General features: G+C 41.2%; 1 protein-coding gene and 6 non-coding genes across 7 annotated transcripts; 3 read left to right on the top strand and 4 right to left on the bottom strand.

Annotated features, from left to right (window-relative positions):
- Window positions 1-3022: 3022 nt before the first annotated feature.
- LOC147938069 (small nucleolar RNA R71) lies at window positions 3023-3129 on the bottom strand. The gene has a single exon (XR_015567616.1). It is a non-coding gene; the product is annotated as a small nucleolar RNA R71 (small nucleolar RNA).
- Window positions 3130-10157: 7028 nt separating this feature from the next.
- On the top strand, window positions 10158-10265 carry LOC147938068 (small nucleolar RNA R71). Its single transcript, XR_015567628.1, has one exon. It is a non-coding gene; the product is annotated as a small nucleolar RNA R71 (small nucleolar RNA).
- A 5746-nt stretch (window positions 10266-16011) lies between these two features.
- LOC147938067 (small nucleolar RNA R71) lies at window positions 16012-16118 on the bottom strand. Its single transcript, XR_015567511.1, has one exon. It is a non-coding gene; the product is annotated as a small nucleolar RNA R71 (small nucleolar RNA).
- Window positions 16119-34894: 18776 nt separating this feature from the next.
- Window positions 34895-34999, top strand: LOC147938066 (small nucleolar RNA R71). Its single transcript, XR_015567619.1, has one exon. It is a non-coding gene; the product is annotated as a small nucleolar RNA R71 (small nucleolar RNA).
- Window positions 35000-38014: 3015 nt separating this feature from the next.
- On the top strand, window positions 38015-41266 carry LOC147938065 (uncharacterized). The gene is made up of 2 exons (XM_087464041.1): window positions 38015-39716; window positions 40788-41266. Exons 1-2 carry the CDS (start codon window positions 38015-38017, stop codon window positions 41264-41266), a joined length of 2181 nt encoding a protein of 726 aa, XP_087320167.1.
- Window positions 41267-46585: 5319 nt separating this feature from the next.
- On the bottom strand, window positions 46586-46692 carry LOC147938064 (small nucleolar RNA R71). The gene has a single exon (XR_015567539.1). It is a non-coding gene; the product is annotated as a small nucleolar RNA R71 (small nucleolar RNA).
- A 7572-nt stretch (window positions 46693-54264) lies between these two features.
- On the bottom strand, window positions 54265-54371 carry LOC147938063 (small nucleolar RNA R71). The gene has a single exon (XR_015567580.1). It is a non-coding gene; the product is annotated as a small nucleolar RNA R71 (small nucleolar RNA).
- Window positions 54372-54736: the final 365 nt, after the last annotated feature.

Here is a 54736-nt window from a genome sequence, read left to right as displayed (position 1 = left end):
GTACTTTGGAGGGATGTGTTTAGTTCTATCGTTTTTGATATATCCTTCTTTCGTCTGAGCAACACATGCAGCATTATCTTCTTATAAAACAGTTGGCTCTATATTTATGTTGATCCCGCTACTTGACATAATGTGTTGACTTATTGACCTAAGCCATACACACTCTTTACTTGCCTCATGGAGTACGATGATTTCAGCATGATTTGAGGAAGTAGCTACTAAACTCTGTTTTTGAGAACGCCAAGATATGGCGGTGCCGCTAACAGTAAAAACATATCCAGTTTGTGATCGAGCTTTGTGTGGATCTGATAAATATCCTGCATCTGCAAAACCCACCATTTGACCCTTTGAGTCTTTAGGATAAAATAATCCTAAATCAATAGTCCCTTGAAGGTAACGAAAGACATGTTTTATTCCATTCCAATGTCTTTGTGTAGGGGATGAGCTGAACCTTGCCAAAAGGTTAACTGCAAATGATATATTAGGACGAGTGCAATTTGTAAGATACATTAGTGCTCCAATTGCACTTAGATACGGTACTTCAGGACCAAGTATCTCCTCATTTTTTTTCATGTGGTCGGAAGGGATCCTTTTCAATATTAAGTGATCAAAACGACCATTGGTGTACTGAGAGGATTTGCTTTATCCATATGAAAGCGTTTTAAAACTCTTTTAGTGTATGTGGACTGATGTACAAATATTCCCTTATGAGAATGCTCAATTTGTAAACCAAGACAAAACTTTGTTAGTCCGAGATCTTTCATCTCGAACTCTCCTTTTGAATAGTTTGTTGCTTTCTGTATTTCGTCTTGAGTTCCAATGATAGTTCGATCATCAAATGATAACTTTCTAATTTACATGTTTTTATCATCCTTTTTTGTCTATATTTTGCATTGTTTATACCCACCTTAGCATTTTTAGGTCATTAACTGTAGGAATTCACTTTTAGGCTATTTAGGGTGTTGCATTCTTGCATTTGCATACTTTGGATGAAAACAGGTGCTTAAGAGCCTAAAATGGGGAGAAACAAGGACAAATCTGAGCATGTACCCGAAGGAGTCGAGCTGGGAGAACAATCCGAACCCCAACACGATCGAAGAGGATCCGAGAGCAGGAAGAAGAACCCGAAGATCTACCCGAGGAATAACGCGACCTCATCTTCATGCACCCCATCGAGTAGACCCTCGGGCAGGACTGGGAAGCTAGGTCAAAGGGGTTTCCATATATAAATCCCTCCTCTTCTTCCTCGCAAACGAGCACGCCGCAGACCCTCAAACCAGAGAGCGAGAGCTTCTGAGAGAGAACTGAGCGACTCAAAAAACTTTTCACTTTTTGTTAGGATTTATTTCATAACTTTTTATCATTTTTTTTTAATTTCTACTTTGTACTCTTTATTCTCTACTCTATCTTTTAATACAATGCAACTTTCGTTCATATATGCTTTTATGTTTCTTGCAATAATTTCCGAGTAGTGTAGTAAAGTTTCTAGGGATGGGATAGATGATTTTGTGTTCTTGATCGGTTAGGATGTCTTAGTTTGATTGTTTTTGATTTATAAATTCCCTTCTAGATTGGTGTTCTTAATGCTGTCAACAAACCGAGAGGGTGAGATTAGATCTAGGGTGTTTTACCACCGAGAGGTGTAGATGAAATGCTTGAATCAACCAATGCTAGAGTACTCACTTAGCCTAAGAGATTAGATGAGTAAGGGGTTTACTGACAATAAAGAATTGGTTCTTATTGCCTGCTTGGTCATGTTTCTCCAACGAGAGTTGGGTAGGGGAGTGATTAAGGTTGATTGTTTCTATCACTAGAGTGTTTTAACAAGATTTTAGAGATTCACTGTCTAGGGAATATTTGCTTGAGGCATGTAAGACATCTGTATTGGTTAGGAACAATTAGGAGTCAATTACCCCATCCTTAGAAGCTTTCGTATCTTAATTGCTTGCATTTTCATTCATCACTCGATCCCTTACCCGAATAGGTACACGATCACCTGCTTCGAGTAACCCCTCGAGTTGTTCATACTTCATTTGTTTACTCGATCACCCACCCGATCTTGTACTCGAATGCTTGCATCGAGTGCTTTGGTCGTGTGGTTTCTTTGTTTATATTCTTTTCTTTCATTATTTTAGGATTGTTAGACAAAACCATTTATTGCTTGGCTTGACTTGCATTGTTCTGATTGCATCCTTCCTGCTAGCATAAACAACCATTTGGATTGATAACCCTTTGTACTACAACTGCATAGGGAATTGATACCCTGGGTGAAAATCCGCTTATCAATCTGGCACCGTTGCCATTTGGTTGAATTTTATTTTGCTACGTTTAGGATTTCAGCACTTGCTAGATCAAGTTCTTTTATATATATTGGTGTGGCATCTAACTTGTTTGATTTCGTTTTTGTTTGTTTTGAATCTTAGGTACAACCCGAGCACCCACTCGACCCGTCACTCGATCACCTGGATCAGGTTGACCTTCGTGTACTCACTCGGTCACCTACCTGTGCATGCAAACACGATCCAAGGGTAGCCAAAACTTAAGTCCTTTCATCGACAACATCGACAGACCAAGGTTACTCAGACAACAACAAGTTCGACAACCGCAACCAGCAACAATTGAGGAAATAATGAACGGTCCACCAGCTCCTCAAGCACAGACCAACATAGGAGTAGGGGATGCTCCATCTACTCATACTCAAAGGAATGGCATTGTGCCACCTGCTGTGAAGAACAACAATTTTGAGATCAAGAGTAGTCTCATCCAGATGATACAGAGCAACAAGTTTCATGGATTGCCAATGGAGGACCCATTGGATCATCTGGATGAATTGGATAGGCTTTGTAGCCTCACCAAGATAAATGGGGTTAGTGAGGATGGATTCAAACTCCGACTTTTCCCATTCTCTTTGGGAGACAAAGCGCACATCTGGGAGAAATCACTCCCCAATGAGTCCATCACCACTTAGGAAGCTTGCAAGAAGGCATTTCTGCACAAATTTTTCTCCAACTCCAGAACCACAAGGCTGCAAAATGACATTTCCAGCTTTGGTCAGAAGAACAATGAGACGTTCAGTGATGCTTGGGAACATTTCAAGGGATACACTACCAGATGTCCTTACCATGGCTTCAGCAATGCTTTGTTGCTGAGCACACTTTACAGAGGAGTGATCTCCAAGATACAGATGTTGCTGGACACCGTATTCAATGGTAACTTCCTCAACAAGGATGTTGATGAAGGTTGAGACCTAGTGGAGAACTTGGCTCAATCTGATGGGCATTACAATGAGGAGTATGATCACAATTGCGAACTACTGGAGAGGAAGATACCAAGTACAAGAGGGACATGAAAGTCCTCAATGACAAGCTCGATAAACTACTCAGCCAGCAGCAGCATGTTCATGCAATATCAGAGGAAGAGCAGTTTTTACAACAAGATGAGAAGAATGTTCAGATAGAGGATGTGAACTACACCAACAACCAAGGAGGTTACAACAAAGGGTAAAACAATTACAAGCCGAATCCGAACCTATCATACCGTAACCCGAATGTTGCCAACCCTCAAGATCAGATCTACCCATGAGCAGTTCAGGGGAACCAGGTTCAGCAGAAGCCTTTTGTCCAATACAATCAAGGCTATGCTCCTAAGGCCCGCAGGGGAACCAGGTAACTCGGGAAATTACCACCAACCCATTGCACCACCTGGATTCCAACAACAAGGCCCGCAGAACCAATCACAAGAAGCTGACTTACGCGGCCTAATTCAGCAGATGATTCAAAATCAAGCATCCACTGCTATGGACACCGCAAAACGGTTTGCGGAAATGAGCAACAAGATCAATTCTGGATATAATGATTTGAACGCTAAGTAAGATTCACTAAATACTAAGCTGAGGTACCTAGAGGGCCACCACAACAACCAACCAGCTCCAAAGATCAACCAGCTTCCAGGTAAAGCTGTTCAGAACCCAAAGGACTATGCCACTGCCCAAGCCATCTTCCTTGATGATGATTATGAAGATTACCTCACTGAGGACAGTGATGTTTAAGATGGGGAGGATATGGATCACTATGGGAGAAATGAGGCCAAGTACTACATATCCAAGTATGAACCCGAGCCTTTACCCGAGGAGACTGATCGAGTTGATGATCGAGCACTGGTTCAAGAATCCCAAATCAAAGAATCACCCGAGGCAGAACCCAATGACTCACCCGATGATGGTGATCGGAAGATACATCGAGTAGATGTTAAGATAAGAGATCAACCTCAACTGCCTATAGCAGCAGAAGGGGAACTAGAGGAAAGGTTCAATGCTACTCTTGGCATCCAATTGGAGGCGCTTGCAGAGCGTATGGCCAAGCGTAAAGCTCCACCACCTAAGCTTTTGCCACCACATGAACTTCAAGAGGAAATTACCAAGGAAGCAGCTCGGCTGGAGAATGAGGTTAAGGAAGCGGTCAAGGAGATTGGGTATGAGATTCTAAGGAGTGGAGTATGCTTAGATCCTGAGCTGCGACTCGAGGAAAAATTGGAGGATCCTGGCTCTTTTACTTTGCCATGCTCGATAGGACTTCAGATTTTCAAAAATTGCTTGTGCGATCTGGGAGCTTCAGTCAGTATCATGCCACTGTCAATTGCCAACAAGATGGGTTTCACCAGTTTTAAACCAAGTAGTCTGTATTTGGTTCTAGCTGATAGAACAATCAGACATACGATTGGGATCCTGGAAAATTTGCCTCTCAGGATTGGAAGGGTGGAAGTCCCTACTTATTTCATGATCCTTGATATGGATAAGGAACCAGACGATCCATTGATCCTAGGGAGACCGTTCTTGGTAACAGTAGGTGCAGTGATTGAGGTGAAGCAAGGCAAGATCAGAATCGAGCATGGGGAGCACTTCAAGATGGAGTTTGATGTCAAGAAGGGAATTAAGAGGCCAACAATTGATGGTCAAGTTTTTTCCACCAAAACAAAGCAAAGAAAAGTCAAACATCTTGAAGAAGTCAACACCACATTTGCTGTGGAACCTAGACAAGATTTGGAGAATCAATTGAATCAGCCTGCTACAGTGGAGAGGATTCCAGAACCTCTCCCTCCTAAATCCCATGCTTAAAGAGCATGAAGAGTCAAGCTTAGTGACTTAAAACAAGCTCACTTGGGAGGAAGTCCCAAAGGTATCTTTAATTTTATTTTAATTCTGATTTATTTGTTTCATTTTACTTTCTATTTTTGCATATTTACATAAAAAAAAGAGTGAAAAAGGAAAATTTGGGGAACCTGAGGGTCAACCCGACACCGTACTCGACGGGCCTGATCGTGTCTCTACTCGGGTGGCGAGAGGCGTCCGAATTCCACAAGGCCAAGCCCACTCTCGGTGAAGCCCAAGCTGCTAACCCTACTCTATTTAAAGGATTCGAACCCTTCTCCCTCAGCAGCACAAAACGATAAGTCTCTCACCCTAAAAGCTTTTTCTTTTAGTACAAAGTGTTATCAATCCAAATGGTTGTTACGCTAGTAGATAGGATGCAATCAGAAACAAGCAAGTCAAGCCAAGTAATAATAGGGGTTTTATCTATCAACCTAATGTGAACAAAAATAAGAAAACAGAAAGAACAAAAATAAAGAACAACTCAAAGTACCACACGATGCAGGTGATTGAGTACCAGATCGGGTTGGTGGTCGGGTTGATATAAAAACAGTAAACAATCAAGATGCGAAAGCTCCTAAGGATGGGGTAATTGACTCCTAAGTGTTCCTGACCAATATGGATGTCCTACACGCCTCAAGCAAATATTCCTTAGACAATGAATCTCTAAAATCTTGTTAAAACACTCTTGTGATAGAAACAATCAACCTTGATCACTTCCCTACCCAACTCTCGTTGGAGAAACATGACCAAGTAGGCAATACAAACCGATTCACTATTGTCAATAAACGCCTTACACATCTAATCTCTTAGGCTAAGTGAGTAATCTCTAGCATTGATTTATTCAAGCATTTCATCTACATCTCTCGATGCTAAAACACCCTAGATCTAATCTCACCCTTTCGGTTTGTTGATAGCATTAAGAACACCAATCTAGAAAGGAATTTATAAAACATAAACAACCAAGCTAAGACATCCTACCGATCAAGAACACAAAATTGCCTATCCCATCCCTAGAAACTTTGATTCACTACTCAGATCTCATGGCAAAGAACATAAACCCAGAAATAAATAAAAATTGCATAATCATAAAGATGAGAAAGAGATAAACGTTTTATTAAAAAGAAGCAATAGCAAAATGTAAACAGAATTCAAGATGAAAAAAGAACAAATACATGAAAAGATATGCTAAGAAAAGAGTAGAAGCGGCTCTCGCCTCTTGTTTGTCGAAAATAGGATTAAGCGGAGGTATTTATAAGGAAACAGGTTGACCTAGCCACGTAAACAGGTATCCGACCATGCTACACGAGGTGGAACTCGAGCTCCACTTCAGGTGCATCATCGGATAGGTGATCGGATGGTTCCATTCTTCGATCTGGATGTATATACGCTCACTAAAACAGAAATAAACTCTTGAACCGCACATCCGATTGGCCTCAAATCACCACCATTGGAAAGAGAACTCGATTTCCAATAACATCGATGAAGAACTCAGAAGCTGAATCCCAACGTCAAATCTTCATTCGAGTCGATATTTGAAGGTCTCGTCATGAACTCGACCAGGTGCTATGTGGCAATTATCGGGTGGTATGGTCGGGTGCCTCCTTTTTCCTTCTTGATGCTTCTGTGTAAACCCTATAAATGTAACCAGTTCCTTCCTTGTGAAAGATGCAACTTGTTAACCCTTCTTTTTGCTCTTTTTAGGCTCTAAAGTACCTGTTTTCATCCAAAATACACAAATGCAAGAATGCAACATCCTAAATGGCCAAAATGCAAATTTCTACAGATAATGACCTAAAAATACTAAGGTTAGGGTATATACAATGCAAAATATAGACAAAAAAATGTTCTTAAAACATGTAAATTAGAGAGTTATCAGACCCCCAAACTTAAATCTTGCTAGTCCTCTAGCAAGGAAGTAGGAGGGTGAGTTAAAAAATGGGGACTCATAACCTTTTTGTGCTAAGCGAAGGATTCAAGTTATAGTCCTTAAATATAGTTTAATGGTGCTATAATCAATCAACATACTTACAAATATTTTTCTATGCTCATTACCATGCATCGATCTATTTAAACCTCCAACTAAAAGTAAGGACTTGCACTTCCAAAGAACATCTCTTTCACATTCATTTAAGTGTTTGGCGAATTCTTGCAAATGGAAGGTGAGTCGAGCTCAATCGGTTTCAAGGGTAAGGCTTTTTTGGTAAGGTGGTTTCAAACAAATTCTTTGGGTGGTTTTCTTTCAAAAGAAGGAATGCTAGACATTTGTGAAAACTATCTAAGATTGAGAACAATTTAGGAATACAAAGCTTAACTCTCGATAATCTACCCTTTTCTCATTCATTTTTTTTTTATGTTAAACCCCCTAGAATAAAACTACCCATAACCTTGATTTTAACTTTTTTTTTTTTTTTTTATAATAATCCCTAAGGTCTAAACTTTAAACATCTAGCTCTCTCTCTTTTTTTTTTTCTTTTTTTTCTTTCTTTCTTTGCTATCTTCCTAATATGTCTATTTTTCTTTCTTTCTTTCTAGGAGACTATAGCAAGATTTTTTTCTCTTTTTTTTTTTTACTAAAAGACTTAGAGCTACATGATTCTAACCATAGGGACTTCTTTTCTTCTTCTTTTTTTTTTTTTTTAATTTCTTAACCCAACCCAAAATAAACATGCTAACCACCTATCTTTCAAGACCAATTCTATTAGCTAGTTCAAATGAATCTAACTTAGCTAAATCAAGAGGCAGTTCTTTGTCGTTCTCAATACTCTCAAGGTTTCACATCCTATAGCACATTGAAAATGCCTCACTCAACAATTCACAACAAGGTTTGAAAGAAAGGTTTGGGTTCAAGGGTAGGGAAAAACAAATCGGGTTAAACGAAAAGATTGGTAAAAATGGAGTGCTAACCCGAGCTTAGAGTTATCATGAGCAAGTATTCAAATTCCATAAGCAAGACAAGTTCAAGTTAAGTCCAATAATATAGAGATGATTCAATGTTCAAGCAAGTGGAGGAAGCATTCAAAAGACACAAGGTTCTAAACAAAGATTTTTTCATTTTTTTCCAAAGAGTGATCTAGCAACAGTGAACTGTGATTAAGGGCTATAGCTTCAATCCTAAGGTTTGACTTTAAACAAGGTAGTTTTAATCATTGTCCCCTAAGATGCATATGTAACAATCCTATATAAAGCAAACTAGACTCAATCCTAATATGTAAATGCAACTACATGAACACTCTTTTTATTTTTTTTTTATTTTTTCAATTTTTTTTTGTGTTTTTTCAATGCACATAGATGCAGACTCAAATGAATAAAACTAGCATGCAAAAATTTGAACTAAGAAAATAAGAAAATAAAACACAATGTTATATACATTCTAGCTGTATAAATAAAAGTCTGAAAAAGAATCCAAGAATCACAGAATAGAACAAACTTTAATGCAATGTTATTTACAAAGGTTAGATGAATGTGATACCTCATGGGTTGGTGAAGAAAGACGTCACAACAGCTTCCATGCTTCCCAATGTACGTTCAGGCTTGTTCTCAGCTCCAGTGGTTGCTGGATTTGGCTCATCAGTGAGCTCGTTGATGTGTGCGGACCTGTTGCTCGGACCAGCATCCGAGTCATGCATCAGGTAGGGCATCAAGTACCCCATCAGGTTAGGCATCAGATAGGCTCTAGGTCATTCAATATCCCCTTAACACTTAATGTATTTTATTCCTAGAATTCAAAGACACTAAAGAAAAGAAATCAAAACAACAAAAAACTTAAGCCATATTTAGAAGGATACCTTTGGGACTTCCTCCCAAGTGAGCTTGTTTAAAGTCACTAAGCTTGACTTTTCACCTTTCTCATGCTTTGGAAGATTTATAGAGAGGAGATGAAGTCCTCTCTAATCCCTAAGATTTTATTTTTCTTCTTTTTCCAGGATCAATGCTAAAAGTGTTATTCCTCATCGTTATATGCAGCCCTTGCTTTGCTTTCGTTGAGGAAGAACCACTGACTTTCCCTTGAAGTTTCTTGATTTTCCCACTGATCTTCTTCACTGTAGTTGTCAACTCCCTCACAGAATCCTTGAGAGTGTTAGTATTTTGAAGTGCTGACAACCCACCAGATGCGGGATTTCTTGACTATAGCTATTGGGGAAGCTTGGAGATTGAATCTGGGCGTTCTGGAAGAGCTGGAGTATGATCCGACCATGGCCCCGAACATGAACTCGAACATGGGGTCGTGTTATAGGGTCGTGCTCCCCTTGGAGCTTCCAAATATGCTGCAAAAATCTCTGCTTTTGGCCCATTTACACCCTCAAAGACTACATAATGATTTTCACATAAATCCCCATCTTGAACTGCATTGTCCCCAATGATTGTAATGTTTTCTTCATAGGCAGGTAAATCGCTTAAGGTGATAGCATGGATAGTAGCCAACTCCCTTTAATGGAGTATTGATGTCCCTGGGAGTTGTCCTGAACAAGTAGAAGCAGCCAAGCTTTCAAGGTGATGAAGTCTGGAGGTTAAATCTTCAATATTGAGATTAAGGGCATTGTTAATGTAGTCCAGTTTGTTGTTCATCTCTGTAAACAGCCTAGCTGTTTCCATAGCTTCATTAGCTTGACCTTGTAGAACTTGATGAAGCATATTCCTCAGTTCTTGATCTTGAGCAGGAGCCTGCTTGGGATGTTGTGGAGGATAGATTGGGACCATAAACTGCCCATCTTCACAGACAACATGTACTTGCTCCTGTTGGGTTAGACGGAGTTTATCTAGCTTCTCAACCTTCTCATTTAAGGCTTTTAGTTCTTTCATATGCCCTTCCTCAGAATCAACACCTCCCTTTAAGCTGAAATCATATTCCTCACTCTAATTTGCATCGCATTGAGCAAGATTCTCTACTAATTCCCAACCTTCAGCTACATCTCTATTCATGAAACTTCCATTGGAGGCTGGGTCTAGAAGTATTCTGATACTGGGAATAACACCTCTATACAAAGAACTCAACAAAGATGCATCATTGAATCCATGGTGTGGGGATTGTCTCTAGTAGCATTTGAAGCGCTCCCATGCTTCACTGAAAGACTCGCCATTTTTGTTGGAGAAATCCGAAAATTTCGTTCCTCAAACGTGCAGTCCTTGAACTAGAGAAGAACTTTGCAAGGAAGACCTTCTTACAATCAATCCAAGAGGTGATTTTTCCAGAAGGTAGAGTCTTCTCCCACTGATGGGCTTTATCTCCTAGAGAAAAAGGAAACAATCTCAGCTTCAATGCATCCTCATTAACTCATTTATTTTGGTGAGGTTACATAGCCTGTCAAACTCATCAAGATGTGCAAGGGGGTCTTCAGTAGGCAGTCCATGAAATATGTTGCTCCGAACCATTGAGATCAGACTACTCTTGATTGTGAAGGTTGTGTTGTGCACAGCAGGAGGCACTATCCCATACCTCTGAGTATGAGTAGTGGGAGCATCGCTATCACCAACCTTCCTTCTCCTTTGAAGAGTTTATCCCACTTCTTCTTGTTCTACTCTGATACCGTCCTTTGATGTCTTGGTTCTCGTGGCAAACGGTTGGTGTATACAAGTACCCGATCAAGAACCCGAAAGGTTACACGAGCAGGTGCTCGAGTAGACAGGTTCGGGTAGGGGTTCGGGTGGGGGATGCAGGTGATCGAGTACCAGATCGGGTTGGTGGTCGGGTTGATATAAAACAGTAAACAGTCAAGATGCGAAAGCTCCTAAGGATGGGGTAATTGACTCCTAAGTATTCCTGACCAATATGGATGTCCTACATGCCTCAAGCAAATATTCCTTAGACAATGAATCTCTAAATTCTTGTTAAAACACTCTCGTGATATAAACAATCAACCTTGATCACTTCCCTACCCAACTCTCATTGGAGAAACATGACCAAGTACGCAATACAAACCGATTCATTATTGTCAATAAACTCCTTACACATCTAATCTCTTAGGCTAAGTGGGTAAATCTCTAGCATTGATTTATTCAAGCATTTTATCTACATCTCTCGATGGTAAAATACCCTAGATCTAATCTCACCCTCTCGGGTTGTTGATAGCATTAAGAACACCAATCTAGAAAGGAATTTATAAAACATAAACAACCAAGCTAAGACATCCTACCGATCAAGAACACAAAATTGCCTATCCCATCCCTAGAAACTTTGATTCACTACTCATATCTCATGGGAAAGAACATACACCCAGAAATAAATAAAAATTGCATAATCATAAAGATCAGAAAGAGATAAATGTTTTAACAAAAAAAAGCAATAGCAAAATGTAAACAGAATTCAAGTTGAAAGAAGAACAAAAACATGAAAAAAATGCTAAAAAAAGAGTAGAAGCGGCTCTCGCCTCTTGTCTGTCAAAAATAGGATTAAGAGAGGGTATTTATAAGAAAACAGGTTGAACTAGCCACGTCAGTAGGTATCCGAACATGCTACACGAGGTGGAACTCGAGCCCCACTTCGGATGGTTCCATTCTTCGATCTGGATGTATATACGTTCACTAAAACAGAAATAACTCTTGAACCGCACATCCGATTGGCCTCAAATCACCACCATTGGAAACATAACTCGATTTCCAAGAACTTTGTTGCAGAACTCAGAAGCTGAATCAAAACGTAAATTCTTCATTCGAGTCGATATTTGAAGGTCTCGTCATGAACTCGACAGGTGCTATGTGGCTATTATCGGGTGGTATGGTCGGGTGCCTCCTTTTTCCTTCTTGATGCTTCTGTGTAAACCCTATAAATGTAACCAGTTCATTCCTTGTGAATGCTGCAACTTGTTAACCCTTCTTTTTGCTCTTTTTAGGCTCTAAAGTACCTGTTTTCATCCAAAATGCACAAATGCAAGAATGCAACACCCTAAATGGCCTAAATGCAAATTCCTACAGATAATTACCTAAAAATACAATGAAAATATGAACAAAAAAGGGTGCTTAAAACATGTAAATTAGAGAGTTATCAGGGAACTAACCCTATTAACCTTGAAGTTTAGCTTTTCTTTCTTCTTGAGGATTCGATATTGGAACCAGACACGAAAACCTACCAAAGAAAGGGAAGAAGATCAACCTCCGCCCCTGCTACAACCGGAGGTGATGCCGTTGAACCTCGAGAATACCAAGGAAGAAGAGACGTTCCGTATTCCCAACCACTGGCTGGACGTTTCGCTTCTCCAACCCGATGATCAACCCGATCCGTCACCTGATCCGGTGCTCGAGCAACCAATCATGTAGACAACTGAGTTCGCTCATTGAGTCCGATGGCAATTGCTGATCGCCGATCTCCTCGACGTAGGGACCTATCTACGTCTGAGAGAACTGTTACCGACCCTATGTAGGTCAATTCTGATACCGGTGGAGACAAGCCAGAGGAGATCCAAACGTCGCGTCTAAGGAGCATAGCTGCGGTTGCAAGAGGAAAAAGACCAGCCTCTGAAAAGACTGAGAAGGTAGCTGAGAGAGCAGCTGAGGAAGAGGATCGAGACCCAGAGGAGGAGAACCGTGAGCGAGAGGAGGAGCAGAGAGAAAGAACACGCCAAGCCTCGCGGAGGCTGAAGCAGAAAGAAGTGGAGACTCCGGCAAAGCTTTTTAAGGTTTTCTGCAGGATGAGTTTCATTGGTACCCGCTACCCTCACCGAGAGACGATGAAGCAGTTAGGCATCGCAAGAGAGGTCAAGTTCCTGTTCGACATGTGCCACTTGGGCCATATGATGCGAGTCCACCTTGAGTGTAACACCCCCACACCGCCCTATGCCCCGGACGAGGACACGGACAGCCCGCGGAACACCACATGTGGGAGATCGCACCTGACAGAAGCTGCAGCTTCCCGACCAGTCCTCCTGGACGCAGCTCCGCCCACGGCCAAGGTTCGCTTAGGCTTTGCAACCCTCACGGTCCTGGCGCATTGTGTTGGCCCGGACAAGGCCAATGTATCGGATGCAACTTGCCATATTTCCCCCAAAAAAAAACCGAGTTATATTACTTTAATAAATTATTACATTGAAAATAAGTTTATCAAAGCAATATACATAATAGTCGGATAAATCATAGAATATATCTTGGAAAATATAGCGTTTTGCAAAACCAACACACAAAACAATCCTATCCGGTACCCTAACGTTTGCTCCGGCTCTACACTCAACTACGCTCCCTGCACACACAAGAAACTACAACATGAGTAATCTAAGATTACTCAGTGAGCCTGGGTACCCTTCCCTAACATGTACTCTACTTTCTGATGTTCATATATTTGACCTTGTTTTCCCTTAATATATTCACATCTTTTGTATCTTTTGCTATCCATTTTGACCATTATTGCATAGCTTTAGGACCAATCATGCATTATAGTTTAGTTGCATTGTATTTGCATCTTTTCATGCATAAACAGGTGATTTTGGAGCTTAAGGAGCATGGAAGCAATGCTGAGGAGAAGTGAAGCAATCATGAGGAGAAAGCAAGAGAGTTAAGGCTGAAACAACAAGGTCCGGAGTCCAACTCGACCGCACACTCGAACAGACACTCGACCGTGTGCTGAGGAGGACTCGACCGAGTGGAGAATGCACGAGAAAAGCCAGCTCGACCTGCCACTCGACCGAGCACAGGTCAAGTTGACCGAGCCGTTGACTATTTTGTCTTTTAGTAGTTTTAGGGCTTCCACTCCCTCTCCTATATAAAGCCTTGTACCTCCAGCCACCAAAAGAGTCCAGCTTTTAGATATTCTCTAAACCTAGTTTTTACCCTTTTGGGAATTATTCTTTTTGCAATTTTATTTTTTTTAGATTTTGTACTTGTTTTATAGAGAAAAGACTAGATTCTTGTATTTTGTTGGTTTCATAACTTTCAAGATATAAAGATTTTGAGTTTTGTTTCTTTTTCAATATTGTAGATCTCTGTTTTATCTTTCTAATAATGCAAGTTTCAATATTTTCTGGGTCTTTGACTTTGTTCATCATGTGTTCTTGTGAGTAGTTCTTTAGGATCTTGAGGATGGGTTAGGCAGGATTGATCTTGTGATTTGTGTGATTTGGTCAAGCTTGATTGTTGTAGATCTCTTCTAGGCTAGATGTTCTTAATGTGATCCTATCTATATCTCAGAGGGTAGGGTTTGATTTCAAGCTTCTTTGCATCACACCAATGTTTAAGAAGCATAGATAAGGCTAGATCTAGAGTTTACCATTAGGCTTGCTAAGAGATTAGAGGTCTTGTTTTGTTTGAGATGTATTGCTTAATGCCTGCTTGTGTAGATTCTTTACTGTGTGAGAACAAGTCTAGAATTGCATAGGTTTGATTGTTTCTTGCCATGAGAGTGGAAGAAACTTGTCTTAGATTTATATGTCTAGAGATTAGCTCAAAGTTTGCTTGAGATTTGTTGACCAAGTTAGATAACCACAATGATTAGTTCAGCCCATGAATCCCTCCTTAAGGCCTTCTTTGTTTATTGATTTTTAAGTCTTAATCCTGTTGCTAGCTTGTTGATTGATTCGTATTTGCATTGCTCTGTTTATATTGTGTTGCTCTGTTTCCCGGATTTATCCAGCTCGACCCTGCACTCGATCTACACTCGATCGAGTGCTTGCTCGAGTTCATCCCCAGAACTTTGGCTTATGATTTGTAGTTGTCCTGTATTATCTCTAGTATCATTCTAATTGCATTCCAGTTGCATTTACTTATTGTACTGTTCATCATTGTCTTGCATTAGTTCATTAGCATAGTTTCTATTTCTGTTCTTGTTTCATATTAGCTGCAATCATTCTGTTCTATTTGCATTTAGCTCTTAGTTCTTGTAGTTTTACTTTCTGCATCTTACATTTTCATCTTAGGATTGTTAGTGACAAACAATCTTTACATTTGGCTTAACTTAGATTCATATACATATCTTAATTGTTCACAAACACTCATTTAGGATTGATACCTCTTATACTGCAACAGCATAAGGGGAATTGAAACACCTTACCATCCATCCATTCATATCTCATTGCATACATTCATCATCATTCATCACCACCATAGAAACCTTGTTTCAATTTGGCGCCGTTGCCCATTTGAGTGTGTTTTTGTGACATTTAGGATCCATATTAGTCTAAGATTAAGTTTGTTTATACACTTGTGAAGTTGCTGTACTCGAATCTTCTATTGCTGGGTTGAAGTTGAATTTCAGGTACCACTCGACCAGTCACTCGACCATCACTCGACCGAGCAGTGATCGAGCACTTGATCGAGTTAGAAGCCGTGTACATTTGGACACCACTTCCCAGTCGACTCAACCACCCACACGAGCCTGAGCTCAATTGTGAACCTGTTCGAGTCTGTACTCGCATTTGTTGATGCACACAAGGTCTAAGGGGAAAGATAATCTTCAAAGGCCTATTGACAACATCCATAGGAAGCAAAAGGGTTTGGGAAATCAGAGAAGAAGGGTAGTTCAAGTTCAGCAAGAGGATCCAGTGACCATGGAGCAACAAGCTAACCATGAGCAGAGACCTAGGCACATTGGTGCTGGAGATGCACCCAACACCCACAACCAAAGGGCTGGTATTGTGCCTCCAACATTAGCAAACAACAATTTTGAGATCAAGAGTGGATTGATCTCCATGATTCAAGCCAACAAGTTTCATGGGTTGCCAATGGAGGATCCACTAGATCATCTTGATGAGTTTGACAGAATCTGTGGTCTTACAAAGATCAATGGAGTGAGTGAAGATGGATTCATGTTGAGGCTCTTCCCATTCTCACTTGGAGACAAGGCACACCTTTGGGGGAAGACTCTTCCTACTTGAGCAATAACCACATGGGATGCTTGCAAGAAGGTTTTCTTGGCAAAGTTCTTCTCAAATGCAAGGACTGCTAGATTGAGGAATGAAATTTCTGGGTTTGCTCAAAGGAACAATGAAAGCTTTTGTGAAGCTTGGGAGAGGTTCAAAGGATTTCAGACTCAATGTCCTCATCATGGCTTCAGCAATGAGTCACTCTTGAGTACCTTGTATAGAGGAGTGCTTCCCAAGATCAGGATGCTTCTTGACACGGCTTCTAATGGCAACTTTCTCAACAAGAATGTGGAAGAAGGCTGGGAATTAGTTGAGAATCTTGCTCAGTCAGATGGCAATTATAATGAGGACTATGACAGAACCATAAGGTCATCATCAACTGATCAAGAGGACAAGTACAAGAAGGACTTGAAAATGGTCAATGAGAAGCTTGACAAGATCCTTCTTAGCCAACAAAAGTCTATTCACTTCATTGGTGAAGAAGAGGTTCCAGTTCAAGAGGGGGAGACTGAGTTTGCTGAGTTGTGCTACATGCAAAACCAGGGAGGATTCAAAGGCTACAACCAAGGAGGTTTCAAGAACAACAATCTCTCTTATAGGAGTACCAATGTGGCCAACCCTCAAGACCAAGTCTACCCACCTCAACAGCCTCAACAGCAACAACACTATGTCCCCAAACAACAACATCAAGTGTTCCAGCCTCAGTTGTGTCCCCCACGAGGGTTTCAGACTAACCAAGGCCAAGAACAAGACTTAAGAGCAATGATGCAACAATTGTTGATTGGGCAAACACAAGGAAAGATTGAGGAAGCCAAACAGTTTGTTGAGGTGAATCAAAGGCTCATATCCCAGTATAATGATCTTAACATGAGGTTTGAAGGTCTCAACTCTAGAGTGAAGTATATGGAGAGCAACATTGCTTCTACTTCTGCTCCTAAACCCAACCAACTCCCTGGAAAAGCTGTTCAAAATCCAAGGGAGTTCACTGCAAAAGCCATCCATATCTCTGATGAGGAAGTCACTGAGGACAGTGATATTCAAGATGGGGAGGATTGGTCAGTTATTGAAGCTTTGAGTGAAGTTTGTGCAGAGCAACCTGAACCCGCCATTGCACTCGACCAGTTACTCGAGCCAGCACTCAACCGAGTGCCTGATCGAGTGGTCGATCGAGCTGAAGGAGCAGGAGCTGTTAAACCTGCTAAGTACATCCCTTTTGCTTGCAAACCACCTCTACCATTCCCAGGATGTTTCAAAGCACAAAGGATCAAGGAATTAAGGGAAATAATTGAGAAAAAGAGATGTTGGCTAAGCAACAAAAGGATGAGGAAGCCTTGAGGGAAGAAGTTGTGGTTGAGAAACAAGAAGAAGTGATGGCTATACAAGAAGTCATCATTGGTTACCAAGAAGAGGAGAGAGGACCTGCCTTGGAACAGTATGAACCTTATCCTCTCTATAGAGATTTTTTGCTTGATTTGTCAAAGAAGAAGGCTCAAGCTCAAGATGAGAAGGATCTTGAGAACCTTGGAGGAGTGATCATCCCAATTAAGCTTAAGGATCCATGACCATTCTATCTGCGTTGCAGAATCAGTTTATCTTCACTACAACCAATGCCTTTGTGATTTGGGAGCTTCAACTAGTGTGATGCCATACTCCATAGCTTAAAAGCTGGGGAGAACTGATTTCAAATCCACCAACCTCCATGTTTGCCTAGCTGATGGGTCAAACAGAGAAGTAGTTGGAAGGTTGGAGAATGTCCCACTCAAGATAGGGAAGGCAAGGGTTCATACAGATTTTGTTGTATTGGAGATTGACAAAGAACTTGAAGTTCCTATCATCATTGGGAGGCCATTCTTAGCCACTGTTGGAGCAGTCATTGATGTCAAGGAAGGTCTTGTGACCTTGAATATTGCTGAGGGTATAGTTATGAAGTTCAACATCTATAACCCAACCAACCTTCCTACCATTGATGATCAGCCTTTTACTATCAAGGACAAAGGTGGTCAAGAAGGTCTAACTGATAAGGTAACTCCAAAGGCTGAGCTAGCACTTCAAGAGGATTCTGTGGAGAAGCTTAAGAGGTCAGTTCAAGAGCTGACTAGTATGGTTGAGGATCTCCAAGTTAAGCTGAACAAGAGGTCTTTGAGGAAAGCAAGACCAAGGCTCAAAATCAAGAAGAAATATGGTTTGCGTGTTAAGGGTGAGGTTATCAAGGATGAACTTCACAGTGACCAAGAGGTTCCAGGGAGGATTTCATCACCTCCTTGGTATCTAGACCAAGTTTAAGAAGGAAACCAAAGTCAAGCTTAGTGACTCTAAACAAGCTCACTAGGGAGGAAGTCCCTAAGGTATCTTTTGTAAATATGCTTTAATGTCTTAGGAGTTATGATGTGTTTTCTTTTATGTTTTTGTTGGACAGGCTTTTTAGTGAGAATGTAGTTGGTTAAGGAAAGATTTAGACTAGGAGAGGGAGACTCGCAAGCCCACTCGACCAGCCCACGAGAGGTACTCGACCGAGCTGGAGAAGAAGCAAGGCCCATTTGATCTTCAAGTCGTTAGAACGATCGAGTGGAGGGAAGAACAATGAGAAAAATTTTGAAATTTCAAAATTAGTCAAGGTGCTCGACCGTGTACTGTCGAGTGTGGGGTCAAGTGGCAGCAAAAAGCAGGTCAAAGATTCCCAATTCAAATTTGAATGGTATGGACGCTCCACCCTTGTCTCCTTGTCCCCTTAGCTTCTTTATATAGACCTTGCACGATCCTATACCTCTCACACACTCTCATTTGCTCAAATCAACTAAATTCAAGTTTTAAAATCTCTCTCAAAGTTCATCTTTTGTTCAAGCTTTGTTCTTTCAAGTTTTTGGGTCACTAACCTATTAACTTTGAGCTTTGAGTCTATTCCTTTCAGTTCCTTTTGAAAATGTCTTTTAAGATCACCAGGAAGTCTCAACAAATCGCTGCAAGCTCCATGGAACGTCGTGATGCTGACCTTGAATCAAGAGGAGAAGCTAGAAGGACAACTCGACGCCCCACTCGATCATGCACTCGACCGAGTGGTGGTTCGAGCAGTCGGTCGAGCCAGATGCCGTGTCCAAGGACAGAGTCAGTTGAGAAAGATCCTGAGAGGACTGAAAGTGAGGAGGAAAGGGAGCCAACTCTCAATGAGTTTATGAGGAGACACAAGGCCAAAGGGAAGAGGCCAGCTGTTGAGGTTGAACAAGAGGAGAGTGAAAATGAGAGTGAGGAAGAAAGTGAAGAAGAAGAGTTAGAGGATGATGGTGAAGCAGAGTCTTGTGGGTTGTCAAAGAGGCAACTCTATGATGCTTTCATGAGAATGGAGTTCTTGGGGACTAGATATCCACACAAGGAAACCATGGAGAAGCTAGCAATTGATGGAGATGTGGAGTATCTCTTTGAGAAGAGCAACCTTACCAAGTTCATGGGGCTTTGCATGGATAGCTACAAAGAAGAAAGTTGAGAGTTCCTAGCCACTGTCAAGCTGCATACATATGCAAGGAAAGATCCTGAGGTTGGAGCTGGTCACATTTCCTTCACAATCAAGGGTAAGAGGCATGAGCTTTCAATGAAAAAGATAGCCAATGTGTTTGGTTTTGAGGTTGGGAGCAATAGGAATTTGATGATTCCAAGAGAAGAACTCTTTTCTGTGTGGGAAACCATTGGGGACAACAAATTCTACTCATCCTCAAATTCCAAGAGCTCAAGAATAAGGAGCCCAGTCCTAAAGTACTTCCACAAAGCTCTTGCCAATACCTTCTTTGCAAGGAAGGAAACTGGGAACATCAATGAGGGGGAGCTAAAGATGATTGACTTGGCTCTCAATGGAATCATCTTTCAAGCAAGAAATGGTACCATCATTCTTGGGAGCACTGTGGAGACTGACCTAGCAATGGTGCTCATTGACTACATGGTTCACTTGAGAAGTTGGGTAGGCAAGTTGGAGAACAAAGGCTCAAGAGGAGCACTAACCATTAGAGGCATCATTACTCCAATCTTACAAGCTGCCAAGGTCCCACTTAGAGGAGAAAGGGTCTCACCAATATGGATTGACTCAAGCTACCTCACCTCTACTCTCATTTTAGCCAAGGAGATGCATCAAGGAAATCACATCTCCAATTTTGAGCTTCCAACACTTGGGAAGAAGCAACTCATCTTGCCTAACCAAGAGCTCACCACCATTCAAGAAGGAGCCAACATTGACTTTTGGCCAGCTGAGGAGCATTGGATTTGATGGGATAGTTCAACCTAGAGTTGAAGAAGCTAGGAATTCACAAATGGCTGATTGGGAGGAGCAATTCTACTTTGAAGATTATGAGCCCAACCCAAGAGATAGTAGAGGAGTGAGGGAGAATAGCAAGAGGTTGACACTTTTGCAAAGATGGAGCAAGTGGAATGGGAAGAGGTTTGATAAACTTAAGAAGAAGGTGGGCAATATGGCTAAGTCCATCAAGGGCTTAAAGAAGGAAATTGCTGAGCTAAAGAGTGGAAACTCATCTCCAAGCCATTCAAGCCCTTTGAGAAGAAGTAGCTCAACTAGAGCACTTTCAAGAGTTGCAAACCCTTGGGAACCAGCTAGGGTTTCGATGTATGAGCCAAATCAGAGGAAGATGAGCTCAAGTACCCGCGAACAACAGTTTTCGAGGCACTCAACCGGGTCACTCGAGTGCCCACTCGACCGAGCACACCCGACGTACTCGACCGAGCACCTTCCCAGATCACCCTATGGCTTCCCACCTCCAGCTGCTTATCCAGGTTATCCAAGTTACCCTCCCATCCAGCTCTCTACCAGCAGTTTTGCCAGCAGCAGGCTCAATATTTTGACACACGCGGTCCAGCTCGACCCCCCCCCACTCGGACACGCACTCGACCGAGTGCCGGTCGATCTCCGTCGTCGAGCTGCCCCAAAGTCCATCTCCAAGTCACCAACAAGACCCCAACTACTCCTATGACAGCATGCAGATGGATGTGGACAACTTCTTCCACAATCCCTAAGGTACCACCATCACCTTAACTTGTAAATATCATTGCATTTCATAGTTGTGTTTTGTTTTTAATCTTGAATCCTCTTACAAATTTCTTTCACACAGAGGACTGTGTGATTTAAGTTTTGGGGAGGGTTTGAGAAAGCATGTGATGTTGTGTTTTGTGTTCTTATTTCAAATTTTTAGCATCTTCATATTAGTATTTGCATAAGCATCTAAGGCATAGAAAAACCCTAAAAATTTGAAAAAATTTAGCAAAAATCTTTATAAAAAAAAGAGTGTTCATGTAGTTTGCATTGCATATTAGGATCTTGTTTAGCATGTTTCATGTAGGATTGCATAATATTTGCATTAGGGATCTATGATGAGTATTTCCTTGTTAGCTTGCTTATTCACTAGACTAGGATCAATGCCCAAGTTAATAGTACTTTGATGCTAGTTGAGTAGTTAGAAGCATAAGATTGAACCAAGCCTTGAATTCTTGCATTGCATTTGGTCTAAATTGAAGCATGTTGAGATTTGAAACCATTTCCTACTAATAAGAGCCTAATATTGACTTATAATTATCAATGTGTGCATTGTGTTAAGCTTAGAAAAATATTTGTAAGAATTTTGATTGATCTTAGCACCATTGAACTGCATCTAAGGACTTTGGTTTGAATCCTTTATCTCATGCCTTTAGGTTCTGAATCCCATTTTTAAATCTCTCTCTCTCACTTTTTGTTTGGTTCTTGCTTGAGGACCAGCAAGAGATAAGTTTGGGGGAGTTGATATCTTGTGTTTTTGTTGGGTTTTAAGCCTTGTTCTTGCATAGTTTTGTTGCATAATCTTGTCATTCTAGGTTGTTTTAGGAGCATTTGCATCTAGTTTGTTATCTTTCAGGTTCTTGGAGTATATCTACACATTTGGAGCATTTGGGCTTGCTTTAATGCAAAGAAGCAAAGAAGAGTGGAGATGGAAAGGTGAAGGTGCGAAGACACATGCGGCCATCCCACTCGGTCAAGAGTTCCCCGATCAAAGCCACGCGACTTCCCCACCTGGCCAAAGCTCAACCGATGGAGTTCGAGTGTGCTAAGGTGCGGAGACACACGCGGCCACCACACACGGCCAAACCTAGACCGGTTGAAGACACACGGAAACCACACGCGGCAAAGCCATGGCTGATGGAGTTCAGATGACCAAGGCACGAGGACACACGTGGCCACACCACCCGGGCAAGTCATGGCCGATGGAGCTTAAGTGGCTGAGGGTGCGAACACGCACACGGCCAGGCGACGCGGCCAAACCTAAACCAATCGAAGACACGCGGCCGCACCACTCGGCCAAGCCATGGCCGATGGAGCCAGCACCACACTTGTTTTATTCTTGAACCGGGTTTGACCCAGTTTGTTTTGGGTTGACCTAGGTTCTCTTCTACTTTACTATAAATACTCTAAACCTATTAAGAAGACATATCTCTTGTATTATCTCTTGTTAAGTAGCCACCTAGGGTTCTTAAGCTTTTCCATACTTGGTTTTGTTGAATCTTTGGTGGATTTTCCAGTTTTAATAGAAGTTTTTCTTTCAAATCTCTTAATCTACAAGCTTTTATTATGATTTCACAAAGACAAAACTCTTTCCTTTGTGTGATCATAACTATGAGTGAGTAGATCTTTTAGAACTTTGGGCAAGGTAGATTAGGGAGATAGATGATTGATCTTTGATGTCTAGGGCTTTGTTTATGTATTTCCTATCTTGATTGGTGATAATAATGCTAGATAGCCTTGATCAAGCTTGAATCTAGACTTTAGGATTTCCATGCCCACAAGGTGTTTGATGAAATTCCTGAACCAAACTTTTCAAGAGCTTTGCATTCCTAGCCAATGGAAATTGATGATTAGGGTGCTTGGTGGTATTTAGACTTGATATTAATGCATGCTTACCTTGTGATTGCCTTTGGAAATTGTTGATTATCACTTGATTAGCATAGGATCTCTATCATGGAAATGAATTGATTTGCATAAGTGTTCTAGCCATAGGATTGTTCTTGATTGTTACTTAGACATCTAGGATTGATTTGCTATCTCCTAATTCAATTACCTTGCCCAAGGTTCTCTTGTTAATTCTTGATTTTCAGTATTGTTGCTAGTTGTGTTCTTTTTGCCTTGAGTTGCATTTTCTTGTTTCTTTTCTTTGAATCTTTTTGTTAGTTAAGTTGTGACACAAGAACTTTTTCCTTGTTTAAGAATAGATTAAGCATCTTTGTGTATTCTTGGTGTGTTGGTTAATGCAAATTGTGGATTGATAATAATTGATACAAAAAGTTACTACATCACTCGCAAACGAGCACGCCGCAGACCGTCAAACCAGAGAGCAATAGCTTCTGAGAGAGAACTGAGCAACTCAAAACACTTTTCACTTTTTGTTAGGATTTATTTCATAACTTTTTATCATTTCTTTAGATTTCTACTTTGTACTCTTTATTCTCTACTCTATCTTTTAATACAATGTAACTTTCGTTCATATATGCTTTTATGTTTCTTGCAAATATTTCCGAGTAGTGTAGCAAAGTTTCTAGGGATGGGATATATGATTTTGTGTTCTTGATCGGTTAGGATGTCTTAGTTTGATTGTTTTTTATTTATAAATTCCCTTCTAGATTGGTGTTCTTAATGCTGTCAACAAACCGAGAGGGTGAGATTAGATCTAGGGTGTTTTACCACCAAGAGGTGTAGATGAAAAGCTTGAATCAACCAATTCTAGAGGTTTACTCACTTAGCCTAAGAGATTAGATGAGTAAGGGGTTTACTGACAATAATGAATCGGTTCTTATTGCCTGCTTGGTCATGTTTCTCCAACGAGAGTTGGGTAGGGGAGTGATCAAGGTTGATTGTTTCTATCACGAGAGTTTTTTAACAAGATTTTAGAGATTCATTGTCTAGGGAATATATGCTTGAGGCATGTAAGACATATGTATTGGTTAGGAACACTTAGGAGTCGATTACCCCATCCTTAGAAGCTTTCGTATCTTAATTGCTTGCATTTTCATTCATCACTCGATCCCTTACACGATCACCTGCTTCGAGTAACCCCTCGATTCAAGTACAGGATCGGGTGGTTTCTTTGTTTATATTCTTTTCTTTCATTATTTTAGGATTGTTAGACAAAACCATTTATTGCTTGGCTTGACTTGCATTGTTCTTATTGCATCCTTCCTGCTAGCATAAACAACCATTTGGATTGATAACCCTTTGTACTACAACTGCAGAGGGAATTGATACCCTGGGTGAAAATCCGCTTATCATCAACATAGACCGCGATAATTACAAATCTGGATATTGTTTTCTTAATAAAAACACAAGGGCATATAGGATTATTGACATATCCTTCTTTAGTTAAGTGCTCACTAAGACGATTATACCACATACGCCCAGATTGGTTTTGTGACAACCTGTCCCGTTGATCCCACTAGCCCACCTTTAGCTTGCCCCCATAGGCCTAAGCTGGCCCTGCAGGGCATCGATCCTAACCCCTCACCGTGGAAATGAACTATTCATCCAAATCCATCAAAGGTTATTGGTTCACCAGGCGTTCCTCAATTGGTGACAGCTTGTCCTGTAGGAAGGTTGTTAAAAGGTGGGGACCAGGGTTCGAGGAATGCCTGGTGAACCAATAACCTACTGGTTGATTTGGATGAATAGTTCCTTTCCACGGTGAGGGGTTAGGATCGATGCCCTGCAGGGCTAGCTTCAGGCCTATGGGGGCAAGCTATTGGTGGGCAAATGGGGTCAACGGGACGGGTTGTCACAGCTTTAAACCATATAATGATCTTTGTAATTTTATTGCACATAATTCTTTTGGTTTAGAAGTTAATGTTTTAGGCATATTAAATCCATCAGGGATTTTCATATAGATATCGCTATCTAATGATCCATATAAATATGCCGTTACAACATCCATGAAACGCATCTCTAGATTTTTAAATATGATAGTATCCATAACGGGAGAATATGTTTCCTCGTAGTCAATCCTAGGTCTTTGAGAAAAGCCTTGGGCCACAAGACGAGCTTTGTACCTTGTTATCTCGTTCTCTTCATTATGTTTTTGGACGAAAACCCATTTATAACCAACAGGTTTTACACCCTTAGGTGTGGCCACAATTGGTCCGAATACATTTCTTTTATTAAGAGAATCAAGTTCGACTTGTATTGCATCTTTCCATTTTATCCAGTCATGTCTCTTTTGACATTCATATACTGACCTTGGTTCTGGATCCTCAATTTCTTCGTTTATTTCCTTTGAAACAAGATAAGAAAAAACATCATCTGTTTTCTTTCAATTCCATATCTTTCCACTATAGATATAGTTGATAGAAATCTCATGATTTTCTTCAGATTCATGATGCTCTATATCGGTGGAATAGTCATTACTCGTTTTTTCCATAATATTTTCTGTCATTTTGGGAGCGTCATATTTTTCGACTTCCTTTCTTTTTCTAGGATTTTTATTCTTCGCACCAATTGGTCTACCGCGCTTTAAGCATATTCTAGACTCATGTGTTTCATCAATTTTTCCATGTTCTTGTGCGATTTAGATTCTAGCAGGAGCATTTGCTGCTGGTATATGTGATTTAGTTACCGTTTTCATATCTACAAATGCATCAGGTAGTTGATTGGCTATACTCTGTAAATGCATAATTCGTCGAACTTCTAGTTCTGACTGCTTTGTGGGAGGATATAAGTGTATCAGCGATGGTACACACCATTTGATATCCGTTTCCATCTTTTTATTTTCTCCCCCTAGAACCAGAAATTCTTTTTCATCAAAATGACAATCTGCAAAACGTGCAGTAAATACGTCACCAGTTTGAGGTTCTAGGTATCGTATAATTGATGGAGAGTCACAACCAACATATATTACCAACCTTCTCTGTGGTCCCATTTTAGTACGTTGTGGGGGTGCAATCGGTATATATACCGCACAACCAAATGCTAACTGTAGTGGAGAATAATTATGATATGCACTTGGCCTTATGCGTATAAGTGATTCAGCATGCAAAATAGCATGTCCCCATATTGAGGTTGGTAGTTTTGATCTCATGATCAATGGTCTTGCAATTGATTGCAGACGTTTAATTAAAGATTCTGCCAATCCATTTTGTGTATGCACATGGGCTACATGGTGTTCAACATTGATTCCTGTCACCATACAATAATCATTGAATGCTTGGGACGTGAATTCACCAGCGTTATCTAATCTAACTCATTTAATTGAATAATCAGGAAATTGAGCTCTTAGTTTGATTATCTGAGTTAGAAACCTTGCAAATGCCATATTTCGAGATGATAACAAACAAATACGTGACCATCTACTAGACGCGTCTATCATTACCATGACATAATAGAATGGTCCACATGGTAGGTGTATAGGTCCACAAATGTCACATTGAAATTCGTTCAAGAAACTTTGGTAATTCTTTATTGATTTTGGCTGGTGATGGCCTTATAATCAGTTTTCCTAGAGAACATGCAACACATGTCATTTTATTCCCCTGATAAATCTCTTGGGGTTTCGGTGAATGTCCATGTGAGCTCTCTATAATTTTTTGTATCATTGTGGTGCCTGGGTGACCAAGGCGATCATGCCACAATGTGAAATCATTTTGATTTCTTTTGATCACCAGGTGTGATTCTATTGATTTATGTATGTATGGTGCAAACCTGACAGGAGTCTTGGTAAGTTTTCCAATACATGTATTTTCCCCAATTTTTCATAAGTAATGTACATGAACTTCTTTCCATTCTCAGTTGTAGACTGAGTGTCATATCCCTGAAGGTATATGATGTGACCCGCGGACGCGGATTCAGATCGATGGAGGAGTGTGGCGTCGGTCAAGTTGAGATTGGTGGGACTTTCCTCAGCCAAGCTTCAAGGATTCGAATCCAGGGAGGATTCAAATGACAGAAACGAGGTTTGGTGAGATTCCAACGAGCAATTTGCAAGAACGGACGGGAAGCCTTGTCGGATTGTACGAATGCAGCTGAGCGGATACAGCTGATCGGCAGGACTCGGTGGGAGCGAGGGTGGAAGCGTGTGAGATGGAAAGATGGACGAATCGAGGACTGATGGCAAAGAACTCGAGGTTGCGTAGGTGAATCGATGATAACTCGAGAGCTTATGGAAGAGAACTCGAGGTTGTGAAAGGTGGAACGAAAGAGGATGGGTGAAGGATAGAGGTGGATTGAACGACGACACAAGAGGGTTGGCTCTTCTCTTGATACGGTCACTAACAAACCATGAACCCGGTTCAAGGTTTGCTAGGGTTCTTTCCCGTAGACAATCCCAAATTGACTAATGAAAGGATGGAGACAAGTTCAAGAATCTCTCTTGAGGAAAATTTCGATTTCATTTAAGTCTGATTTTTACATTGAGGGTTTAGGCCTTTATATAGATAGGCTTACAAATGGAGACTCTTAACCCTAGAAAACGTGGCCTTGATCTAAACCACAAACTTGGCCTAAAAGCAAAAGCAAAAGAAAATCAAGGCAATGACCAAATACAACGGTCATAGAAGAATCTAGACTAAATTCAAAAGAAGGAAGGGGGATAGGGTCGCCACGTCCTTGGTTGAGGCGTGGGAATAGAATCTTCACTTCCTTGGCTCCTAAGCATGTCAATAAGTGTTTCCAAGTCATGAGCCAAGTGGGAACGAAGTGGAGATGCACTAGAGCTCGCTGCCTCGTTAAAACCTCTTTGGTAAACCCATTGGGACAAACCCAAAGTAGGAAAAAGAGTACAGCTCCTTCTAATGGCTTGGGGGTGTCTTCACACTAGCGTGGTGTTGAAGACTCGCGAATCAAGCTTCCCAAAGCTGGTCGCGACTCAATGCTCCTTAGTGGTGATGCTAACCTTGGGCTCTTGGTGTGTAGGGTGGAAGCTTGGTCTTGAAATACCCAATATGTGTCTCTGTCTTGCTCTCGGGAGGTTCACTGGAACGTTGGCTGAACGTTGTCTCGTGCACGGTGCAAGGCCTTGGTCTTACTCGGCGCGTCTCTTTCATGCATCTCGGAGCTGTCCGGGGCGTCTCGGTCGTGCGTCTCGAAGCTGTCCGGGGCGTCTCGGTCGTCTCGGTCAGGGGCCGAACCCGTGATCACATCATTCCCTCCCTATTACAGAAGTTTTGACCTCAAAACTTTGCTTGTCACCTGGATCAACATAAGAAAACTCAAATCAGTAGCATCACAAGTTCATGTGCGGTTTAATCTTACCAAGATCAAAGGGAAATAGTAAAGCCTTATGAGAAAAGGAAAGGACTCCCCTGATAAGGCTAGTGGTCTTTGTTGTCCCGATCCCTCTGTAGGCCACGGTAGGTTGTTGTGGCTCTCCAGGATGCCACACAAAAGCTTGGTCCGCGACAAGGCTGGACAAATGCATCGCCATAGGTCTTTGCGTGATAACAGCCTTGGCGCTAAGAGTGGGAAGTAATGGCGCGGTGTGAACGTCTCCCATCTGGAGTTTACTCCTCGAAATGATCATGAACGTGACTGAGTGGATCGCTATCAGAGTCTTCGTAAAGACTCACCCTTGGCTCATCAACGCGAGTAGCTCGTGACATGGACGGGCAATAATAGTCTGGCGATCCACGTTCGAGTCCTTCTTGATCTGACTCCTCGCCATAGTCTTCCTCGGACCAATGTTCATCTCCGGTGGCCTCTTGCTCCGGTTCCAGGTCAAGATCTCCATCACACCATGATCCCACCTCGGATTTGTTCCCATCAAACTCTATGCTAGATCAGTGAAGAATCAAGCGTTGCTTGTTGTTGGTGATCTTGGAAACAGTTTTGGGTCGAAGTGCGATCAATGGTACGGATGGCTGTCAAAAGTTGTCGGCGGTACGGTCGGCTTGGTCGGACGGTTGACGGTGGCCAGGCAGAGGGACGAATGGCCAACGGTGGTTGGAGGTTGCTTTGCTGATGCGGCTGCACAACCTAAGTTGGCTCTCGGTTGTTGACGCGGCTTGGTCCGTACGGTCGTTGGTGACGTGTAACTCCTTCACGCGGCTTCGGTTTTGAAATTAAACCTCGCAAACAAAGACAAACACAAAAATGCGTGAGAACCAGCGTTCAATAGGACCACACAAAAGATTTTTGTGTTGTCACCAATGATTGATGACAGCACACAAGAATCAAACCTATGATAAACAAAAGCAAAAAAGCAAAAGCACAAAGAGACAAAAATTGCTTTATGACCAAAAGAAATACACAAATCCTAAACAAAACTCTAGCAATTTTCAATCTAAGAGGCAAATAAAGATGAACAAAGAATGCAAATAGGATGAACAAACAACTTACTAACACCCTAGAGAAAAGATGAACAAAGCCACACATGCAACAATTTAAACCGAAAGACAAACAGAACAAACTAAACAAATTGATGCATCCTAACTAACAAACAACCTAGAGATTAAGACTTTAAACAAAAGAAAGACAAACGACGTAATCTAACAAAGCCAAAAGTAAAGTGTATCCAACGGTTAGATAGCAAAGATACTAACAACCAAGGTGACAACTCACCCATGGACCACAAGGTGCATAGGGAGCTATCCACGTCCACATTTTGTGGTCTTGACCTAGACCACACAAAAATTCAACATGGCTTTGACCAGTTTTGAATTTCAAAAGCTTGGCTAAGATTTTAAAGAGAAAAGAACAAGTGGTAGTAACCAAACGTCTTTCACTCTTTATAATTACCAAACGACAAGGTAAAAACACAAAAGAGCAACAAAAAGCAAAGCACAACAAATCTAGCACCCTCTAAACAACAAAACAAAAAGCAGCTCAACCTTTAAAAGATCTAGACAAAACAAACCAAGAACACAACAAGAACACAACAAGAACAGCAAGAACAAAAAGCAACAAGAACAAACACGAACTAACAACCTAAAGCAAACGACAATAAACGATCCTACTAACAACACAACTCAACACCAATTTAAACCAAAAAACAAACTACACATGCGAGACAAAATAAGCTAACAAGACTAACTCAAAAGCTCAAGATCCAAACTTTAACCAAAGAGATGAGTTTGTGGGTTAGAAAGACACAACCTTTGAAGTCAGGAGCTTTAAAGCTCTGATACCAACTAATGTGACCCGCGGACGCGGATGCGGATCGATGGAGGAATGTGGCTTCTGTCAAGTTGAGATCGGTGGGACTTTCCTCGGCCAAGCTTCAAGGATTCGAATCCAGGGAGGATTCAAATGACAGAAACGAGGTTTGGTGAGATTCCAACGAGCAATTTGCAAGAACGGACGTGAAGCCTTGTCGGATCGTACGGATGCGGCAAAGCGGATACGGCTGATCGGCAGGACTCGGTGGGAGCGAGGGTGGAAGCGTGTGAGATGGAAAGATGGATGACTCGAGGACTGATGGCAAAGAACTCGAGGTTGCGTAGGTGAATCGATGATAACTCGAGAGCTTATGGAAGAGAAATCAAGGTTGTGAAAGGTGGAACGAAAGAGGATGGGCGATGGATAGAGGTGGATTGAACGACGATACAAGAGGGTTGGCTCTTCTCTTGATACGGTCACTAACAAACCATGAACCCGGTTCAAGGTTTGCTAGGGTACTTTCCCTTAGACAATCCTAGATTGACTAATGAAAGGATGGAGACAAGTTCAAGAATCTCTCTTGAGGAAAATTTATATTTCATTCAAGTCTAAGTTTTACATTGAGGGTTTAGGCCTTTATATAGATAGGCTTACAAATGGAGACTCTTAACCCTAGAAAACGTGGCCTTGATCTAAACCACAAACTTGGCCTAAAAGCAAAATCAAAAGAAAATCAAGGCAATGACCAAATACAACGGTCATAGAAGAATCTAGACTAAATTCAAAAGAAGGAAGGGGGATAGGGTCGCCACGTCCTTGGTTGAGGCGTGGGAATAGAATCTTCACTTCCTTGGCTCCTAAGCATGTCAATAAGTGTTTCCAAGTCATGAGCCAAGTGGTAACGAAGTGGAGATGCACTAGAGCTCGCTGCCTCGTTAAAACCTCTTTGGTAAACCCATTGGGACAAACCCAAAGTAGGAAAAAGAGTACAGCTCCTTCTAATGGCTTGGGGGTGTCTTCACACTAGCGTGGTGTTGAAGACTCGCGAATCAAGCTTCCCAAAGCTGGTCGCGACTCAATGCTCCTTAGTGGTGATGCTAACCTTGGGCTCTTGGTGTGTAGGGTGGAAGCTTGGTCTTGAAATACCCAATATGTGTCTCTGTCTTGCTCTCGGGAGGTTCACTGGAACGTTGGCCGAACGTTGGCCGAACGTTGGCCGAACGTTGTCTCGTGCACGGTGCAAGTCCTCGGTCTTACTCGGCGCGTCTCGGTCATGCGTCTCGGAGCTGTCCGGGGCGTCTCGGTCGTGCGTCTCGGAGCTGTCCGGGGCGTCTCGGTCGTCTCGGTCAGGGGCCGAACCCGTGATCACATCATTATATGTCTTTAAAACTCAACAGATTCCTCTTTGAATTTGGAGAAAATAATGCATTGTTTATCGAAAATTTTGTCCCGTTAGGTAATGCAAAATTTGCTTTACCAATCTCTTCAATTAAGTCGGTGGGACCTTGATGTAGTACTTTTATCAATTAAATTATCAAACCTCAGTTTGCAATAATCAACACACTAGGAATACACATGAATGCTTAATCAAAGCTAATAAGAAAGCGGTTTGTTTTATGTATTAATTAGCTAGAAGGAACTTTAAATAAAGCAAACAAACAAACTCAAAGCAAGCAATCACACAACTAAGAACAGATTTAAAATCAAGATGAAACAAATGAACCTTGGGCAAGGTTAATGACTTGGTAGATAGCTAATCAATTCTAGATGTCTAAGCAAACAATTCAAAACAATCCTTAGGCTAAGAACACTAATGCAAATCAGTTCACTTCCATGATAAAGATCATATGCTAATCAAGCAATCATCAACAATTTCCAAAGGCAATCACAAGATAAGCATGCATTAAAATCAAGTTTTTATACAACTAAACACCCTAATTATCAATTTCCATTGGCTAGGAATGCAAAGTTCATGAATAGTTTGGTTCAGGAATTTCACCAAACACCTTATGGGCATGGAAATCCTAATGTCTAGATTCAAGCTTGATCAAGGTTATCTAGCATTATAATCACCAAACATGAAAGGAATCACCTAAATAAAGCTCTAGACATCAAAGATCAATCATCTGTCTCCCTAATCTACCAAGCCCAAAGTCCCAAAAGATCTACTTACTCATAGTTATGATCACACAAAGGTAGAGGTTTGATCTTTGTGAAATCATAATTAGAGATTGTAGATTAGAGAAGATAAAAGAGGAATTACTATTAAAAACTTATAATTTAACAAAAGATTCAACAAACCCAGAAAAGTCAAGCTTAAAAACCCTAAAAATTGCTAAAACAAAAGATCATCTCTCCTAATGAGGAGTTAGTGTATTTATAGAAAACTAGGAAACTAAACCGGAAAAAACCGGATTGGAATAAAACAAATCAAAGAAAACCGGAACAAACCGGGTTTTGGTTCCAAAAATAACATTTGATCGACCATTGGTCGATTGCTTGGTCGATCGGCCAAGTCTCGGAAGTCTGGTCAAGTCCAGCAAAAGTTAATCGATCCTATGATCGACCAAATGGTCGATTATTGATGTCTGAAGCCCGTTCAAGTCTTGGGATGAGTTGATCGACCACACAATCGACCAAATGGTCGATCCTTTTGTCTTGTGGCTCCAGTCTTCACTCTGGCTGTATATACGTTCACTAAAACAGGTATAACTCTTTCCACGGACATCCGATTGGCCTGATATCACCTCCATTGCAAAGCGTACTCAATTTCCAATAACTTGGATGCAGAACTCTGGAGCTAAATCCCAAGGCAAGGTATTCATACGAGTCGATCTTTAAGGGACTGCAGACGGGTTCCGAATCATCAATCATCTTGTGTGCATCCAAATGTGTGTCTTCCATTATATTGCTAATTCTTGACTTATTTAGCTCCAACCTGTCCCGTGGACCCCACTAGCCCTCCGCTAGCTTACCCCCATAGGCTCGAAGCTGGCCCTGTAGGGCATCGATCCTAACTCCTCACTGGACAAATGGAACTATTCATCCAAATCCACAGTAGGTTATTAGTGCGCTAGGCGCTTCTCGAACCCTGGTCCCCACCCTTTAACAACCTTCCCACAGGACAAGCTGTCACCAATTGATTTGGATGAATAACCTACTGTGGATTTGGATGAATAGTTCCATCTGCCCAGTGAGGTGTTAGGATCGATGCCCGGCAGGGCCAACTTCGGGCCTATGGGGGCAAGATAGCGGTGGGCTAGTGGGGTCAACGAGATGGGTTGTCACATAAAAATCGATTTTTATGTGACAACCTATCTTGTAGACCCCACTAGCCCAACGCTAGCCGCCCCAACAGACCCCAAGCTAGCCCTGCAGGGCATCGATCTTTATTATAAACACTAGCTCCTTTTTCTCATTCTTTCTTTGCTAAACTCCCAATCTTATTTGACTTTTCTTTCTCTTTTTTTTTCTTTTTGATTCTAGGACTATAACAAGACTTTTTATCTATTTTCTTTGAGACTTAGAGCTTTTAACCAATCTTAACCTTAGAGACCTTCTTTTCTTTTATTTTGACCAAGTAAACCTTTCTTCCCCTTTATTCTTTCTTTTTTTTCAAACTTGAACCCAAACCAACATTCTAACCACCTATTTCTTTCAAAACCAGTCCCAATAGCTAGTTCTAATGATTCCAAGCCTAACTAAAACAAGAGCCAGTTCTTTGTCCTTATCAACAAAGAGGCCTCACTCAATAAATCAATATAAGGCTTGAAAGAAAAGGTTGAGGTTCATAGGTATGGCAAGAGATTGGGTTAATTAAAATAGAGTGGCAAATAGAGATTGTTAACCTAAATGAAAGTTCCATGAGCTAGCATTCATAGTCCATATGCAAGATATTTTAAAGATCAAGTTAAAGTCCAAATAATATAGAGATGTAGCAATGATCAAACAAGCTTTACACTAGAAGAAAGTGCTTTCAAGTGACACAATGCTTAAATTTAGATTCTTCATTTTTTACCAAAGATCAATCAAGCACCAATGAACTATAAATGAGGGCTATGGGTTCAATCCTAAGACTGTACTTCTAACAAGGAAACTTCATCATTATCCCAAATGCAAATGCATACTAAATTAGCAAGTTGTAGAGTATCTCCATTCATCACATTCACAACTTTGACATCTTCTTGTTGATCCTTCCAAATTCTTGGTTCTTCTCCATTGCTATCATCTACCGATTGCTCAACAAAAGAACCATATGAAAGCCTAGAAGTTTCTTTTACCATTTTCTCATTCTCATCAACCATATCCAAATCATTTGTGAAGATAGCAGTGCAAAACTCCTTGGGGGTAGCTTTGGATTCACCCGGTAATAGTCCAGTTGTATTCTTTGATGTAGAAGAGGTGTGAGGTACCTTAAGATCAAAAATTTTCCTATGAGAAGCCAAGCTAATGATCTTATGATCAATTTCATTGTACACCCCATCCATCTTACTGTGCAGCTCAACAACACTCTTACTCAAATCCGTATAACCCTTAGTTTGGCCTTCTAAAACTCGTTTCAACGTGGCACTCACTTCATTATCTTGAAGGGAAAGTTGAATAGAATACTTTCCTTGAAGCTTTAAACTTGGGTAAGCTTGGTTATAACCTCTGTGTTGATATCTTCTTTGCTCAGTCTTGTCTCCACCATCTCTTGGGATTCTATCATAGTCCTCCTCATAGTATCTTTGATCACTTTGAGCCAAATTTGCAACAAGCAACTCTCCTTGTTCTATGGTGAGGTTTGAAAAACTTCCTTTGCTAGCCATGTCCAATGTCAATTTGAGCTCCTTTTTAACTCCTCCATATAAAATACTAAGTATAGCTTGCTTGTTGAATCCATGATGTGGGTAATCTCGAATATAACCCTGAAGTCTTCCCCATGCTTCATTGAAGCTTTCATGAATTTCTTGCTTAAAACTCATTATGTCATTTCTCACTTGAGCTGTTCTTTCATTGGAGTAGAACTTGAGAAGGAAGATCTTCTTACAATCATCCCAAGAATTGACCAAATGAGATGGGATAGTTCTCTCCCATTGGCTTGCTTTCTCTCCAAGAGAAAATGGAAATAAGATGAGCTTGATACTATCATCGGGCACACCTCCAATCCTAAATGTTCTACACATCCTCTCAAAGGAGTCCAAATGATCATAGGGATTCTCCATAGCTAGTCCCAAGAATTTAGAGGCTTGAATCAATCAAATCAAACTTGCCTTGATTTCATAAGCATGGGCTTCTATTAGAGGAGGGTGAATTCCATATCTTGAATCATGATGAGGAGCATCAAAGCTTCCTATTGTCGATGTGTTCTCTTGAGGTTGAGTCGGATTTGTTACCAGTACTTGAGGTTTTGTAGCTTTAGTAATGCTTGTTTGATTGTCCCCAGCCAACACCTTGAATTACCTTGTCTTTCCATTCTTCTTATTTTGGTTTGAGTACCTTTGAAAGCATAAGAGAATCAAGGAAGACAAATTAGTAACAACAAGCAAAAGTGAATTTATCATCTCAACTAGATGCATGAAGCTAATCATATTCGTGAAATTAGATGGCCTAGTCTCAAGAAAAGATGAAATCCTAATGGTTAAATACAATTGCAAACCGGCAATAGCGCCAAATTACGCAAAACAAGCACCAATAATCTGCACCTAAGGTTCACAAAGTCTGAAACAATGATGCGGACATCAGAACTAAACCAAACCGGGAGCATGGCAAACCAACCGGTCCACACACCAAACCGGTCCACGAAGAGCATCTTGGAGAATCTTATCCCAAATGGAGTTCTGATCAAGCACAAAGAGAAGGGTTAATTATTCATCATCAAATTAACCCTAAGAAGTCTAATGGTTGAAGAGGGATCAAGCATCATCAAGTCAAATCACCTCATTGTTGGGATATGACTGTTGCACTCTTTTTCCCTTGTCTAGGGTTTTTCCCACTGGGTTTACCTAGAAAGGTTTTTTATGAGGCAACACCAAGTCATCAAGGAATCACTTACCATCCATCTGATTCAAAGATGACAAAAGAAGTCATAGCTGAAGTACTTGTTGGACTACTCGCTGGCCATGCTAAACTACTCGTTGACACACATGCTGAACTACTCGCTGACAGACGTGCTGAACTATTCGATGATAGACTTGAACTACTCAGAGATGAGTTAGACATCATTGCAAACTATGAAGATTTTTGGCCTTTTGACACTTGGACCAGCCCTGGAGGAAGCCCAAACACCCATTTGATTCAGCACAAGTCCCTAGCCCATGGAGAACAACCCAAAAGAAGACCCAAGTCCAAACCACCCTTTGAATCATGTTTGTTCATCTACTTGGAGCCAGATAAGGAAACTTTCATTTACCTTTACTTGGACGTGTCCCAAAGCTATATATGGAAACCAGGAGAACCTCTCCAGCCACCCGAGAATATTTGGAGGATTTTCACCAGCAATAATAACCATTAGATCAGACGGATTCAACCTTATTATTACTTGCCTCTTTCGGACCCGATTGTCATCAATGCACAACGACTACTTCCTAATCTATTCTTGTGCATATTCGAGTTTCCTCAAGTACCAAATAAGCTTCCAAGATGTCACCATTTCCTCTCCAAGTTAACGAGATACAAGGCACATCTTCTTGCCTTATTTGGACTGATTCTACACTTAATGGTCCAATGATCATATTTCATTAATTTTTGCAATTTGTATCTTGTTTTAGAGCACTAGAACGTGTAGTTGAGCCTATATATGTTCATTAGTTTGTTCATTGTAACACACCCTTGATCATTTTTAAAGTAATAGAATCATTTTATTCTTTACAAAGTTTGAGTCTTTGTATTGTTTGTTCTTTAGTTGTTTGGGAGTGATTCACTTAGTGCTTTAGAATCCTGCGGATTAAGTGTGTTGAGTGATTCAACATCCTTTATTCGTTCATTGATCGAGTAAGTCGATTATCCCACCGATTGAGCGAGTTATTCACCCATCTATCTATCGAACCACCCTATATCATTTTATATTTTGTTACCTATTTATTTTTATAAAACCTAAAACCAAATAAAAATTTTGTTTCTTGCTTTTGCTCTTGTTTATTTGCTTCAGTTTCTTTAAAACCAATAAAAAAAAAAGGAAAATATTGAAAATTTGCAATTTTTGAATTTATCTTAAATAAAAAGAATTTCCTTTTCTATTTTATATTTAATCTTTTTTTTTACTTGTTTGATTTCCTTTTGATACATCTTTCTTTTGCTTGTGCGAGATTCTTTTATCACGAAGATCAAAGCAAACATGGAGTCCATTGAGTTTTACTCGGGAGAAGAAATCCATAGAGAAGAGCCCTATCTAGTAACGTCGGATGAGGAAGACAACTATGAAGCTATATCGAGGCAACAAGATGATAGTTCAGTTTCTCATTCAAAGGATGAACCACATCGTGAAGCACCAGACCCAGAACCACCCGACTCATACAGCACCAATAAAGGCTATTCTGAACCATGGATTAAATATAAAGATGATTTTTGTAGACATGGCTCAAAATCTCCACTGACCAAAATTATGTCTTTTTCAGGAAATGATAATCACATTAAGAAAGGAGACAACATGGAGTCTCCAACCATCACATCTTTTCACACCAAGTGCCTACATCCTCATGTCAAGCAAAACCGAGAGACAAGTACTTTCGTACAAAATCACAACTGGTACAGGAAGTGACTCAAAGAGGATCAATTCGACTTAAACCACCTCCAAACGGTAGACATGATCCCCTAGCTGAGAGAGATGCAAGGGCCAGTAAGCTAAGAGAAGGCGAGCTCGAACATGGCACTAGCAAAGACCCATTGCTATCAAATCCCAACCAGACCTACAAGACAAATTTCAAGTTATCTCTAAACAATGGTTATGAATATTTTGGACCTGAGAGTTTTGAGTTTGCAGGACACAAAAGAGATTATCCACAATGGGAACTTAACATGGACATGTACTTTAAGTACTATGCCATTCCCAAAGAAGAGAGGCTCGAATATTGTCTTGAACAATTCATGGGAAGCACAAGACTTTGGTGGAACCAAGAAGAAAAATTTAGACGAAGGTTTAAGGAGCCAACACTCAAAACGTGGGGACAACTAAAGTTGCTTATGAGGGAGAGATATGCACCTCAAATGCTGTCCCAGCCTAGTCAAAACACTTACCCTTCAGAGGAACCAAGCCGAGAGAAAACTACACACCACCGTGTTCGTTCCAATCAAAACGCAGATCAAAATTCCAACAAGGTAAGTTACACGAATACTAAGCTTAACTTTTATCAGCAACTAGACCACGTGATGCACTTGCTTTCATCCCAAAGGTATGAGAAAGGTACAGGTGAAAAAGGAGAATCGAAACCCATACCTTCACTTGAACCGCGAGACAAACTCAAGCAAGGTAAGTCCTCTAATTTTTCGAAGTCAAGTGAATCGACATGCTATAGATGTCATAAGAGAGGTCATTTTGCTGCAACATGTCCTGAAAGACAAATAGAAGATGTCACATTGCTAGAATTAAAACTGAATGCATCTAGTTCAAATGATTGTTTATCAACATCAAATTTAGAAACTTCCAATTCTAGATTAATGCGCTTGTCTTTGCCAAGGGGTAGTGATGCAGGTCAATGGCATGGCATGGATGAGACATCTAAAGAGGTAGTCTACAAGGTAGCAACTTCGAAGAAAGTTGAGAATGACACAAGTTTTGAAGAGCAACTTTTGGAAACATCATCTTCACAAGATTACCGAAATAAGGAGTATGAGCAAGCAACCCTTAAGGCACGTGTGGAGGCAAAACCAAGTTCAACACCATCTTATCTTGCTTCTAAGATCACCCTCATTAAGGCGAAGTTGATATCAAACACTCTACATGGTACTCTAGTAAGTGAAACATACGAACTTGTTCGATATTGGAATAATTTAACAATTGATGGTAGCTTCAAACATCTTGTTTTAAATGATTCAACTTCAAGTATAATGCACTTGATTTTATACTTAAGTGTCAAGCAAGATACATGTACCACAAACGTGTATAGTGATGAGCGAGAGACCACATCCAACATGATCTTAAGTTTGGAGCAAACAAAGAAACTAGAAAGGCGTGATAACATGGAATCAAATCCAGAGCTTAAGTTGAGCAAGCTAGCCACTAGAGAAGATGAAGTTGACACAAACAATATCTTGTTGCAAGAAGAACCACCAGATCAATCATTAAATCAACCAACCTTGTTGATTTTGAATGATACACTTATCGATGAACTATGTCAAGTAAGTAACCCATTATTTCAATTTACTTCTATTAATTTGAATGATGTGATTATAAACTTGTTAGGACCTAAAGAGTGTGAGAAAAACATAGGTTATTTAAATAAACCTATGGAACCAATTTCTTGTATAGTAATTGATAAACTTTGCAATATACTTAGTGCTACACTTTGTAGAAAAGAAATGGTTCAAACCAAAAACATTTTACATTTTTATATTGATCCCATGACTGTAATTGATGTGATCGCAGGACGCGACTTCGGCCAAGAAGACCAAGACACACCGGACGCAACCGAGACGCCTGACCAAGACGCATCGGACGCGACCAAGGCAACCTCTTCAGATGCGGCCAAGGCTCCAACAATCCTTCCTGGAGCCACCACACGTTCCAAGATCTCAGCAAAGGCGGCCAAAGAGCGGCTCAACCTATTTGTCCGAACTTTCGTCCAACGCCAGCCACCCCATGAAGACTCCGAAGGCTCAGTTCGCTTAGTCTTCACTCTTACCCGAGAGTGAAGACGGTCAAGTCGTTAAGCAAGGAAGTGTACTCTTTTTCCTCACTCCGGGTTTGTCCCAATGGGTTTACCGGAGAAGGTTTGAACGAGGCATGGAGCTAAACCCAAAATGCCTAAAGGCTAAGTTGCTTCACGCGCAAGGCCAAGGCGGTTATCTCTCTTTCCCTCTTATTTTTGGTTTAATTTTGAACTCAAGAATATTCTCTTTTTGATCCTTATGTTTGTGAACGTTGGAGAGTGTTTGTGGCTAAGCGTGTTAGTCAAAAGGTGGCGATGTGTTCTCTTTGTAAAGGGGACACGTGAAAAGGACGATGTGCGGATCAAGATGAATCCACGTGTCCTTAAGCTCCTATCTAGACCTAGCTATTTAAACTCTCCCTAAGCCTTTGTTCCTCCTTAGACTTGTATGAAAATAAAACTTTTCCTCACGAGAGATTCTTGAAACTTGTCTCACTCTTCTCTTTCTTCAATCCGGGATTGAACCTTGAGAAAAACCTAACAAGCCTCGAACCGGGTTCGGCCTTGTTAGAGACCGTATCAAGAGGAGAGTCAAACCTCTTGTGTCGTCTCTTGATCCATCCGCATTTCCCCCAACTTCGTTTTTCCATCTTTCCCTTTCATAACCTCGAGTTCTCTTTCATCAGTTCTCGAGTTCCCCATGAAACCGCCTCAAATCATTCCCACCATCGTCTTCCATCGCAGACCGCCAATCGCTTGTTCCGCATCTGCACCCTCCGATTGAACCGTTCGTGGTTTCTCGACGTATCTCCCAAATGGCTCGTTTGAATTCCTTCAAATTCCGTTTCCCTCGTTTGATTCTCTCCTAGATCCGAAGCCCAGAACCTCAGTCGAGGAAAGTTTCACCATTTGAAAGTTGACCGAGAGCTCAAGCCGCGTCCGTACCGCAACCGAATCGTGACCGCGTCCTCGGGTCACATCAGTAATAGTGCACTTTTTCTTCGCCAAAAGTGTCAACAACATTGCAAGTACAAAAGAGGATCAGAAGGGCGATTTACCAGAGATAAAGAGACCCATGAATATTCTACATAAAAACCGGGGTAAACCAGGGCCATTGGTGATCACACCATTCGTTAAGGAGACTAGAAGAGTCCCGAAATCTTGCTTAATTAAAGCGGAACCACCGGATCTCAAAGCTCAAGCGCAGATCCAAGGAGGAGCTAAGCACGCTACACAATCAACCATGATACCGGATCAAAACCGAGATTGTACAGTTTCGAGGACGAAACTTTTTCAAGGACGAAACTTTTTCAAGGGAGAGGGTATGTTGCGGACATCAGAAGTAAACCAAACCGGGAGCATGGTGAACCAACCGGTCCACACACCAAACCGGTCCACGAAGAGCATCTTGGAGAATCTTTTCCCAATTGGAGTTCTGATCAAGCACAAAGAGAAGGGTTAGTTATTCATCATCAAATTAACCCTAAGAAGTCTAATGGTTCAAGAGGGATCAAGCATCATCAAGTCAAATCACCTCATTGTTGGGATATGACTGTTGCACTCTTTTTTCCTTGTCTAGGGTTTTTTCCACTGAGTTTACCTAGAAAGGTTTTTAATGAGGAAACACCAAGTCATCAAGGAATCACTTACCATCCATCTGATTCAAAGATGACACAAGAAGTCACAGCTGAAGTACTTGTTGGACTACACTCTGGACATGCTGAACTACTCGCTGACAAACGTGTTGAACTACTCGCTGATAGACTTGAACTACTCGCAGATGAGTCAGACATCATTGCAAACTATTAAGATTTTCGGCCTTTTGACACTTGGACCAGCCCTGGAGGAAGCCCAAACACCCTTTTGATTCACCACAAGTTCCTAGCCCATGGAGAACAACCCAAGAGAAGATCCAAGTCCAAACAACCCTTTGAATCATGTCTGTTCATCTACTTGGAGCCAGATAAGGAAACTTTCATTTATCTTTACTTGGACGTGTCCCAAAACAATATATGGAAACCAGGAGAACCTCTACAGCCACCAGAGAATATTTGGAGGATTTTCACCAGCAATAATAACCATTGGATCAGGCGGATTCAATCTTATTATTACTTACCTCTTTCGGACCCGATTGTCATCAATGCACAACGACTACTTCCTAATCTATTCTTGAGCATATTCGAGTTTCCTCAAGTACCTAAGAAGCTTCCAAGATGTCACCATTTCCTCTCCAAGTTAACGAGATACAAGGCACATCTTCTTGCCTTATTTGGACTGATTCTACACTTAATGGTCCAATGATCATATTTCATTAATTTTTGCAATTTCTTTCTTGTTTTAGAAAACTAGAACGTGTAGTTGAGCCTATATATGCTCATTAGTTTGTTCATTGTAAAACACACCCTTGATCATTTTTAAAGTAATAGAATTATTTTGTTCTTTACAAAGTTTGAGTATTTGTATTGTTTGTTCTTTAGTTCTTTGTGAGTGATTCACTTAGTGCTTTAGAATCATGCGGATTAAGTGTGTTGAGTGATTCAACATCCTTCATTCGTTCATTGATCGAGTGAGTCGATTATTCCACCGATTGAGCGAGTCAATCACCCGTCTATCCATCGTACCACCCCTTGATTCACGAGAGAGTGCTTCAGAGCCAGCTCGTGAATTCCACCTTCCGCAAGTTAAGATTGGAATCTCTTGATTTTTGTGTGATCTTAAGTTGGAGCGATTCCAATCTTATATCATCTGGTATCAGAGCTTCAAAACCTCCTATCCTCAAGGTTGTATCTCTTCAACCTATATCATTTTATATTTTGTTACTTATTTATTTTTATAAAACCTAAAACCAAATAAAAATTTTGTTTCTTGCTTTTGCTCGTCTTTATTTGCTTCAGTTTCTTTAAAACCAAAAAAAAAAACGGAAAATATTGAAAATTTGCAATTTTTGAATTTATCTTTAAAAAAAAAGAATTTCCTTTTCTATTTTATATTTAATCCTTTTTTTACTTGTTTGATTTCCTTTTGATACATCTTTCTTTTGCTTGTGCGAGATTCTTTTATCACGAAGACCAAAGCAAACATGGAGTCCATTGAGTTTTACTCGGGAGAAGAAATCCATAGAGAAGATCCCTATCTACTAACGTCGGATGAGGAAGACAACTATGAAACTATATCGAGGCAACAAGATGATAGTTCAGGTTCTCATTCAAAGGATGAACCACATCGTGAAGCACCAGACCCAGAACCACCCGACTCATACAACACCAATAAAGGCTATTCTGAACCATGGATTAAATTTAAAGATGATTTTGGTAGACATGGCTCAAATCTCCACTGACCAAAATTATGTCTTTTTCAGGAAATGATAATCACATTAAGAAAGGAGACAACATGGAGTATGATAGAGGAACAACAAAGGTACCATTATCAATGTCCTAAAAGGCGAAAACAGAATTCCAACCATCACATCTTGTCACACCAAGTGCCTACATCCTCATGTCAAGCAAAACCGAGAGACAAGTACTTTCGTACAAAATCACAAGTGGTACAGGAAGTGACTCAAAGAGGATCAATTCGGCTTAAACCACCTCCAAACGGTAGACGTGATCCCCTAGCTGAGAGAGATGCAAGGGCCAGTAAGCTAAGAGGAGGCGAGCTCGAACATGGCACTAGCAAAGACCCATTGCTATCAAATTCCAACCAGACCTACAAGACAAATTTCAAGTTATCTCTAAACAATGGTTATGAATATTTTGGACCTGAGAGTTTTGAGTTTGCAGGACACAAAAGAGATTATCCACAATGGGAACTTAACGTGGACATGTACTTTAAGTACTATGCCATTCCCAAAGAAGAGAGGCTCGAATATTGTCTTGAAAAATTCATGGGAAGCAGAAGACTTTGGTGGAACCAAGAAGAAAAAGTTAGACGAAGGTTTAAGGAGCCAACACTCAAAACTTGGGGACAACTAAAGTTGCTTATGATGGAAAGATATGCACCTCAAATGCTGTCCCAGCCTAGTCAAAACACTTACCCTTCAGAGGAACCAAGCCGAGAGAAAACTACACACCACCGTGTTCGTTCCAATCAAAACGCAGATCAAAATTCCAACAAGGTAAGTTACACGAATACTAAGCTTAACTTTTATCAGCAACTAGACCACGTGATGCACTTGCTTTCATCCCAAAGGTATGAGAAAGGTACAGGTGAAAAAGGAGAATCGAAACACATACCTTCACTTGAACCGTGAGACAAACTCAAGCAAGGTAAGTCCTCTAATTTTTCTAAGTCAAGTGAATCGACATGCTATAGATGTCATAAGAGAGGTCATTTTGCTTCAACATGTCCTGAAAGACAAGTAGAAGATGTCACATTGCTAGAATTAAAACTGAATGCATCTAGTTCAAATGATTGTTTATCAACATCAAATTTAGAAACTTCCAATTATAGATTAATGCGCTTGTCTTTGCCAAGGGGTAGTTATGCAAAGACAAGCGCATTAGTTCCACTAATCTAATACCACCCTTTTTTTTTAAACCGAACCCTCCTACTTCCTTGCTAGAGGACTAGCAAGATTTAAGTTTGGGGGTCTGATAACTCTCTAATTTACATGTTTTTAGCATTCTTTTTTGTCCATATTTTGCATTGTTTATACCCTTACCTTAGCATGTTTAGGTCATTAACTGTAGGAATTCGCATTTAGGCCATTTTGGGTGTTGCATTCTTGCATTTGCATACTTTGGATGAAAACAGGTGCTTTAGAGCCTAAAATGGAGAAAACAAGGACAAACCCGAACATATACCCAAAGGAGCCATCGAGCCGGAAGAACAGTCCGAACCCCAACACGATCGAGGAGGATCCGAGAGCAGGAAGAACAACCTGAAGATCTACCCGAGGAGTAACCCGACCTCATCTTCGTCCACCCCATCGAGTAGACCCTCGGGCAGGACTAGGAAGCTAGGTCAAAGGGGTTTCCATATATAAACCCCCCCCCCCTCTTCATCCTCGCAAACGAGCACGCCGCAGACCCTCAAACCAGAGAGCGAGAGCTTCTAAGAGAGATCTAGAGCGACTCAAACTTCTTTTCACTTTTGTTAGGATTTATTTAATATCTTTTTGTTATTTCTTTAGATTTCTACCTTGTACTCTTTGTTCTCTACTCTATCTTTTAATACAATGGAATTTTTGTTCATCTTTGTTTCTATGTCTTTTGCAATGATTTCCGAGTAGTGTAGTAAAGTTTCTAGGGATGGGATAGATGATTTTGTGTTCTTGATCGGTTAGGATGTCTTAGTTTGATTGTATATGTTTTATAAATTCCCTTCTAGATTGGTGTTCTTAATGCTGTCAACAAACCGAGAGGGTGAGATTAGATCTAGGGTGTTTTACCACTGAGAGGTGTAGATGAAATGCTTGAATCAACCAATGCTAGAGATTAACTCACTTAGCCTAAGAGATTAGATGAGTAAGGGGTTTATTGACAATAATGAATCGGTTTTTATTTCCTGCTTGGTCATGTTTCTCCAATGAGAGTTGGGTAGGGGAGTGATCAAGGTTGATTGTTTCTATCACGAGAGTGTGTTAACAAGATTTTAGAGATTCATTGTCTAGGGAATATTTGCTTTAGGCATGTAAGACATCTGTATTGGTCAGGAACACTTAGGACTCGATTACCCCATCCGTAGAAGCTTTCGTATTTTAATTGTTTGCATTTTTATTCATCACTCGATCCCTTAGCCGAACAGGTACACGATCACCTGCTTCGAGTAACCCCTCGAGTTGTTCATACCTTCCTTGTTTACTCGATTACCCCACCCGATCATGTACTCGAATGCTTGCATCGAGTGCTTAGGTCGTGTGGTTTCTTGTTTATATTCTTTTCTTTTATTATCTTAGGATTGTTAGACAAAACCCACTATTGCTTGGCTTGACTTGATTGTTTCTGATTGCATCCTATCTGCTAGCATAACAACCATTAGGATTGATAACCCTTTGTACTACAACTGCATAGGGAATTGATACCCTGTGTGAAAATCCTGTAATCAATTAGGCGTCGTTGCCTTTTGGTTGAATTTTATTTTGATACGTTTAGGATTTCAGCACCTGCTAGATCAAGTTCTTTTATCTATATTGGTTCGGCATCTGACTTGTTTGCTTTTGTTTTTGTTTGTTTTGAATCTTAGGTACAACCCGAGCACCCACCCGACCCGTCACTCGATCACCTGGATCAGATTGACCTTCTGTACCCACTCGGTCACCTACCTGTGCATGCAAACGCAATCCAAGGGTAGCCAAAACTTGAGTCCTTTCATCGACAACATTGACAGACCAAGATTACTCAGACAACAACAAGTTCAACAACCGCAACCAGCAACAATTGAGGAAACAATGAACGGTCCACCAGCTCCTCAAGCAAGGACCAACATAAGAGCAGGGGATGCTCCATCTACTTATACTCATAGGAATGGCATTGTGCCACCTGCTGTGCAGAACAACAATTTTGAGATCAAGAGTAGTCTCATCCAGATGATACAAAGCAACAAGTTTCATGGATTGCCAATGGAGGACCCATTGGATCATCTGGATGAATTTGATAGGCTCTGTAGCCTCACCAAGATAAATGGAGTTAGTGAGGATGGATTCAAACTCCGTATGTTCCCATTCTCTTTGGGCGACAAAGCACATATCTGGGAGAAATCACTCCCCAAGGAGTCCATCACCACTTGTGAAGCATGCAAGAAGGCGTTTCTGGCCAAATTCTTCTCCAACTCCAGAATCGCAAGGCTGCGAAATGACATTTCCAGCTTTGTTCAGAAGAACAATGAGACGTTCAGTGAAGCTTGGGAACATTTCAAGGGATACACTACCAGATGTCCTCATCATGGCTTTAGCAATGCTTCATTGCTAAGCACACTTTACAGAGGAGTGGTCCCCAAGATACAGATGTTTCTGGACACCGTAAGCAATGGTAACTTCCTCAACAAGGATGTTGATGAAGGTTGAGACCTAGTGGAGAACTTGGCTCAATCTGATGGACATTATAATGAGGAGTATGATCACACTATGCGATCTACCGGAGAGGAAGATGCCAAGTATAAGAGGGACATGAAATCCCTCAATGACAAGTTCGATAAACTACTCAGCCAGCAGCAGCATGTTCATGCAATATCAGAGGAAGAGCAGTTTTTACAACAAGATGGGAAGAATATTCAGCTAGAGGATGTGAACTACATCAACAACCAAGGCGGTTACAACAAAGGGTACAACAACTACCAGCCAAATCCAAATCTGTCATACTGTAACCCGAATGTTGCCAACCCTCAAGACCAGATCTACCCATCAGCAGTTCAAGGGAAAGAGGTCCAGCAGAAGCCTTTTGTCCAATACAATCAAGGATATGCTCCTAAGCAGCAGTACTTTGGAAATTACCACCAACCCATTGCACCACCTGGATTCCAACAACAACAAGGCCAGCAGAACAGATCACAAGAAGCTGGCTTACGCGGCCTAATTAGCAGATGATTCAAAATCAGGCATCAGCGGCTATGGACACCCCAAAACGGTTTGCGGAAATGAGCAACAAGATCGATTCTGGATACAATGACTTGAACGCCAAGTACGATTCGCTGAATACTAAGCTGAGGTACCTAGAGGGCCACCACAACGACCAACCAGCTCCAAAGATCAACCAGCTTCCAGGTAAAACTGTTTAGAACCCAAAGTATTATGCCACTGCCCAAGCCATCTTCCTTGATGATGATTATGAGGATTACCTCACTGAGGATAGTGATGTTCAAGACGGGGAGGATATGGATCACTATGGGATAAATGAGGCCAAGTACTACATATCCGAGTAAGAACCCTAGCCTTTACCCAAGGAGACTGATCGAGTTGATGATCGAGCACTGGTTCAAGAATCACAAACCAAAGAACCACCCAAGGCAGAACCCGATGACTCACCCGATGATGGTAATCGGATGATACACTGAGTAGATGTTGAGATGAGAGATCAACCTCAACTGCCTGTAGCAGCAGAAAGGGAAATAGAGGAAATGTTCAATGCTGCTCTTGACATCCAACTGGAGGCGCTTGCATAGCGTATGGCCAAGCGTAAAGCTCCACCTCTTAAGTTTTTGCCACCACATGAACTTCAAGAGGAAATCACCAAGGAGGTAGCTCAGCTGGAGATTGAGGTTAAGGAAGCTGTCAAGGAGATTGGGTATGAGATTCTCAGGAGTGGAGTGTGCTTAGATCCCCAACTGCGAATCGAGGACTTTGGAGGATCCTGGCTCTTTCACTTTGCCATGCTCGATAGGACTTTGGATTTTCAGAAATTGCTTTTGCGATCTGGGAGCTTCAGTCAGCATCATGCCATTGTCAGTCGCCAACAAGATGGGTTTCACCAGTTTTAAACCGAGTAATCTATATTTGGTTCTAGCTGATAGAACAATCAGGCATCCTATAGGGATCCTAGAAAATTTGCCACTCATGATTGGAAGAGTGGAAGTCCGCACTGATTTTATGATCCTTGATATGGATAAGGATTCAGACGATCCACTGATCCTAAGGAGACCATTTATGGTAACAGTAGGTGCAGTGATTGAGGTGAAGCAAGGAAAGATCATAATTGAGCATGGAAAGCACTTCAAGATGGAGTTTGATGTCAAGAAGGGAATTAATAGGCCAACCATTGATGTCAAGCTTTTTCCACTAAGAAAAAGCAGAGAAAAGTCAAACACTTGAAGAAGTCAACACCACATTTGCTGTGGAACCTGGACAAGACTTGGAGAATCAATTGAATCACCCTGCTACAGTGGAGAGGATTCCAGAACCTCCCCTTCCTAAATCCCATGCTTAAAGAGCATGAAAGTCAAGCTTAGTGACTTAAAACAAGCTCACTTGGGAGGAAGTCCCAAAGGTATCTTTAATTTTATTTTTGCATATTTACATAAAAAAAAGAAGAAAAGTGAAAAAGGAAAATTTGTGGAACCCGAGGCTCAACCCGACACCATACTCGACGCGCCTTATCGTGTCTTTGCTCGGGTGGCGAGTGGAGTCCAAATTCTACAAACCCTAGCCCACTCTCGGAAAGCCCAAGAAGCCAACCCTCCCTATTTAAGAAGTCTAACCCTCACAACTCCATAAGTTCTCTAACCCTCACAACTCCATAAGTGCTCTTTGATTTTTCGGGAACTAACCCTATTAATCTCGAAGTTTAGCTTTTCTTTCTTCTCAAGGTTTCGATAATGGCACCAAAGGTGAACACCTACCAAAGGAAGGGAAGAAGATCAACCTCCACCGCTGCTAAAACCGGAGATGATACCGTCGAACCTCGAGAATCCAAAGGAAGAGGAGTCGTTCCGCATTCCCAACCGCTGGCTGGACGTTTCGCTTCTCTAACCCGATGCTCAATCCGATCTGTCACTCGATCTGGTGCTCGAGCAACCGATTGTGTAAACCCCCGAGTTTGCTCACCAAGCCAGGTGGCGAGTGCTGTTTGCCGATCTCCTCGACGTAGGGACCTGTCTACGTCCAAGAGAATTGTTACCGACCATATGGAGGTTAATTCTGATGATGGTGGAGGAGAGCCAGAGGAGATCCAAACATTGTGGCTAAGGAGCAGAGCTGCGGTTGCAAGAGGGAAGAGACATGCCTCTGAAAAGGCTGAGAAGGTAGCTGAGAGAGCAGCTGAGGAGGAGGACCGAGTGATATCTTGTGTTTTTATGAGTTTTTAAAGCTTAATTCTTCATTGTTTTGTGCATATTCATGAGCATTTAGGTTGTTTAGGCTGCATTGTGCATCAAGTTTGGTATTTCAGGTGTTGGAGTGGAGATATGCAAGGAAAGTATGCTTTGGAGCCAAATAAGTCAAGGATTCGCAAGGAAATTGAAATGAGGACAAGAAGACCGTACGATCGACCAGCCGATCGACCAAATGGTTGATCAACGCATCACCAGATTTTTGGACTTCAGCCGATCGACCAACCGATCGACCATTTGGTCGATCAAAGCACTATCGGATCCCTCGGACTGGGCACAGGACAAAACGATCGACCAAGCAATCGACCAAATGGTCGATCGTGACGCGAACCAAGACTTCGGAGACTTGGCCGATCGACCGAGCAATCGACCATATGGTCGATCGTGACGCAAGCTGGACTTTGGACTTCAAGGATCGAGACTTCGGAGACTTGAGCGATCGACCAAATGGTCGATCACGACGGAGGAACGATCGACCAAATGGTCGATCAAGTGGTCGATCAAGTACTTTTTTGGAACCTAAATCCGGTTTGTTCACGTTTTCTCTGATTTGTTTAATTTCAATCCGGTTTGTTCCGGTTTAGTTTATGTTTTCCTATAAATACTCAAACCCTAGTTGTGAAGACTTATCTCTTATCTTATCTTTTATCCCTTGTATTAGCTTTTGTTAAGTAGCCACCTAGGGTTAAGCTTTTCCACACTTGGTTTTGTTGAATCTTTGGTGGTTTTTCCAGTTTTAACAGTAGTTTCTCTTTCAAATCTCTTAATCTACAAACTTTTATTATGATTTCACAAAGACAAAACTCTTTCCTTTGTGTGATCATGATGATTAGTGAGTAGATCTTTTAGGACTTTGGGCTTGGTAGATTAGGGAGATAGATGGTTGATCTTTGATGTCTAGGGATTTATTTATGCATTTCCTATCTTGATTAGTGATAATAATGCTAGATAGCTTTGATCAAGCTTGAATCTAGACTTTAGGATTTCCATGCCCACAAGGTGTTTGATGAAATTCTTGAACCAAACTTTTCAAGAGCTTTGCATTCCTAGCCAATGGAAATTGATGATTAGGGTGCTTAGTGGTATTTGGACTTGTTCTTAATGCATGCTTGTCTTGTGATTACCTTTGGAAATTGTTGATTATCACTTGATTAGCATAGGATCTCTATCATGGAAATGAATTGATTTGCATAAGTGTTCTAGCCATAGGATTGTTCTTGATTGTTACTTAGACATCTAGGGTTGATTAACTATCTCCCAAGTCAATTACCTTGCCCAAGGTTCTCTTGTTAATTCTTGATTTTCAGTATTGTTACTAGTTGTGTTCTATTGCATTGAGTTTGCATTGTCTTGTTTCCTTTCTTTGAATCATTTTGTTAATTAAGATTGTGACAAAAGAACTTTTCCTTGTTTAAGAATAGATTAAGCATCTTTGTGTATTCTTGGTGTGTTGATTAATGCAAATTGTGGATTGATAAAAATTGATAAAAAATTTACTACATCACCGAGACACAGAGGAGGAGAACCGTGAGCGAGAGGAGGAGCAGAGAGAACGCACATGCCAAGCCTCGCGGAGGCTGAAGCAGAAAGAAGTGGAGACTCCGGCAAAACACTTCAAGGTTTTCTACAAGATGAGTTTTGTTGGTACCCGCTGCCCTCACCGAGAGACGATAAAGCAGTTGGGCATCGCTAGAGATGTCGAGTTCCTGTTCGACATGTGCCACCTGGCCATATGATGCGAGCCCACCTAGAAGCTTATGAGGAGGAGACGGTCCACTTTCTCTCAACACTATGGTTGCACTACTTTGAGGACCACCCGACCCTACTACCCGATGGAGGATCGGGTTCATCACCTTCTCCAAGCGAAACAAGGAGTACCAGCTTATTTTCAAGGAGATGGAAAAGCTGTATGGTTTCAAGGCTGGAAGTGGTGAAGGCATGGAAATGAGCAAGGAGGAGATGAAGTCCCTATGGCTGACAATAGGCGACAAGCTCTCCTACAAGTCTACAAGCTCCAAATCCGCTCAAATAAGCAGCATTGTTTTGAGGTACTTTCACAAGTCCCTTCTCTTTGCTAGAAAGGAGACTGGGAAAGTGAATGACCATGAGCTCCAGCTGCTAGACATTGCCTTGTGTGGAGTGTTAGACAATGCTAGAGATGGTACTCCGCTAGTGGGAGATGTTGCGGATACTAGCATGGTCTTTGTGCTGCTCGATCAGTTCTTTTACCTCAAGTCATGGGCTATTAAAACTGAGAGAAGAGAGATCTCCATAGGGGGACTGGTTACACCAATTTTGGTGGCGTGCGATGTGCCTTTGAAAGGAGTGGTACATGACTCGAGATTGCTGGACATCGACCACCTCGTGCTGGCGAGATATTTGGCCTATGAGAGGCCAAATGACATGATGCTCTTTAAGTTCGTCCATCCAACTGACGGAGCAGCCCAAATTATCTTGCCCAATGTAGTGTGCACCAAGGGCCGGCTGGGGGATAACATAGACTTTGCACCGCCTCTAGAGGAGTTGTACAATTGATAACTCTCCTTTTTATATGTTTTTAGTATTCTTTTTTGTCCATATTTTGCATTTTTAGGTTATTAACTGTAGGAATTCACTTTTAGAGCATTTAGGGTGTTGCATTTCCGCAATTGCATATTTTGGATGAAAACAGGTGCTAAAGAGCCAAAAATGGGGGAAAACAAGGACAACTCGAGCATGTACCCGAAGGAGCCATCGAGCTACAAGAACAAGTCCGAACCCCAACACGATCGAAGAGGATCCAAGAGCGTGAAGAGCAACCCGAAGATCCACCCGAGGAGTAACTCGACTTCACCCTTGTGTACCCCATCGAGTAGACCATCGGGCAGGTCTGGGAAGCTAGGTCAAACGGTTTCCATATATAAACCCCCTCTTTCCCTAGCTCGCAAACGAGCACGCCGCAGACCCTCAAACCAGAGAGCGAGAGCTTTTGTGAGAGAACTGAGCGACTCTACATTTTTCTTCTTGTTTTGCACTTTTATTTTGTAGTTTTCTTAGATTTCTATCCTATACTCTTTCTACTATACTCTATCTTTTAATATAATGTCATTTTCATTCATTTTGATTGTTTTGTTATTCGTTTCTATGTCCGAGTAGTGTAGTAAAGTTTCTAAGGATGGGATAGATGATTTTGTGTTCTTGATCGGTTAGGATGCTTTAGTTGATTGTAAATGATTGATAGATTTCCTTCTAGGTTGGTGTTCTTAATGCTGTCAACAGACCGAAATGTTGAGATTAGATCTAGGGCGTTTACAAATGCTACAGGCCGAAAGGAGTAGATAAAATGCTTGATTGAGCCAATGCTAGAGGTTTACTTAACTCTGAGTAAGAAATTAGATGAGTTTAAGTCTACTAACAATAATTAATCGTTCTTAATGCCTGCTTGTCCATATTGCTAGTGCGACAGTGTGGTAATGTGTTCAAGGTTGATTGTTGCTAGTGCGAAAGTGTGGTGACAAGGTTTTAGAGGTTCATTGTCTAGGAAATAATTGCTTGAGGCATGTAAGGCATCCGTACTGGTCTAGGATACTTAGGATTCGATTACCCCCATCCTTAGGAACTTTCGTATTTTAATTATTTGCATTTTCTTCACTTACTCGACTACCTACCCGATCAGGTACACGATAACCTGCGTCGAGTAATACCTCGAGCTGTTCATATCTCACTTGCATACTCGATCACCCCACTCGATCCTGTACTCGATTGCTTGCATCGAGTACTTAGGTCGTGTGGTTTCTTGTTTATATTCTTTCCTTTTATTTATTTTAGGATTGTTAGAACCAAAACCTTATCTGCTTGGCTTGACTTGTATTGTACTGATCATATCCTTCCTCCTAGCAATAGACAACCATTTGGATTGATAACCCTTTGTACTACAACTGCATAGGGGATTGATACCCTGGGTGAAAACCTGTCTATCAATTTGGCACCGTTGCCATTTGGTTGTTTTAATTTTGCTACGTTTAGGATTTCAGCACTTGCTAGATCAAGTTCGTTTGTTTATATTCGGTTCGGATACTGACTTGTTTGCTTTCGTATTGTTTGTTTTGAATCTCAGGTACAACCCGAGCACCCACCCGACCTGTCACTCGATCACCTGGATCGAGTTGATCCTCGTGTACACACTCGGATACCTACCTGTGCATGCAAACACGATCCAGAGGTAGCCAGAACCTGAGTCCTTTCATCGATAACATCGACAGACCTCGGCTACTCAGACAACAACAAGTTCAACCGGAACCAGCAATCATTGAGGAGACGATGAATAATCAGAACGGTCCACCAGCTCATCAAGCAAGGACCAATATAGGAGCAGGAGATGCTCCATCTACTCACACTCAGAGGAATGGCATTGTGCCACCAGCTGTGCAGAACAACAATTTTGAGATCAAGAGTAGTCTCATCCAGATGATACAGAGCAATAAGTTTCATGGATTGCCAATGGAGGACCCATTGGATCATCTGGATGAATTTGATAGGCTCTGTAGCCTCACTAAGATCAATGGAGTAAGTGAAGATGGATTCAAGCTCAGGTTTTTCCCATTCTCTTTGGGAGACAAAGCACACATTTGGGAGAAATCGCTCCCTAAGGAGTCCATCACCACTTGTGAAGCGTGCAAAAAGGCATTCCTAGCAAAATTCTTCTCCAACTCCCGAACCGCAAGGCTGCGAAATGACATTTTCGACTTTGTACAGAAGAACAATGAAACGTTCAATGAAGCTTGGGAATGTTTCAAGGGATACACTACTCGATGTCCACATCACGGCTTCAGTAATGCTGAGCACACTATACAAAGGAGTGGTCCCCAAGATACGGATGTTACTGGACACCGTAAGTCATGGTAACTTCCTCAACCAGGATGTTGATGAAGGTTGGGACCTAGTGGAGAACTTGGCTCAATCTGATAGAAACTACAATGAGGAATATGATCGCTCTGTGCGATCTACAGTAGAGGAAGATGCCAAGTATAAGAGGGACATGAAAGCCCTCAATGACAAGCTCGATCAGCTCCTCAACCAGCAGACGCATGTTAATGCTATATCAGAGGAAGAGCAGTTTCTACAACAAGATGGGGAGACTATGCAGCTAGAGGATTTTAATTACATCAACAACCAAGGAGGTTACAACAGAGGG

The sequence above is a fragment of the Camelina sativa genome, chromosome 9, assembly GCF_030686135.1.
Source record: "Camelina sativa cultivar CO46 ecotype springtype chromosome 9, ASM3068613v1".
NCBI lineage: Eukaryota > Viridiplantae > Streptophyta > Magnoliopsida > Brassicales > Brassicaceae > Camelina > Camelina sativa.
Note: the sequence above shows the minus strand (reverse complement) of the source record. Positions and strands in the feature narration are given on the sequence as shown.

Excerpts from the sequence above, each read along its gene's own strand:
- LOC147938065 (XM_087464041.1), top strand. The coding sequence starts at position 38,015 with ATGGACATGTACTTTAAGTACTATGCCATTCCCAAAGAAGAGAGGCTC. Across the intron at positions 39,717-40,787 it reads CCTTCCTGGAGCCACCACAC|TAATAGTGCACTTTTTCTTC; the intron begins GTTCCAAGATCT and ends GGGTCACATCAG.